Here is a 72,089-nt window from a genome sequence, read left to right as displayed (position 1 = left end):
TCACAGTGTTGCATGTGTCAAAAAATGTGCCTGCTTTTTATTTTTCAGGCAATGAAATGAGAACATGGGTAAGTGGAGTTTAAGTGATGGTTACAAGTTGGCAGCATCTTAGAATTTGACAAGAATCACAATTTTCAAATGTCTAAACATTATAGCTCTCAGATACAAACATCCTTTTTTGTGTGTGTTGAATGGAAAAGTCAACATTACTATCCAGCTGTATTGTTTTCACTGCATGGTAACTAATGAAGTGCTTTTGTGCATTGAAGAACTACAATGCTGTAAAGTTGGAAGCAAAGTCACAATATATGTAATCATAGGGTCGGAATGGAATAAGGCAACTCCATTATGTACTGCGAATAAACACCATTGAAAACTTTCAAACTCAGTATGTCTTCGGGTTAGCTAAAGTAAAAGAATCACATTGACTTTAGTCGACTCCTTTGGCCGCTAAACTTGCTTGTATAATTGGGGTCAGTATGGACTCTACTCCTTGCTAGTTGGATGACTTTGGATAATTTTTGTAAACTCTTTGTACTTTAGTAATTCAATTTGCAAATTGTGGGTGATATTACCAGCCTCACAGGAAGGCATGAGAATGAGATGAGATAATGTATGTAAAAGGTTTATTACTCAGACAGGAATATAGTAGATGAGGAACAGAGATTATTGTCTACTGTTCCTTCCTTCAAGATTCACTTACGCATCTGCTATAGTTTGGCCCAGAAAAATATTAAAGAAATGAATTTTAAAAATCTGTAAATTAATAACATAATTGTGCATAAACATTTTGAATACAAGCTATGGAGGAGAATGCTGATACTTCTGGCTAAAGTGAGTTTTGGAAATTATCTCTGAGTTTTGTTAATTTAAATTATTCCTCCGTTCTACATCTGCTCATAATCTGGAATTGATTATAGTAACACAACTTAATGTTAAGTAGCTTAAAAAGTCTATGTGACTCCTTACACTGCCTTGCTCAATTGGTTTGATATTAATTCAGAGATTATACCCTCCTCTATGGAATGAATATACTGTTAGAAAATACAGTTTTAAAAGTAAAGTCAGTTTCCAATGTCAGTGCTCAAGTGAAGATTGAGCATACAGTTTAAAAATGTTTTATAGGGGGACTTAGTGGCATGAAAATAAAGAAAACTTTTAAAGTAAGCCATTGTTCAGCATGTCAAACAAGGCATTACATTTTATTTGTGCCTTAATAGCACATCCATATAGATAAAAGGTTGCTTAAAAATCTTGCAGAAAACAAGTGTCACTTTTCCTAATAAAAACTGCATGTCCCCTGTAGTTTATGCCTTTGATCTCCAGAAACTCAGGAAAAATAACTCAAAACTTCTTTGCTTTCATTTGCAGCGATAAGATGCACACTGCTGATCTGAAGGGAACAATACCCACTGCTGCACTGGAGCCCTGGGCCTCATGGCACCTACCATGGAAGGTTGCTTTCTGCGTGTTTATTCTCTGTATTTGTTACTTAGAAAAACAGGTGACTGGAAGATAGAAACAAATCCTCAGACGGTAATGCACCAGGAAACCAAACAATAGCAGGAATATGTTGATCTACCAGCTTGATGACCTTTCATGTTTGTTTAAACAGCTTGTTTTAATTAGTAATGGATAGCGCTTATTCTTATGAACATTATTGACAATCGAAAACAGCACCTTATAAGCTGAGGAACTGGAGACATTTAATATGAGTGTTTGAGTTTAGTTTCTTTAGGGGGTTGCTTTGTTCTTGTCATAATGCTTGGAGTTAATGGACAACTAAATGGAATGGCTTCATGTGTCATACACTGAGTGAAGAGGACTGACAAAAAGCCATTAGTGTCCAGGGAGGAAGGACAAAGGCAGAAATTCTATCATTTCCAGATGAGTCCTTATGATTCCCCAAACTCTTTATTAGCTTGACAGGCAAGAGGCAAGGCTATTAATGCAAAGGTCATATTGTACAATTTTAGTCAGGTTTTTCTTTCCATCAAAAGGTAGTAGGAAATTACCTAGAACCTACAGTTATGGAATCTAAGAAATGATTCTTAAAAAAAACAACGCAAATTTAATGGCTTGATGTTCTAAGTGACAATCTTACCTGCCCTACTGAAAGGAAAGAATACATCTTTTTTAAAAGATTAAATAGTTCCTAAAAAGAAATAGATTATGCTTATTTCTGGAAGTACTTCCAGAGATTTAAAAATTATTCTGTCACTTTGTGGTTTCTTCTCACTCTCAAATACACTTACAATAACCTACGATAGAATCCAACAAAAATGTCATTATTATTAATTGGATGTAACATTGGAATCATCAACGTTGTTCTTGTCAGATTATTCTAATGCGTGTAGCAGTGCTATCATCTTTCCTGTATAACATATTCTAAAGCAGCTCTAAAAATTACTGCCATAGATTTGGAAAGCCATTTCTGGTGTGACACACATCTGCCCCTTGTTTTTGATCTGAGCACAAAGCATGTGCTTGTGAGAGGTGGTTCTTGATTTTCATATTTCCCATGAGCTAGTGCCTGCTTGCAAACAACGGCAATGCTACTTCCCTAGAACATTCAGCCATCCTTGACCCTTTGGGTACTGGCGACACTGAGACTCTTTGTTATTGTTGTTTAAAACAAGTCTTGGTTTAGGACTTGGGAAGGCACAGTCAGATCGCACTTCCTGGCGCCATTCTTTGCTACTGAAGGAAGCACTGAGAGGGAAAGACATTTTGACCTGAGTAAGGTCAATTGGATAGTTGACTGCGTGTCAGTTTTACTTTGATTTTCATTTCCTCTTCCACAGCATTTTTACAAATGAAGGTTATTAAAACTCTGGGTATACCAGTGCCTGTGTTATTTATCATACAAGGGAAAAAAACCCTAAAATAAAAATAAAATAGACTAGCCCAAAACAAGTAAACAACAGAATTCCAAACAGCAACTATATTATATCTAAGACATTGTTCATTTTTTTTCCCCTTCCTTTATACATTGTGGACAATTGATGTTCTAAGTTATAGTTTTATCTGTCTTATAATATAAGATGCTAATCTGTGTACAGTATAGTTTAATAGCACTGGATTGGTGGTCAAGACACCTGAGTATCATTTCCGGTGGATCAACTAATTAGCTTTGTCACCTTAGATAAGTAGCTTAACTTTTCTGGACTCAGGTTCCTTATCACATTGTGATATTGCCCCCAAGGGGGTGAAAAATTGGTTCTTGGGGTGAGTGGGTAAAAAAACCTTACTCTTTTAATATATGATATATAGATTTCTATATGATATATATCTCTCAATATAGATATATATTAAATAAAGAGATGTACAACATATATGTTGTACTAAAATTTCATAGTAGGGGTAATTAGAAATAAAATTTTTAAAAAGGTTCTTTGGGAGGGCAATGATTATAAAAAAGATTTAGAAACACTGACTTATCTGACAAATGGCTAGATGATATTAAACATTCATTTCAGCTTTAATTTCTAAATTTTCTATACACAAAGCCTATTTCATATTAATCCTTTTCAAGGGCTCGAAAGGTGTATTTCAAACTTAGATATTAGTTATTATATGTTCTTATAGAAAGATATTTAGTATTCCTTTCAAAAATGAAAATTTTGCCCTGGCCAGGATGGTTCAGTTGGCTGGGCAGCATCCAGTACACGGAAAGGTTGCAGGTTGGGTTCCTGGTCAGGACACATGCCTGGCTTTCAGGCTTGATCCCGGTAGGGGGTGTGCGGGAGGCAGCTGATAGATGTCTCACTTTCACATCAATGTTTCTCTGTCACTCTCCATTTCTCATCCTCTCTTTCTAAAAATCAATTAAAAAGTCTTAAAAAAAAGAAACTTACTTTTGTTTTCTCTTCTTTTGGGGAAACACATGTTCTTATATAAACCTTTCATACTAGAAAGAGTAAAATCAATTGTAGTGACATATTATACTATTAGTTGGTTACCAAAGTCTGTTTTTCTTCTTCTGGAATACATAGTTACATTTCTAACCTTTGCTGATAGATGCAAATATGACTAAATTCTAGTCAATGGGATATAACTGGAAGTATTCTGTTTCCAACCCTGATGTATTCAGATCTCTGAATAGCCCCCTCTATGCTCTTTCCCATTCCAGCTAAATGGAATGGAAATTCATAGGACAACCTTGTAAGTCCCTGGAATCCTGAGTTCTCGAATGACTGCATAACTTGTTCATGACAAATGAGCTGGCTAAGAGCTCATCTACTCATATGATACTGCACTATACATACTACATATATACGATATATAGTAAATACCATCTATTGTTCTGTGTACTTGAGAGTGATCTGTGATTAATCACAATGTTTATTTGTGCCAAGATGTTCCAATATTATATATATTAAAGACATGATACCTACTCTGTCTGACATAGTAGCCAATAGTCACGTTGGCTATATAAATTAATTAACATTTTTTTCATGTATATATATATTTTTTGATTTCCTTTTTGTTTTTTTTAAATTTCTTTATTGACTAAGGTATTACATATGTGTCCTTACCCCCCCCATAACCCCCCCACTCATGCCCTCACCCCACTGTTGTCTGTGTCCATTGGTTAGGCTTATATGCATGCATACAAGTCCTTTGGTTGATCTCTCCCCCTGACCCCAATTTTCCCTTACCTTCCCTCTGAGGTTTGATGTTCTGATCAGTGATTCTCTGTCTCTGGATCTGTTTTTGTTCATCAGTTTATATTCATTATATTCCATAACTGAGTGAGATCATGTGATATTTATCTTTCTCTGACTGGCTTATTTCACTTAGCATAATGCTCTCCAGTTCCATCCATGCTGTTGCAAATGGTAAGAATTCCTTCTTTTTTACTGCAGCGTAGTATTCCATTGTGTAGATGTACCACAGATTTTTAATCCACTCATCTGCTGATGGGCACTTAGGCCAGCCGTGGGCAAACTATGGCCCTCGGGCCGGATCCGGCCCGTTTGAAATGAATAAAACTAAAAAAAAGAGACCATACCCTTTTATGTAATGATTTTTACTTTGAATTTTTATTAGTTCACACAAACACTCCATCCATGCTTTTGTTCCGGCCCTCTGGTCCAGTTTAAGAACCCATTGTGGCCCTCGAGTCAAAAAGTTTGCCCACCCCTGACTTAGGCTGTTTCCAAATCTTAGCTATGGTGAATTGTGCTGCTATGAACATAGGGGTTCATATATCTTTTTTGATTGGTGTTTCTAGTTTCTTGGGATATATTCCTAGAAGTGGGATCACAGGGTCAAATGGGAGTTATAATTTTAATTTTTGGGGGAAAATCCATACTGTTCTCCACAGTGGCTGCACCAGTCTGCATTCCTACCAGCAGTGCATGAGGGTTCCTTTTTCTTCGCATCCTCACCGGCACTTGTTGTTTGTTGATTTTTTTAATGATAGCCATTCTGACAGGTGTGAGATAGGAAAGAAAAGGTGAAATCACCACAAAAGCAGCTAAGTGAAACAGAGGCATGCAATATGTCAGAAAAAGAATTCAGAATAACGGTCATACAGTTCATAAACCAGATGGATGAAAAAAAATCAACAACTTATGTAAGAAGCAAGAAGAAATGAAGAGTGATATAGCTGCCATAAAAAACACCATGGAAAGTTTCAACAGTAGACTAGGAAAAGCGGAGGACCAAATTAGTGAATTAGAAGACAGGGAAGCAAAACACACCCAAACTGAACTGCAATTGGAGAAAAAAATTAAAAGACAGAAGGAGAGCCTAAGGGAGCTATGGGACAACATGAAATGAAGCAACATACACATAATAGGGGTGCCAGAACAACAGGAAGAGGAACAAGGGTTAGAAAACCTATTTGAAGAAATAATGTCAGAAAACTTTCCTGATGTGGGGAAGAAAAAAGTCACACAAGCACAGAGAGTCCCAAACAATATGAACCCGAAAAGACCCACACCAAGACACATCATAATTATTATGGCAAATATTCAGGACAAAGAGAGAATCTTAAAAGCTGCAAGAGAGAGACAGAAAGTTACATACAAGGGATCTTCCATTAGATTATCAAATGATTCTCAACAGAAACACATAAGGCCAGAAAGAAATGGAAGGAAATTTACAAAGTGATGCAAAGCAAGGGACTGAATCCAAGAATACTCTATCCAGCAAGGCTATCATTCAAAATTGAAGGGGAAATAAGGAGCTTCACAGACCAAAAAAGGCTAAGGGAGTTTATCATTACCAAGCCAGCAATACAAGAAATGCTAAAGGGACTGGTGTAAAAAGAAGAAATAAAAAGTTAAGAAGGAACACAGGCACAAAAAATAAAATGGCTACAAACAAGTATCTTTCAATAATAACTTTAAACATAAACAGACTAAATGCTCCAATCAAAAGACATCGAGTGGCTGAATGGATAAAAAAACATGACCAATACATTTGCTGTCTACAAGAGTCCCACCTCATTAGAAGGGACTCACACAGACTGAAAGTGAAGAGATGGAAAATTATCTTTCAGGCAAATGGAAAGGAAAAGAAAGCTGGGGTAGCAATACTTATATCGGGCAAAATAGACCTCAAAGTGAAGGCCATAACAAGAGATAAGGAAAGCCACTTCATAATACTAAAGGGATCAATACAAGAGGATATAACCCTGATAAACATATATGCACCCAATGCAGGAGCACCCAAATACATTAAAAAAACCTCCTGGAATATATCAAGGGAGAGATTGACAACAATACAATCATAGTAGGGTATTTTAATATACCACTGACATCACTGGATAAATCCTCTAGACAAAAAATCAGCAAAGAAACAGCAATCCTAAATGACTCACTAGATCAGATGGACTTAATTGACATCTTCAGAGCATTTCACCCCAAAGAAATGGAATATACGTTCTTCTCAAGTGCAAATGGGACATTTTCAAAAATAGACCACATATTGGGTCACAAGCAAAGTCTCCCCAAATTCAAGAAGATAGAAATCATATCAAGCATTTTCTCAGACCACAATGGCATAATATTAGAAATAAACTACAACAAAAACAATTCAAAAATATTAATTAACATTTTAATTTCTCATTCACACTAGCCACATTTCAAATCCCCCATAGCCATATGGGGCTAGTGGCTACTTATAAGACAGTGCAGATATAGAACATTTCTAACATCATAGAAGGTTCTAATGGACAGCACCGAGCTGTATTTTTGAGAATTAAGGCTTTTTGCAGGCACATACACATTCTTGAGTACACATACACATGCATACATATGCATACAGATGAACATGCATGCATATGGATGAACACACACATATATACATATATAAGAGAAGGGAAATATAATCAAAATACATGAATTGCATGTGACTCTCCATAATATCCTGTCTGCTTCCAGACAAATAATGTATTGGTTTGATGAGAAATTATGGAAGTTCATGAGGGGATGGAGAACATCACTAGAGATTAAAATTAAGTATGGAACAGACCCAAGTAAGTACAAAGCAGTACTCTTCTTTCCAATTTTATTTTTCTCTCTTTCAGCTGTCTACTTCATTTCATTCTCTAAACATTAAAAACTACCCCACAGATAAGCACTTGGTTGCATAATGAACTTACTGATATATGAGAAAGAAATTTCATTCATCAATAGAAATTTCCTATCTTCTGGATATGGTTACTCCTTTCTATCTAGACTGTTCTGTTGCTGGTGACACCAATTTCTTCCCTTCTCAGATAAAAAAAAGTAGAGAAGGATTTAGGAAATTTTGTCTAATATAGTGGAATGAGAGTATGACCCACCAAAGGTAAAAAATTGTCCTGCATGCTTCTGATATTCTCTACCCTCTTTCCCACCATCACTACCCTGATTCTTGCCCTTCATGCTACGAATCTGTGATCATGCTCTTTGGTTTTGTGGTGATGTACATAGCTTTGCTCAGTAGAATTTTATACCATGTTACTTGCTAATGGGTCGCAGGTGCTAAGGCAAGGCTGGCCTGCACAGCTCCCAGAACAATGATTACTATTTTGTTTTGCATCATGGTCTTTAGGGCTTCATCTAGCTTAGAAAAATAGCAAAGTAGACAAAAGTGTGTGGTGTCCAAGTTACATGCACTTTTCAAATAACCTAAGCAACATAGGGTTTCTTTCTCATTCAAGTTAATCCTGGGCTTTATTTCCAGGTGTTGGAAACTCATAGGGTGGAAAATGAATGGTTGATTTAGTTCCTTGCCACCCTCCACTGCAGTAATTAGGACTATATAAAACTTAGAGGTGTCTGGATAGCCGGCAGTTTTCTAGTGATATAAAATCTGTGCCTAGTGTTTTACAGGGCCTACATATTATATAAGTGTCAGGACAACGAGAATCCAAACACTTTCTTCTCAGGTAATTTACTGACTTAGGAAATCTAGCTGCTAGTAGATAGGGATGAAGATGAATGCCTGGGAATTCTTTTTTCCTACATTGTGGACAATTGGGATGCTAATATCTGTACAGGATAGTGAAATAGCACTGGATGGGTGGTAAAGACTTTCAAACAGAAGTCACTATTTGCCTTTTCCTCCAGCTTTTTATGCTGACTTAAACGAAAACATCACTCCTTCAACGGAATGATGTGAAAATGAAATCAAGGGTCAGGGTTCTCTCAATTTGCCCCAGGGCTTTCCACAAGGCAACCCAAAAGCTCATTTATTTTATTTATTTTTTCCCCTAAGAGAACTGAGCAGCCCTTTGGAGGGCCCTGATACTAGAATCCCTATCTAATGTGGGACATGGGGCCCAATTCAATGATTTTTGAAAGGTTTTCAAACTAGTTTTGAGGAGCTAGTAATCCACTTTGTAATAGGAAGAAGCATCTGACATTTAGATTCTGCCCCCCAATGTGCAAACAATAGAAGAGCAAAAGCTGTGCCCTCACTTGGGCTTCTGCTGTGCTAATTACAGAAATGTAAAGCCCAGCTGTGGTCAGACCAGCTCATCAAGGAGAGATGTGTTAGACCAAGAAAGCAAAAGAAGGACCAAAATGGTTTTCATTTTTATTCCTTGCATATTGTCCCTTAGAATATTCAGCTCTGCTTAATTATGAAGTACTTTTTCCCATTTATAAACATGTTCTTTCCCCCTGAATTTAATGTAAATGAAGTTGCTTCTAGACTAGATTGTAGCTATGACGTTGGAGCTCAAAAGCTAAACTAAGATTTCTTTTATCAATCATCTATCTATCTATCTATTATCTATCTATCTATCTATCTATCTATCTATCTATCTATCTATCATCTATCTATCTATCTATCTATCTATCTATTTATCTATCTAGATTATATATATTCAGATTAATATTGATCTATAAACCTACTCTGTTTAAAACTGAAGGGTTCTTGTCCCCTATTCCAAATTTTTAACAATCCACCTCTACTCTAAAAAAATAAAATAAAATTAACAAAACCAAACCAAAGAGAACAAACAAGCACATTTTAACTTTCCAAAGAAATTTCAATTTCATTTCAACAGGGAAACAATATAATTTAAATATATTTTTCCCCTTGATATTTCTTTTGTACTTGCTTTTCCTGGGAATCTGTGTCCAGGGTTGAACTGCAAGAATACTTGGCTATATAGCTATATGCTTATTTTCTGTAAATGTAAGAAATATAAGAAGACATAAATAAAGAAAAGGAAAACTGGAGGAGCATTAATAAATATATATTGGTCAGTGCCAATTCTGGGTGGAGTCTTTATCAGATTCCAAAATATTGAGAAGTATTTAGAAAATGGTTTTAATGCTTATTATTGTCTGGGAAGGACAATATCAATGTTATAGTCTTTTTGGTATCATAGACTTACTAGAGGCCTGGTGCACAGATTCGTGCACCTATGGGGTCCCTTGGCCTAACCTGCTCCCTCTCACAATCCGGGACCCTCTGGGGGATGTTGAAGAGCCAGTTTTGGCCTGATCCCTGCAGGCCAGGCTGAGGGATCCCACTGGTGCATGAATCCATATGCATGTAAGATTTTTGGTTAATCTCTTCCCCCCATCCCCCTTACCCCCTTCCCTCTGCTATTCATCAGACGTTCCATGTTCCATGCCTGTGCATTGAGCATCTGCCCCCTTGTAGTCAGTGCGTGTCATAGCTACCAGTCCAACGGTCGAACGGTCGAACAGTCAGACAGCCGCTTAGGCTTTTATATATATACTAGAGGCACGGTGCACAAAAATTTGTGCACTCGGGGGGACGGGGGGGTCCCTCAGCCCGGCCTGTGCCCTCTCACAGTCTGGGACCCCTCAAGAGATAACGACCTGCTGGCTTAGGCCTGCTCCCAGGTGGCAGAGGGCAGGCCCAATCCCTAGGTGCAGCCCCTCATTGGGCTCAGAGCAGGGCCGATTGGGGAGTTGGGGCGCCACCCCCTGTCATGCACAGAGCAGGGCGGATTGGGAGGTTGCGATGCCACCCTCAGTCATGCTCAGGGTAGGGCCGATTGGGGGGTTGGGGCACCGCCCCCTGTCACACTCAAGGCAGGGTCGATGGGGAGGTTGGGGCACCACTCCCTGTCACGCACAGAGCAGGGCCTATCAGGGGGTTGGGGCGCTGCCCCCTGTCACGCACAGAGCAGGGTCCATCAGGGAGGTTGGGGCTCCATACCCTGTCATGCACAGAGCAGGGCCAATCAGGGGGTTGAGGAGCTCCCCCCTGTCACTCACGGAGTAGGGCCAATAGGGGAGTTGGGGTACTGCCCCCTGTCACACACAGAGCAGGGCGGATCTGGGGGTTGGGGAGCTGCACCCAGTCACACTCAGGGCAGGGCCGATGGGGAGGTTATGGCTCTACCCTAGGGGTGGGCAAACTTTTTGACTCGAGGGCCACAATAGGTTCTTAAACTGGACCGGAGGGCTGAAACAAAAGCATGGATGGAGTGTTTGTGTGAACTAATATAAATTCAAAGTAAACATTATTACATAAAAGGGTACGGTTTTTTTTTTTTTTTTTAGTTTTATTCATTTCAAACGGTCCGGATCCGGCCCGCGGGCTGTAGTTTGCCCATGGCTGCTCTACCCCGTCACACACAGAGCAGGGCCCATGGGGGGGGGGGGTTGGGGCACCTCACCCTGTCACACACAGAGCCGCAGGGCGATCAGGGGGTTGGGGCGCTCCCCCCTATCAGACACAGAGCAGGGCGGATCAGCGGGTTGGGGCGCCTTCCCCTGTCACGAACAGAGCAGGGCGGATAGGGAGGTTGTGGCCCTGCCCCCTGTCACACACACAGCCGCAGGGCGATCAGGGGGTTTGGGCACTGCCCCCGTCACACTGATCCTGGTGCTGGGAGGCATATTACCCATTTTCTATATAGTATAGAGGCCTGGTGCATGGGTGGGGGCCGGCTGGTTTGCCCTTAAAGGTGTCCTGGATCAGGGTGGGGGTCCCCACTGGGGTGCCTGGCCATCCTGGGTGAGGGGATGATGGCTGTTTGCAGCTGGTCACACCCCCTTCAGGGTGGGGGTCCCCACTGTGGTGCCTGGCCAGTCTGGGTGAGGAGTTGAGGGCTGTTTTCAGGCTGGCAGGTGACTGAAGCTCCCAACCACTCCTTTTTTTCTTTTTCTTTTTATTCTGGGCCAGCTTTAGCTCTGAGGCTTGGCTCCAGTTCTTAGGCCTCGGCTGCTGAAAGCAGGTATCTGGTTTGTTTGGGTTCTATAATTGAAACAATGTTGCGGTTCTGCTGGCTGAAGCTGGGCTAGCTGAAAGCAGGTTTCTGGGGTTTTGTTTAGCTTCTATATTTGTAACAATGTTTCAAACTGCAAGCTCAGAGGCCGGCAAGGCAGGTGGGAAACGTTGGAGTCCTCCGTCACTGAAGCAAGCAAGCCTCCTGTTAGCTTCAAGCTGCCTGGCTGCCGGCCGCCATCTTGGCTGGCAGTTAATTTGCATATCGCCCTGATTAGCCAATGGGAAGGGTAGCAGAGGTATGGCTAATTACCATGTTTCTCTTTTATTAGATAGGATATACTAGAGTCCTGGTGCACAAAAATTTGTGCACTCGGGGGGGGGGGGCAGGTGGTCCTTCAGCCCGGCCTGTGCCCATTTGCAGTCCAGAACCCCTTGGGGGATGTCCACCTGTCGACTTAGGCCCACTCCCCGAGGGATCAGCCTAAGCTTGCAGTCAGACATCCTTCTGGCAGCCAGGGAGCCCTCGGGGGATGTCCAACTAAAGGCTTAGGCCCCCAAAGGATCGGGCCTAAACTATTAGTTGGACATTCTTAGTGCTGCCACGGGGGTGGGAGAGGTTCCTGCCACCACCTCTGTGCTGGCCAGCCATGAGCCAGCTTCTGGCTGAGTGGCACTCCCCATATGGAAGTGCACTGACCACCAGGTGGCAGCTCCTGCATTGAGCGTCTGCCCCCTGGTGGCCAGTGCGCATCATAGCAACCGGCCATTCTGCCGTTCAGTCAATTTGCATATTAGCCTTTTATTATTATTATATAGGACTAGAGGCCCGGTGCACAAAAATTTGTGCACTCGGGGTGGAGAGGGGGTCCCTCAGCCCGGCCTGTGCCCTCTCGCAGTCTGGGACCCCTCTGGAGATAATGACCTGCTGGCTTAGGCCTGCTCCCGGGTGGCAGAGGGCTGGCCCAATCCCTAGGTGCAGCCCCTGGTCAGGCTCAGAGCAGGGCCGATTGGGGAGTTGGGGCGTCGCCCCCTGTCATGCACAGTGCAGGGCGGATTGGGAGGTTGCGATGCCACCCTCAGTCATGCTCAGGGTAGGGCTGATTGGGGGGTTGGGGCACCGCCCCCTGTCACACTCAAGGCAGGGTCGATCAGGGGTTTGGGGAGCTGCCCCCTGTCACACACAGAGCAGGGCTGATCAGGGGGTTGAGCTTCCCCCTGCCACACACAGAGCAGGGCCCATCAGGGGTTTAGAAAGTTCCCCCCTGTCATGCACAGAGCAGGGTCAATCAGGGGTTTGGGGAGCTCCCCCATCACACACAGAGCAGGGCCAATCAGGGCGTTGAGGAGCTCCCCCCTGAAACACACAGAGCAGGGCTCCTGGGGTGTGGGGAGTTGGGGTGCCGCACCCTGTCACACACAGAGCAGGGCCGATCAGGGGGTTGGGGTGCCGCCACTGTCACACTCAGGGCAGGGCCGATGGGGAGGTTATGGCTCTACCCCGTCTCACATAGATCAGGGCCCGTGGTGGGGGGTTGGGGCGCTGCCCCCTGTCACCCACAGAGCTGGGCCGATCAGGGGGTTGGGGCCCTGCCCCCTGTCACATTGATCCCGGTGCCGGGAGGCCTCGCGGCTCCGCTGATCCCGCCCGGCAGGGTCACACATCCGGGTCCCAGACCGCAGACAGCCTTGCCTGTTGCCGCCTGCCTTCAGTATGCAAATTAGCCACCATCTTGTTGCTTCAGGGTGGGGGTCCCCACTGGGGTGCCTGGCCAGTCTGGGTGAGGGGCTGAGGGCCGTTTTCAGGCTGGCGGGCGACTGAAGCTCCAAACCTCTCCTTTTTTTCTTTTTTTTTATTCTGGCCTTTATTTACCTTCTATGGCTGTCACTGGAGCTGAGAGCCGGCTTTCTCTCTGAGGCTTGGCTGAAAGCAGGTTTCTGGCCTTTGTTTTCTGTATTCGAAACAATGTTGCGACTCCAGCTCTGAGATCCCGGCTGACTGACAGGAGGTTTCTGGGGTTTTGTTTGTCTTCTATAAATGTTACAATGTTTCCAACTGAAGCTCAGAGGCCGGCAAGGCAGGCGGGGAACGTTGGAGTCCTCTGTCACTGAAGGAAGTGAGCCTTCCTGTTCGCATCAGCTGCCTGGCTGCCGGCCTCCATCTTGGCTGACAGTTAATTTGCATATCTCCTTGATTAGCCAATGGGAAGGGTAGCGGTCGTATGCTAATTACCATGTTTCTCTTTTATTAGTGTAGATGTCCCTATTTTCCCCCTTTTGCCCCCTCTACCCAGCTCTTGCCCCCCACTTCTCTCTGGCCATCACCATACTGTTGTCTGTGTCCATGGGTTGTGCATATATTTTCTTTGGCTTATCCCTTCTTTAAATTCACTTCTTTAATTTTTTATTTTCAGATAAGTGCTTATAACTGCACTATTATATATTTTCTATTATACATTTAGAATTAAGATATTTTTTTAATTGTACCCTTGTAAATTTTAGCACAATTTAATAAATTATGCTAGAAGCAATTAGGAGATTTTTCATGTAATGCAGATACATTTCAATTAATATTTTATTAATATTTAATTTTTTAATATTTTAATTTGAAATAATCTCATACATGTGAAAAAACTATAAAATACTACAGCATATTATATGTACCCTTCACCCAATTTCTTAGGTGTTAATAATTTAAACTTAACCATTATACAACTAACACAATTTGGAATATATTTTTCTTATAATCTCTTTAATGTTACTTAATCCATTTACTTTGTTTTTGTTAATCTTCACCCAAGGATATTTTTCCATTGAATTTTAGAGAGAGTGAAGGGAAAGGGAGAGACACATTGATTGGTTGCCTCCTGCACATGCTCTGATAGGGACTGGGGATCAAGCCAGCAACTGAGGTACATGCCCTTGACTGGAATCAAACCTGTGACCCTTCAGTCCAAGGGCTAATGCTCTATCCACTGAGCAAAACAGGCTGAAGCTTAATTCATTTACTTTTAATCTATATGTGTCTTTATATTTAAAGTGGGTTTTGTTTTTGATTCACCCTCATAATCTGTCTTTTATTTTATTTATTTATTTTAAAAAAATATATTTTATTGATTTTTCACAGAGAGGAAAGGAGAGGGATAGAGAGTTAGAAACATTGATGAGAGAGAAACATCGATCAGCTGCCTCCTGCACACCTCCCACTGGGATGTGCCCGCAACCAAGGTACATGCCCTTGGCCGGAATCGAACCTGGGACCTTTCAGTCTGCAGGCCAACGCTCTATCCACTGAGCCAAACAGATTAGGGCATAATCTGTCTTTTAATTAGTGCATTTATGCCACTGACTTTCAGAGTGCTTACTGATAGAGTTACTGCCATACCTGGTGGCTTCTGGGGCTTCCGGGGCCCGCCAGAGGCTGGGACAGATCCGGTCCCAGGCGCCAGGCAGGTGGCTCCTGGGGCTTGTGGGGCTGGCGTGCCTGCAGCCAGGGATCAGATCTGGTCCCGGGGAACAGGCAGGCGGTTCCTGAGGCTTGCGGGGCCGGCGTGCCTGTGGCCTGGGAGGCAGGCAAGAGGCTTCTGGCATCGCCCACGGGGGCCTGGATGGCAGCTCGCGCTGTCCCACCCTGCCTGCAGTATGCAAATTAGCTGCCATCTTTGTTGGCGGTTAATTTGCATATCTCACTGATTAGCCAATGGGAGGCATAGCGAAGGTACAGTCAATTACCATGTTTGGCTATTATTATATAGGATATAGACTGGGCAATTATACATCTAGTAGTAGACATAATGATAATAATAATAATAATAATAATAATAAATATTTATTGAAATTGTCCTAAATGCTTTAAATAACCAGGTAAAATCTCATTTACTTATGAGGGAGGGATCCTCGCAATATGTGGCTTTGAAGGTTGTATGCTGCATAAATTGTAGGAAATATCATTCACTGGTGGTCACTGTAGATTTGTATATACAGTTGTGAGTATATAAAACAGTTAATAAAGCTATTGTAATAATCATAACCTACATTTCTTTTTCTATATGAACAACTGTAAACATACTTTTGCTCATTTCTTTATACACATATATAAATAGTCTCCCCACCCAAAATGTATACACATTTTACCAGCTGATAACTCAATTTTGAAAATGAAATTATTTTAATAAATACTACCTTCATAATTATTCAAAGTTTGTGTATACATTTGGGGGTTACATCCTATGTATCTACATATAATGACAATGTTCTAGCAGATAATAGAGAACTTTGAGGAAGGAGCAGGTTTTTATATAGGCCCCAATGAATTTGTAGTGGGGCTAGAGGTAGGTGCCATTATTTTTCCCTTTATAACCTAGAGAAGCAAGTGATGTGTCCAGGATCACATAACTAATGAGCAATTGGCATGCAAATTTTCACTGGTTGACTCTATATTTTCTACTCCTAATTATGGTTTACTGATTTGACAGGAAGCACTCTGAATTCAAGAAGAGAGGAATATCACATAATTGTTTTATCATAGTATTTGTGATTTTGAAAATTTCTCTGACTTCTGAAGGAAATACATCTGAAGAATATCTCTACCTTTAGCCTAAGTGTTCATTACGAATCATTTTTCGTATGTTATATCTGGTGGTCAGTATACTTACAGTGGAAACTCAAACTTGTCCACGTGGAACCTTGTGTTTTCATAACAATTACAGAAATTTGGAAAGTGACAGCAATATTAATAAAATACAACTAAATATATATTAATATTTTTCTTTATTGATTAAGGTATTACATATGTGTCCTTATCTCCCCATTGCCCACGCCCTCCCCCTCCCACTCATGCCCTCACCCCCCTGTTGTCTGTGTCCATTGGTTAGGCCTATATGCATGCATATAAGTCTTTTGGTTGATCTCACCCCTTTACCCCCACCCTCCCCCACCTTCCCTCTGAGGTTTGACAGTCTGATTGATGTTTCTCTGTTTCTGGATCTGTTTTTAAAAGCAGGCTTTCAATATTGCTCAGAAGGGGACCCAGGGTTTGTGAGAAATTCATTAATATATACAAAATGGGAAATATTGAGATAATGGTAGGAAAGGGGTGATACTGGATTCTATACTTCTTATTTTTCTATCTGCAAAGCATTGTTGACCCAGTTAGATAATTGACACTTTGAGTTTTATGGAAATGAGATTCCTGAGAAGTAGACAACTGAAGATAGGAGAGGGGTTTGGGTTAAATCAGGAAAGTAATAAGCTCTCAGATGCCAGAGGGACAACTCGAGGTCATTAAATATGCTGTGGATCTTGGGGAAAACTATGCTTGCTTCACAATTTGAGTTTTCCCTGCCTCTGAAACATGTCTCACGAAGAAGAAAACTCCCAATTCTTATCATTTAAGATTAATTCACTATTTCAACTGTTTTCTATTCAACAAGCAGGTACTGAGTGCTACGAATGTTCAAAATATTGTGCTTCACCCTGGGGGATAGAAGGTATTCAATAATAGTCATTCAGTATGTGTGGAGTGCTTTAGAGTTTGCACATTCATTTCTCAGACATCTTTTCATTTAAAACCTTGGGAAGTAGCTGTTGTAGCTATTCCCATTTACAGAGGAGAAAACCGAGGCTAAGGGACTTGCCTAAGTTTTAATACATGAAAAGTGTCATATATGATATTCCAAATCAAGTCTTTCAATTTTGGAATTTATTCTAATTCCATTATGCCAGATTCCCTGACCTGAACAACTTTGCACTTTAACATGAGAGAAGTATACATAGTCACACATGTGGCAAGAATGTAATTGAAAAATAAAATGTTGTCTCAGTAGTATGGTTTACCAAAACATTATACCAGTAAACACTAGATGACAGTCTCAAATTGGGTTACAAATTCTCATAGTGTGGCTTTTATATTTTAGGAGCTTTGTATTTTGCCTTTTAGAAGTTGGGGTCCTGTTTTTCTCAGTAGGTTTCCAGAAACCATATTATATTAGCTTTATATACTTGGGGATTGGACTTCTTTTTCTTTCTCAGGAATAGACAGCTTAGCACTCAACAAGTAGAGTGCTTAAAAGAAATCTGCAGTAAATTCTTTTTCACCTTTTCAATCTATTTCCATGGATCCTCTCACTGGTAGCATATTAGATTTTTTGGCTCTCTGCAGTTTGATACAAGTTTTGTTGATAGTCTTAAATAGAGCCTATTAAATAAAGTATAATCGATATATGTAAACTCATAAAAATGAACAGTCCTGTGGGGACCAGTGACAATAAGCTCTTAAGTTACAGAAGGGATTCTTAGCAGATATCTATCAAGGCTGCTCTGATTCAAGTATATCTTACAGGTAAGCACTGTAGTGGTAAAGATTTAAGCAGTTTCATCTCCAAACAGAGACTGAAATTACTTGAACTGGTAGACTTCCATAACCCACCTGCTGCTTTTGAAAGGTTGAAAAATAGGTTTTTTACAGGCACATTTTTCAATGAATTTTGTGTGTGATGAGCATTTCCTACCTTACTTGACTCCCCATCATACACTTATTTTTGATACACTGCAAATCATATAACAATTATTCTTTACTATTTCCAAAATCAGCCATTTTCTTCATTAACATGACATGTGTTGGAGAAGAAGGATGAATTGGAAAATTTGAATTCATTGTACAATTTAATAGCCTTTTCTGAATAGCATTTGGTGATTTCCTATCAGTAGCCCTTCTGACGTGCATGTGAAAAAGTACTGGGGAATGGAAAAGTTAGAATAAACAGCAGGTGCCTATAAAAATTGTTGGGGACATAGTCATCGCAGGAACCATTGTCCATTCAGGGATTGTGCAATCAGTGCACTGTGACTGGAACATCCCCCCGTATGGAGTCTGGAGACCAAGCTTGGTCTCTTCTTTGTTATGAGCTTCTTGTACTGCTTAAGCATCTTAGCCACAGGCACCTGGCCAGCCCCACTCTACTTTCTTCTGCAGCCCAAGAGGGATGTATACAGTCCATCACCCTGCCTGGGCTATTGGGAGAGACTCCCTTAGGCAGGAGAGACAGATGCATACTACCGACCCTGATCTTGCTGTATCTCTTCCTTTAAGTGAGTAAAGCATTGTTCCAACCAGTGTCTTGTGTGGGGAGTTCTTGGTGACTCACAACCTGTAGAAAATGTATGGGCCCATGTCTGTGGGCTCTTGTTTCTGGTGGTTGGCATTGTTAACATGCTTCACCATCCTCCCAGGAAATCCTCACCTGGGATTGGTAGCTGGATTTTTCTGTTTGACAAAAATGAGACCTATTTTTTTTTTAAATACTAGTCTAGGATTTTTTAAAAAATAGTCATGAACACCTGGCAGTAATGCAAAATGTACTGAAAATATCTCCTCACAAATGTGAAACATATTATTAAGAAACTTGTGATAAATCCTTATGTTAATACAAATTTTAATGTAATTTTTACATTCAATTTGTGGTTGGGAGTAGGGATAGATAAAGATGTCAGGTGTGTGGTGGCTATTGTCCTTCTTTCACATGATTCTTTTGACTTTTAAGAAGTTAGTCACCATCATCACAATGATTGCTCCTTTCTCTTTTAGAAGCTCGTTGTACATACACAATCACCAAGTAGGTTTTTCCAAAATATATTGTGAATTTGTTCACTTTCTTTCATCTCCACTGTTACTATTCTAGTTTAAGACACCATTATCTTTCACTTGGTTTATTGCAACAATAATCCTCCTATGATTCATCCGCCACCTCACAGTCCAATTAATCTGTTTAAATTATTAATCAAATGTTGTTTACCATCACACTTGGAATGAACCTCAAAGTACTTTTCTTGGTCTAAGGCATAAACTCTATCTTTTAAAAATATATATATTTTTATTGATTCAGAGAGGAAGGGAGGGAGAGATAGAAACATCAATCATGAGAGAAAATCATTGGTGGGCTGCCTCCCACACGCTCTACACTGGGGATTGAGCCCGCAACCCAGGCATGTGCCCTGACCTCCTGTTCATAGGTCAACACTCAACTACTGAGACACGCTGGCTGGGCATAGACTTTATTTTATGCAAATTGTTCTGGAAACTAGCAAAAGAGGAAAAGCTGCCAAACTCATTTTATGAAGTACAGCCTACTACCCACATTGAGGTACCTTGTTTTATTGCACTTTGCTTTATTGCACTTCACAGGTGTTGTGTTGTTTTAAAATTGAAAATGACCCACCACCAGCAAGAAAATTAAGACATGCTTTATTGTGATGAGCGGAAACTGAACCCACAATATCTCTGAGGTATGTCTGGACAAGTGTTGGAAAGTTGTTGTCAAGAAAAAAGACTTATAGGCCAATATCACTCATGGACATATAAAAATCTATGCATAAAGAATGTTAGCTAATTAAACTTACATTGTATTAAAAACTAATATGTCATGATTGAATACTTTTCATTCCAGGAATAATTTCATTGTTCAAAATCAGAAAATCTATTCATTTATTTTATCACATTGAAAAACTTTTTAGTTCTTTAATATCATGACTTCCAAGATTTTACATCTAGTTCAGATGTTGCCTCTAACATGCAGAATTTCTATATCAATCTGCCTAATTGACATTGTATTTGAATGTTCTACAAGCATTCTCAAAATTAACATATCCAAAACGAAATTGCTGAAATTTCTTCCAAACCCTTCTCCTCCCTCTAACTCAGCAAATGGCCACTCCTTTCCTTCCCCCATTCTATTCAGAAGCTGACCAGTTCTCAGTACCTCTAGTGCTACCATGCTAGTCCTAGTTGCCATCATTTCACCTGGAACAGTCTATTGGGTGGTTTTCCTGTTGTCAACTTTGCTCCCTGCCCCACCCTTCTCAGTCCATTTTTAACAGAGTAATCCTGTTAAAACATAAGTTAGATCATGTCTCTCTTTGACCCAAAACCCCCATTGGCTTTCTCCATTCCTTCAGAGTAAGAGCAAGTTGTGACAATGGCCTCTATGGCCCAATAGTCTGTCTTTTCCCCTCTCAGGCTTCTTGTCCTACCACTCACACTTCCTCCCTTCTCTTGGCTCCAGCTCCACACTTGCTTTGCTCTTCTCCCAGGTATCCACATGACAAACTCCTTTTGTTTCTCTTGGTCTTTATATAAGTGTTACCTTTTAGTGAAGCCACCCTGGATACCTTATTTGAAATTGCCAACCCTTCCTTTCTTACCCCTTTTTAATGTTTTTGCTTCATATACTAATATCTTTTTAAAAAACATGTTTTTTGGTTTTGAAATCTTGGTCTGTCTGTCCTAATATTTCTCCTTATAATGATATCCATATTGCAGTACATTGAATTAGTTGTGCTCAACTGTCTTGTTTTTTGTCTTGTTTCATGAGTTCATTTTCCACTGTGAGTACCAGCTATGCTTTTAGAAAATTAAAATAGAGGAAGGCCAGAAGACCCTTGTCAAGGTCAGCTCCAAAGAGTTCAGTGTGTATTTAAGAGAGAGAGAGAGAGAGAGAGAGAGAACGTGTGTGATAGTGTGTGTGACATTTGGGTTGAAGAGTCCAGGCACCAGAAAACCATAGCCTACCAAAAATTCCTTAGATCAGATCTTTGCACCCCAAGGAGAGCAGCTATAAGGTAAGACATGAATAGATTGTAACTCATCATCCTTGGGTGTTTGGAGGAACAAGGGTGAGAAGTTACTTATCTGAGGTTAGTTAGTTCCCACCTGTTTCTGTAAGCATCTCACAAGCACAAGACTTTTGTTATGTTCTGATTTATCCTCTGAGAACACCAGGACCCAAAGGCTGAGTTACACAGGTATCAGAATGATAGCAATGCATCATAAACCGGAGTGTGCAATAACTAAATTCTATGCACTAGAGGTTTAAAATAAGGTAAGAATATGGGGATGGGGTTGATAGCTTTGGTTTCAGAGATAGTATCAGGATTCCTAGAACTTCTGCCCCCAGACTGCTGCATGAGCTCTATACTAAATGGAGATGGAGATTTCTAGGATTCAACTATTACAAAGTATTATTTTGTAATGCTAACAGTGGTTGTAGTGATTGCGGACAAGGGAACAGACAGTCTGTTAGCTAGATTGTGCTGCAGACAGTTTTTCTCCAATAATTCTATTTCACTAAATTTCTGTATCCATCTGATTGCAAGCACTGAAGAAAACCTTTACATGGGGGTCTTAGGCTAAAACACCACACCAACAGAGATTCCTGCCAAGTACAGTGTAAGCCAGTGAATATGAAAAATTGAATTAAACAGAGCTCTGTCTTTAAAAGCTCACATTCTATTGGGGCAGACAGAAACATAAATAGATAATTAAAATAATATGGTATAGGCAATTTTAGATGTCAATTGGAATTAAAAAACAATGTTTGAGATTCAAAATTCAAACTTTTCTTATCAGTCCTTGAATGATATAGAATGACTCAATAATACTCATATTGATGAACCTAAAAGGTACGCATAGATGAAGAAACAGGAAATAAACCACCCCAACCTTTGGTTTCCCTTTTAATTATGTGAAACCAATGTTTCCACAAATGTCTGAGGAAAATGGATTTACACATGAATAGAATGCAGATACATACAGTAGTCACCAAAGTAAATAAGAAAAATTTATGTCTCAAATGCACTAGGCTAGGAGGCAAACCCATTGTAGCCTTAACACAATGGTGTAATATGTAAGTCACTTTCCCAGATGATTTTTTATTTGAAGGTATGTATGCAAGTTCCATAAACAAATAATAATAAAAAAACAGTTCTGTATGCTAAAGTGGTAAGGCTAAACTATTAGCATGGATATTGGGGTAGACATTTGATAATTTGTTTTTTTACGTGCAAGTTAAATTATTTTCACAGTTAATGACATTTTAAATACAGAATTCAATTTTCTTCAAGTTTTGTTGATAGTATCAATGCTGGACTGGCACTGCTTTCCTCCCCTCTTGGCGTTGATTCATGCCAGTGTCTGAAAAGACAATCAGGAACTTCATCTGCAAGCTGTGGCTCATTTATATTTGTAAGCACTTACTTCTTGCTTGGAAATGGGAAAAAGCTTATGTCACTATCTTTGGAAGATAGGGAAAATTAGTGTGGAGGATGCTGAGATGTCCCAGACCTGGAAAGACTATAGTCAACCACAAGGAAAAGCCAAGTCCTTGCTTGTAAGATTGTGGTTTAATACAGTTAGCACTGAAAGAAATAAAACACTTATTATTACAATCTCTACCAGACTTCTATTTTATTTTTAAACACCATCCTCTGTTTTCTCCCCTCAGAGCCATATGTTCACACACACCTAACTCTTGCATGTTAGAGTGGATTTATCATGTGAAGCCTGCTCATCTGCCTTAGAAGGGTGCAGAGGATACACCTTGCACCACCACTGTGAGAAATACATTTGTGAAGGAGCTCCAGTATCCTTGAAGAGTATGTGGTCACTCTTCTTGGTAGGTCAGAGATTACAGTGGGAATGGCTACTGCTGAATTGGACAACTAAATGGAATGGGGAAAACTGAGTCCTGTGATGTCAGGGGCCATGCGGTGGCACTTCATTGCCACAAACAAGGTGGGCATGGTTATTATAATGGACAACAGAGTCAAAGCATTAGTTAGAACAATCTTGACTTGCAAAGATCTGTGATATCAGCTAGGTGATTATGGCATCCTCCCTAGCAGTGAACTAGATGGACAGTTTACTAAATTTGTGCTTGGTCTGTGAAAGTGGGAGAGTTCTATGTCAAGTGAATACAGTCTAAGTGGAATCATTCTTTTGTAGTTAACAAGGGTGTGCAAAATATAACGAATTGGCAAAATAGAAAAACAAGTGAGGTAAAATGGAGCTAGGAATAAGGTTCTAATGATAGCATGACAGAGGGACAGGGGCGTGGGGCAAGTACAGATTTGTTTCTAAGCTTTCTATGACAAAAACTGGCTCACAGTTTCCATGAAATAGACATTTTTGGCACTGGATTAGATTTGAGTTGCTTCAGAGTGAAAAATGAGTTAAGGTAAATTAAATTAGTTATTTAATGGCTTAACTAATTTGATTAAATCTTTTCAACCAACTTTTCTGATGTTCTAGTATAGTGAGAAAAGCCTAAGTTCTGAAGCCAAATCGACTTGGTTTGGAATTCTGGTTCTTTATTTTTTGTTGCTGGTTGTATGATCTAGGGTCAGTTACTTAACGGTTCTGGGTCTTGTTTTCCTCATTTGTAACATAGGTGCAGTTATACCTCTCTCTTAGGTGGTTCTGAGAATAAAATGTATATAAACCTCCTTGTACTATACTTAATCCCCTTTTTCTTCCCTTCTCTCTTGGAGAATGTGGTATTTAGTTATAATGCAAACAAATTACTTTTCAATTGAAACCTGTAAGTGGCCACAGATTGCAGAATTATTGGTACAGGTAATATTAACACCAGCTGACTTCTGCTGAATACATGCTTAGGATAAAATAACTACTTGTTTAAAAATACACACATTCAAACAAAGACATGCACTTGCATGTGTGCACATGCACACATACACACACACACACACACACGCACAGCCAGCCTACTATATCTTATGTGAAGGTTAGTCTCATATATTTGATTCTTTAACACATTGGCTGACATTCCTATTTTCTGAAATATAAGTCTTTAGATACATATGTCTTAGATATTATAATCTCAAGAAAGTAACTCTGTGCAGCACTGCAGTTAGTAGAGAACATTCTCTTTCTGTAGTGCCATTGTGACCAGTAAGCTAAAGCTTCAGAGAGCTCTTCCTCAAAAACTGTTATGAAATAATTTTTTCATAATGTTAAAAATGTAATAGGTCATTCATTTAAGAAGTGTTGTCTAACAATATGGTGGTGAAGACCTGGGGTGAGGGGTGGGGGGAGGCTAGAGGGGGTCAATTGGGAGGGAGGGGGACAACTGTAATACTTTAAACAATAAAGATTTAAAATAAAAGTAGAGAAAAAAAGAATTAAAAAATATGAAGATAAAGTAAGGAGCCTCTAGGACAACTACAAGTGTAGGGAGCAGCTCTAGAGTTAAGCCTTGGATTGACCTGTGGCAGAGCCACAAACAAGTTCCAGCTTAGAAGGCAGAGCCCTTTTAGCATAATTAAGCTTAACCTTGTAGGCTCCCTAGATCCTTCCTGGGTAGCTAATGGGCTGTGGGAGGTGCAGCAAGTGCTGCCAAAACAAGTAAAACTCACAAGAACATGGTAACTATGTTGACCACTACCTTGTTTTTCTCTGACTATAAAATAAAGCCTCAGCTTGCTGGCTGGATCCTTCTCTGTGGCCTCATCCAGGCACAGGAGATCCACTGAGCCCCAGCTATATTCTCCTTGTCTGTCTTTTCTTTAATCCTTCACTGCCCCTCCTCAGGCTCACCAAACCCTTGGCTGTGCTGGCAAGGCACATACAAGCATACCAACATTTGCATTATGGGGGTGCCAGAGGAGAAGAGAGAGAGAAAAAAATATTGAAAACGTATTTGATGAAATATGAGAGAAAACTTCCCCTACCTGGTGAAAAAAATGGACTTACAAGTCCAGGAAATCCAGAGAGTCCCAAAAAAAGGAACCAAAAGAGACCCACACCAAGATACATCATAATTAAAATGCCAAGAGTTAAAGACAAAGAGAAAATCATTAAAAAAGCAAGAGAAAATCAGTTACTTACCTATAAGGGAGTGCTCATACAACTGTCAGCTGATTTCTCAACAGAACTTTGCAGGCCAGAAGGGAGTGGCAAGAAATATTCAAAGTGATGAAGAGCAAGGACTTACAACCAAGATTACTCTACCCAGCAAAGCTATCATTTAAAATTGAAAGTCTGATAAAGAGCTTCACAGACAAGAAAGGGCTAAAGGAGTTCATCACCACCATAGGGGGTTTGGGTATATGCCCTGGATAATGGTGGTAGTGGAATTGAGTTACCTCATTACATGAATAGAATCTTGAGATCTCTTCCAGTTCAAGGTGGTAGAACCAGATCTTTCTGCCCTATGATAGTCTTTCTGAATACTGTACTTGCCCAATAGGGGTGGTTGGCCTATTTGCTATACCCCAGGCAAGGGTGATGCTAAGGAAGGAGGCCAAACCAACCCCCTCCCCCTCATCATTGTTATAGGATGTACTGCTGTGGTCAACTTGAACAGCTATAGTTTGTTGACCTGTAACCATTAACAGGATATCTTTTTAAAATATGTTTTTATTGTTTTTATTAATTTTAGAGAGAGAGAGGAAGGGAGAGGCACAGAGAGATGGAAACATTGATGAGAGAGAAACACCCATCAGCTGTCTTCTGCATACTCCCTACTGGGGATTGGACCTGCAACCAGCCATGGCCCTGATGGAAAATCTAACGAGGGACCTCTTGGTTCATGGATTGATGCTCAACCACTGACCCACACCAGCCAGGCCAGAATATCATTTTAAACTATGTTTTTTAAAATAGATTTTGAGAGAGAGAGAGAGAGAGAAATAGAAACACCCATGAGAGAGAAACATCAACATCTATTGGCTGCCTTCTGCATTCCTCCCTGCTGGGGATCGAGCCCACAACCCAGGCATGTGCCCTGATCGGAATCAAACCCTGTGACCTCCTGGTGCATGGGATGCCGCTCAACCATTGAGCCACACTGGCTGAGCACTGACAGAATATCCTAAATGAAGCTTGTTTTGATTATTCTGTTATATTAGGGCTCATGTTTTGGCTTATTTTTCTTTTACATTTTAAAATGCTATGACATTGATGTATTGCCTGAAAAAGTTAAAAGAAAGTGTCAGATTCTGTACTAAAGGTATCAGTTTGGAAATATTATAGTCTTTCCCTATTTTATAAAAACCAGCAAAAGTGTAAACTACAAAAGAAGTGATTCAGAAAAGTCTTTTAATAAAAGTTTAAAGTCTTCAAAATATATTTGCCCCTGGAGCAAACTTTTTTCATTTAATATTGTGTCTGTTAATTAGTGCTTCAAATTTGCAAATTCTTTATTGGTTTATATCAATGTAATACCCAAAGCTCATCTCATTGCCAGATTTGAATGAAATATGATCCTGTTTATTCTATTAAAATGAAGGCTTGAAATTGTTACCCAAATGCCACAGGAATTCTTGCCATTTTCTCATCAAATTCCTCATCAGATTTTTTGTTAAAGTCACATTGTTTTAGATTTTGTGCCTTGGCATTTAAATGAAATTCAATGTGCCCCACGGAGGAAACATCTGTAGGGACATATTATGTACAATATCCATTCCAATCAAGCAGGAGTGTACTGACTGCCTGAATGAGGAGCTTATTCTTGCTTCACTTTCCTCTGATGTGGCTATTGAGAAGATCTATAAGAGAGGGAACATTTATAAAAATTAAACCAGTAGTGAAGCACACTATTTTAAATGCTCAAATCAAATACTTTTTAAAGGCAAGTTATCTGTTTCAGTGAATGGATTCCTGCCTTTTTCTTTTGATGAAACAGACTTTATTTATAGCATCTGATCCAGACTTTGGATGGCTTAGTAGGTAGGTGATGGTGATTTTTAAGATCCATATGCCTCAGTAAGTTCTTGTTTCCTTGATTTTAACAACCTACCATGTCCCTCAATAGTTAGCCTTAGTTCATATACTCTATATAACCTTTTATATTGGCAATCCGACACAAATCACCTACAATTAGTGCTGTGTCAAAATGGTCAAAGAATGGGAACAGTGCTATCCTATCTATAGACCCATGCATCAGTGAGAATTTTCTAAAATGGAAAATGACCAGGGTATGATGACTAGGATTTACATAAAATGGGAATAATTATTAAATTGACCCCATAGGGCTTTACTATATGTGGGGAGCAAATAAATAATGTGTACAGAGCACTTAACCATAGCACATGTTAAGTACCTACTAAATATTAACTAGTATTGGGATAACTTCACAGAGAAGATGGAATCAAAATTTGGTGGAATTTCATCAGCCTCAGAATAGGCATGCACATAACAGGAATAGCTCGCACCATGCTGTGAATGTAGGGAAGTGGAAAGTGTATTGAGAAATGGTCACTAAACTGATTTAGTGATATTGGATATTCTCCACATCAAGTACAAAGAGAGTCTATTAGTGCTTAAGCCATTGAGCAACATGGCCGAGTACAAGGAGAGCCATGTAGTTTCAACCTATACAGCACTCTATTAGGTATGTGCTACATAAAAGAGATATTTCATTTCCAGGTACTTCAGTGCATAATTATGTAACTAAAATACTGAAGAATAACCAACGTGAACCATTCAGCATTAAACTGTCAAAATGCACTTGGATTCCTGTTGGAAGACAGAGCTTCTTTTTAAAGAAATAACTCAATCTCCAAGTATATACCAAAGTGAATAATTTTCTTATCTTTTCTTTGCTTGGGTATCTGCTTACCTTTGCTATATCTATGACCTGTATTATGTCATGAACATGGAATTATGTCTTTATAGGTAAAAGGCAGATTGTTTGACAGTATATTATAATTCTCATTACTTTCCTACCTTTCAAAATTTCTATTAAATCCAAGGGCTGGCTTTGTAGGGATGATTTTTGTTCACTCAACTCAAAAACTATTGTGTGGTAATGTTTGAAAAATGTTGGGTTATATAAAATTATACAGGTTTGCCCAACTGGCATGGCTCAGTGGTTGAGCATCGACCTATAAACCAGGAGGTCATGGCTGGATTCCCATTCAGGGCACATGCTTGGGTTGCAGGCTCCATCCCCAGTGGAGGGTAAGCCCATCAAGGATTCTCTGTCATTGATTTTCTATCTCTCTCTCCCTTTCCCTTCCTCTCTGAAATCAATAAAAATATATTTTAAAAAATTATACAGGTGTTCTGACTTCAGGACCTCCTGGAGTCCTTAATATGTTAATGAACATTTTAAATCTATAAAAATAAGATATAGTATACATGGTTTTTGACATTTAGTTGGCATGGAACCCCTTTTTTATGTAACATGGCAGAACTTTGGCTTTTTGGAATACCTTTTGGGGTTCGATGCCCAGTCATATGGCTTTAGAGTCAAAGGGATATTTATATAATAGTGATGGGCACTAGCACAGACTAGTGATGAACATTACATTTAAAAGTATTTTCAATTAATGAGAGTATAATACTTTACATAGCTGATTCTCACTCTAAATTTAAAGCATTCCCACTAGACTTGTGAACTTCTTAAATGTAGGATCATTTATCATTCATCTTCGGAACCTCAGTACCATACACAATCACTGTTTCCAATGGGAATGGTAAATGTATAGGACGTGGATGACCAGTACCCAATTTGTTTTCTCTGCTACACAGAGAAAGCTTATCTAATAGGAAGAGGAGGACGGAGAGGAGAAAAAAGAGGTAGAGGAGAATTCTGATGACACTGTTTTAGTTCCTAGACCTAGCTGTACCCAAAGCAAATATACCCCAGGCTTTTAATTTATGTGCTTTTATTAGTTTTCTTTTACTTTAAGCTACTTTGGATTTTTTTCCAACTAAAGACCAAAAATATCCGTACATATTATAAATGCAGTCTAGAGACTCCAAATTATGGACTTGGTTAAGCAGAGGCAAGATACAGCAGTGTTAGGATTCTCCCATGCATGACTAATGTGAGTGTGGCAGACTGAGAGTTTACCCAATTCTACTCTTTTATTGCTCTCATAATCCAAGTTATTCTCCCAGGTGGAAAAGTGTCCAGCTGAGAAACACATTTCCCAGACTCCTTTGGTGATTTGGTATGGCAAGGTGATGTAGTTTTGGACAATGACATATAATGAAAAGTCTTAGCACAGGACTAAGGGAAGTTCTTAGATGACAGCTGGTATATACCTTCACCTTGCTCCTCCCTTTTCTTCCTGTCTGTGCCAGCGTCATAGTGTCTGAGGCTACTCAGACTGGGTTCACATACAAGGCATGTGGTGAAGCAGAGATAGAAGAAGGCTTTGCATTGGTGACATCATGGTACAACTGTCACACCAGTCAGGTACTTTCTACATCCTGACCTCTTATTGTGTGAAAACAAACAAACTTTTATTTGGTTAGGCCACCATAAATTCAATTTTCTATTATTTGTAGTTGAACCTGCTTCTGAAATGACACAGCAAGGCAGCTGATAAACTGTCATCAGTGTGTCTTGGGAATCCACCCCAAACTTATCAAAGTCTGGGGAATTAGAGGTAGGACATGCAGACAACGAGGGGTTCTGGAGGATGTTGATGATTTCTCTCAATATTTAGTAAGTTCTCTAAGAATGAGATGGGTTCCCATTCAAGCTTATCCTCAAAGACACTCTGATCAGAAAAGAATATTATATGTCTTGTGGATGAAATCTAGTGATGCAATCAGCGTGGTGCCAACCACCACAAAAATTAGTTGGATGAACAATAAGCATTCAGGGTGAGCATTGAAGACAAACTTTGGTGAATTTAGGATTTTAATTGACTCAAACTTGAATTTATAAATGGGATGTTTTGATATGTTAGGTTGATTAAATATCTCTATCACAACATTGCTCAATGATATGTGATGCTCACTATTGAAGCTATTTTTTCTTACAATTAAAAATTTATTTCCATTATTTTGTCCTTTTTTGTTAAGTATCATTGCTTTAAAAATTCTGTTCATAATGTAGTGGTAAAAAGCATTGAATCTGAAGGAAAACTCCTTGAATTGGAATCCTCGTTTTTCTACTTAGCCATTTGACAGCAAATTACTAAACCTATCTGCATCTTAGTTTTCTTATCTGCAGAATGAGAATAATAATAGTGCTTACCTTACAGAGTTTTTATGAGGATTAAAAGTGTTAATGCATGTAAAGCGCTTACAATGGTACCTGAATTAAGTAATTGTAAGTGTGAGCTATTATTTTTTATTTTTATTATTGTAACTAGTGGCCCAGTGCATGAATTCATGCACATTGAAAGGAAATTAATTAGAAGAAATATTTTAATATCGCTATTCACCCTTTCTCTATAATACAAGTGTTAATCAAATTCATGATCAACAATGACAGATCGAAACACACACGTGTGATTGGCGCCAGCAAGAGCTTTATATGTATCGCACATGCGTGAGTCAACTTAGCCTTTTATGAATATAGAATAAACTTGTTTAATTAGACCTGCGTTCTGATTTAGCTAAACTTTTTCCAGCCCAGTGAAGCACCCCAACTTCTTTTTCAGGTAATTGTCAGGAACACAGCAGTAAATATCAACACGAAGCAGATTATTATTATAGATCACACAGGGAGAACAAAGGGTGAAATATTTAACTGTAGCAGTGTTTGACTATATTCTGCACAGTGAGAAAACCTGAAGTCATTTTCAAGGTCTACCATTTCTTACTTCTTGTCAGTCCGGTCAAGTTTCTAAATATCTGTTTTCTGGCTAATGAAATAGGATTCCACTGAGTCTCCTATCTACATACTCCAGGACTTCTGTGAGGATCAAATAAAATGAGGCATGGGAAAATGCTTCACAGACATTTGGTTAAAGTGTAAAATGTTTCCACCTGTGTTCTTAGGTTGAAGAAACTCTAAGCAGGCAAGTCCTAGAAAGAGGAAAGGAGGTGTTGCTAAGTGACATCATTACCCAGCACCCACAGCCACTGTTTCTGCCCTGGGCTGGGCTGTGGGCCGCATTTTGTGCCATGGGGTCTTGGCAGTGTTGGCTGCAACTTGGTGGGGTGTCACTCTGGGGTGGTGGTGGGGCCTGTGTCACACTTGGGGGGTGCTGAGTGTTGGTTTGTTGGTGCCAGGTCCATGGTGCCAGCCAGTGCATATCATGGTAGCTCCTGCATTGAGCATCTGCTCCCTGGTGGTCAGTGTGCATCATAGCGACCAGTCAGATGATAGGAGGGACACAACATATTAGCTTTTTATATCCTATATAATAAAAGCCTAATATGCTAAGTATCTGGTCATCCAGTCGGCCCTTCAACCAATCAAAGTATAATATACTAATGCTATGCTAAGGCCTCTCAACTGCTTGCTATGACGTGCACTCACCACCAGGGGAAGACAGTCAATTGGTTCACCAGTTGCTGTGACGGGCACTGACCACCAGGAGTAGACACTCCAACCGGTAGGTTAGCTTGCTGCTGGGGTCTGGTGGATTGGGACTGAGCAAGACAAGCTGGACATGCCCTGGAGCCCTCCCATGGTACCTCCCCGGCTGGCCAACTTTCTGCATCCCTCCCTGGTCCTGATTGTGGACTGGTGGGGTCCCTTGGCCTGGCCTGGACTGCACCCTCTCACAATCCAGGACCCCTCGGGGGATGTTGGAGAGCCGGTTTCAGCCAGACGGTGGAACGACTGCTCGTTATGACATGCACTGACCACCAGGGGGCAGATGCTCAATGCAGGAGCTTCCCCCTGGTGGTCAGTGTGCTCCCATAGGGGGAGTGCCACTCAGCCAGAAGCGGGGCTCATGGCTGGCAAGCGCAGCAGTGGTGACGGGAGCTTCTCCAACCTCTGCAGCAGTCGGACATCCCCCAAGGGCTCCCGGACTGTGAGAGGGTGCAGACCAGGCTGAGGGATCCCCCCATCGAGTGCACAAATGTCATGCACTGGGCCTCTAGTATATAGATCAGGGGTCCTCAAACTTTTTAAACAGGGGGCCAGTTCACTGTCCCTCAGACTGTTGGAGGGCTGGACTATAGTTTTTAAAAAAACTATGAACAAATTCCTATGCACACTGCACATATCTTATTTTGAAGAAAAAAAACAAAAGGGGAACAAATACAATATTTGTATTTGCATGTGGCCCGCAGGCCGTAGTTTGAGGACCCTTGATATAGATAGTTGAAAATGTTTTTAGACTATGAATTTAAAATATGAAATTGTATTTTAAAAGGTTATATGGTTTCATATTTAGAGTACTGATGAGGGTGTTTTGAGAGATGGTGGGCCTGAAGAAATTTTTTCTGAGGGTCTAAATTTTAAATGTGACCTACTTTGAGAATTTATCCTCTCATGGATACTAGGTAGGTTCTGTATAGGGCAGTGGTTCTCAACCTTGGCTGCACAGAATCACCTGGGAATCTTTTTAAAATCCTGATTTCTGGGTCTCATCCTCCAGAAATTCTGTTTCTTTGTTACTAATGTTGTGGCCCCACCCCATGACAAAGAAACAGAATTTCTGGAGGATGAGGCCCAGAAATCAGGATTTTAAAAAAGATTCTCAGGTGATTCTAATGTGCAGCCAAGGTTGAGAACCACTGGTATAGGGGCTTCAAAAGTGGTGATAGGTTTCATAGACCTGGAAGACTTCATAGATCAGAAACACTGATAGATGGTGATTGTTTCTTTCAGAACATGATAATTAAATCAGTTTTCAGGATGAAAGAAGCTGGGAAGTTTGGGGTCCTCAGGAAATGCCCCTCTGTTTCAGGTATGTAAGCAGACCTCTCTATACAGCTACTTGCTTGATGTGCGCTGAAGAAAAGTCTGGTCTTGGTTGTCATGGCCTTTCCAGTTAAAGGAAGCCCCTACCTCAGAAACAGTCTGCCTTATAACAGAGAACCAACTGGATAAAACACCCCCAGGACTGAGGGTCAGAGATGGGAAATCACCCTGTTCTCCTGTGAATTTTCTTCTGCTTGTAGACCCTTAATTTTCTTTATCTCCTCTGCCTTAGATATGTATTGAAATTAAATCCAGTTTTTCTTCTGCCTGTTTAGGCTGGGCTTATGGGGGTCCAGACAATTTATATCTTTACTAAGAGTTGTCTTTTTTTCATTTCATAATAATTTTCCTCTTTAGGATCAGTCAATAATATATCCACTCATGGAGCAATGGTATTAAGAGATTAGTGAACCTAGACTTCCTTTGGACCAGAGAGCTAATATTGCTTATAAGATTGCCTGTTTTTCTTGCCTACCCATTTAATTTATACTACTTAGATTTTCTTTCTTGGACAAAGCATTCAAATAGATCTGAAATGTTAGTTTCTAAAGTAACCAGCTTCTGTTTACCAGGAGTTAGTATTTGGAATGGTATTAAAGTACTATTTAAATATACATGTGTGTGCATATATTTGAATGAATGTGATTAAAATTAGCTTTGTCTCTGACACCTGTTGTGGCACCACTCAGGGTTGTTAGACATCAGGGTTAGACTCTTAGATTTATGACTTCAGGAAGAACAGCTCTTATGAAATGCCTGCTAAGGGCTTCCTTAGAAGGTAATAGGTATTTGGGGAAAATAATCTCTTTTGCAACCCCTGGATGAATAAAAAAATACCAACATAGGTAAAAATATTATAAGAAGGAAAATGTAAGCAGCTAAGATATTTTTCATAGTGGGGATAAGGTGGCATCAGTCCTTGCTGATTTATATGAGGTCATGGCTTTGATAACATGCCTCTCATCTCTTTTTGATGCAGATTCTGTGTCTGATGTGGGTTTTAAAATATTTCCAACTTTGGAGATTAGTGACTTCAGAGACATGAGATATTAATTTTTCAAGGAAGCAGAGGTACTGCTATCTTCTTAGGAACAGTTTCTCCAGATCAAAAATATTCCCCATTGTATTGTCTTTTACTCTAGAAAATAATAATTTAAATAGCATCAACCCATGAACATGGATCAATGATAAACATGACTGTAGCATTAGGCTTAAATACATTTATGTGAAAATCAAGTTATGGCTGGGCTGGGATTTTTTTTCTTCAGCTTTTTCCCCCCCTTTTACTGGGAATGATTGATGACATTGCTTCAGAAGAAATTAATACAAAGAATTAATTAGCAAAATCTAATATCCAGTAAATGTAGTCTGAAAAAAATTCCATGGGTGGTGATTGTAATATCAAATCGAAGCAGAAAGGAAAGGAACAACTCGTGTTTCTGAGTCAGATTTTTGTCTCCTTTTATTCAACCACTCACGGAAAGAGCAATTGAGGGAGAGCCATGAACTAAGAAGACTTAGGTCTTCATGAGAAACAAATCGGAGGCTTTAGGAAGTGTCATAAAATAGCCATTTAGTACATTGACCTCGTGTATTTAAAGATTATGAGATTTTACAGTAGTTGGGTTATAAAATATCAATTTAGAGCAACAGCAGATTTCCTGATATTCATTCAGTTTATAGGCAATTCCTGTTCTGACGCAAATGTATAGGCCCGGGTGACCGGGTTCTGTGGGCCAATGCTGCATTTTTCTGTAGGGTGGGGGCGTGGGGGTAGTCTCAATAGCTTTTACCCAGAAAATGGGGAGGCTAACAGTCTCCTCAGTCAAGCCATTTGTATTGTAGGAGGCCTTAAAAGAGTTCTATTATTTATTGGAGCTCTCAGGTTTTTTTTTTTTTTTCCATTTTAGCCACCAGGTCAGCCAGGGGAATGGAGAATAGCGGGGATGTTGGGTTTACATGATCCCACTTTGAGGAGTTTATATAGCCTCTGAATCCTGTACATCATTAATTGCAACATTTAAAGATAAAGCATGACTAAAAGAATACCACCATTATGAATCACTTGCCATGTTAATATTCAGATGAGTCTTTCTGGTTTGTACTTCATTTCAAAATTAGGGTATTTTTTCCTTCCCTAAAGATGTATGCTTATTGAGTGTATTTAAATTACTAGCTAATTTTTTCGGGGTGGGGAGGGGAACCCTGAGGCAAGTGTAAAACTAGTAGCTACAGAAAGCTGGAGAATCAGATGTCTGCTGGGCAAATTGACAGAACTCATTAATCTTCGATGCAGTGTGCTATAGAGTCTGTCCTTTCATGCACCTGCCCAAGCCGAAAGTAATTACACGATGGCACTATTAATACTGAAGAGCTTGAGTGGGGAGAGGGTTATCTTCTCTTCTTAGTAATTGATTGCCAGCTGATTAGTGGACAACATTTTTCTTGCAGCATAATTGCCTTTGTGCTATCGTAGCCTCTCTGACTGATTTTGAGGCCCTGACAATAGCATCGTAGCCCTGAAAGTAATGAACTGGAACTCAATCACTGCAAATTCCCCAAACAGTAGATGCCTAGTTAAATGTATTTCAATGATATCCTAAAAAACAGCAATCATACCAAAGATCCCATTTTTTTTTTTCCTTCAAGAAAAACCATAGAATTCCATTTGGAAAAGTGTATATTTGTGAAAAAATAAATGGAAATAATGACATACGCCTTTTTTTTGTCTTTAATGGCTGTAATAGACCAACCAAAAACTAATTGTGTGGGATTTTTAAGGAACATGTGGATAAGTGCTGGTGACAAGGAGGTTCTTATTAATTTTTAGTCAACATTTTGGCCTTGGATTTAAGACTGTTGACAACATATTTGAGCCCAAGCAGAGAATTAGAAGATTTTAATGCCATTTTATTGCATGGTAGACATAAATGTCAAATAATCAACTCTTTCTTATTATAAAAATATTTGATAATGTGCCTTTATAATCTGTATAAGGTGCTGGGCTGAGAAGGGAGAAAGTGGAAAGTACATATTTTAAGTGTATGAGCTAAATAGTTAAGCAAATTGGAAATGAATGAACAGTGCATGTTTTTCATCTAAATGTCAATGATAACAAGAGGGCTTCCTTTGGTTCCCATGGGCAACCTTCACATTTATACAAATGGAAGTAAAAATATGACAATACATTTCTTAACTTTAAGAGCATTAAGCAGAAAATCTCTAAACTTTTAAAAGAGAAAGTGCTACCATCTATATAATAAAGAGGTAATATGCAAATTGACCATCACTCCAACACACAAGATGGCTGCCCCCATGTGGATACAAGATGGCCTGCAAGGGAGGGCAGTTGTGGGCAATCAGGCCTGTAGGGGAGGGCAGTTGTGGGCAATCAGGCCTGTAGGGGAGGGCAGTTGGGGGTGACCAGGCCTGCAGGAGAGGACAATGGGGAGGGAAACAGACCTGTAGGGGAGGTTAGTTGCGGGGGACCAGGCCAGCAGGGGAGGGTGGTTGGGTTGACCATGCTGGCAGGGGAGGGCAGTTAGGGGCAATCAGCCTGGCTAGGGAGGGCAGTTAGGGGCAATTAGGCTGGCATGGGAGGGCAGTTAGGGGTGACCAGGCTGGCAGGGGAGGACAGTTAGGGGCGACTGGCTGGCAGGGGAGGGCAGTTAGGGGCAATCAGGCTGGCAGGAGAGGGCACTTAGGGGTGACCAGGCTGGCAGGGGAAGGCAGTTAGGGGCAATCGGGCCAGCAGGGGAGCAGTTAGGTGTCGATCAGGCTGGCAGAGGAGTGGTTAGGGGGTGATAAGGCTGGTAGGCAGAAGCGGTTAGGGGCAATCAGGAAGGCATGCAGGCAAATGGTTTGGAACCAGCAGTTCTGGATTGTGAGAGGGATGTCTGACTACCCGACAGGGATTGGGTCTAAAAGGGGAAGCCGGAGATCCCTCGAGGGGTCCCAGATTGGAGATGGTGCAGGTTGGGCTGAGGGACCCCCCCCTCCCAGTGCACGAATTTCATGCACTGGGTCTCTAGTAAAGAATATAATTGGCAATCATTAGAACAAGATCTGTCTTCTCAAAGTAGGGGGTTGTGGCCAAGATTTTCTTCAGGTGAATACTGAGATACAAAGAGGATCCTTGACAGACTGTCCAAAGTCTGAATCTTGGAGGGATGACGGGGCTGAGGTGGGGTACAGTGGCGGGGTGGGTGGAAAGAGATCAACCAAAGAACTTGTATACATATATGCATAACCCACAAACACAGACAATTAAGGTGGTGGAGGCCTGGGGCAGGGGGTGGAGGAATGGTGGTGAGCTATAAGGCATCAATGGAAGAAAAAAAGGGGACATGTGTAATACTTTCAACAATAAAGACTTAAAACAGCAACAACAACAACAAACAAAGAAGATCCTTGTAATATCATTGTGTCCTCTTTTAGCCAAATATTTTAATACATTTAGGTGCATATTCAGCAATATTTTCCCATATTTCTAATTGATATCACGGCTCCAGGAAGGCAGCATTACTGAATTAGTAATTTGCCTCTCAAGCCTCAAAGAGGTATATTTTCACAAATATTTGAATAAGAATAACCACTAGAGAAAACTATTCTAATAGACCAGGTATGGTGTTGGCTACAAGCAGCTTCTTCTCAGCTATTGTCATTTCTGTAAGCCTACAGATCGACAGTTCTCCTGTTCAGATTTGAGGATTTTAGAGTATTATTAATGCCAACATAACAATAATAGTCATGGTGCAAATTCTAGTAAGGAGAGGTATAGGTTATGATGTAAACAGAGTTAAGATCATTGGAAAATGGAAAGAGAAGAGACAATGATACATATTGCAATTCACTGTGAATTAGACATTCAGCAGTGAGAAAATTCTGAAATACACACTGAGTCAGCCATAATGTGAAAAGTACAGCATGAATACATTCAACTGTAATTAACAAGAGATGAAAATATGTGATAGATGGAAAATCTTTTGAGTGCATGGCTAGAAGATCAAAGTAAATTCTGAGTTCACATTAGCTTAATGTAAATTCAGTGGAAGGTTAAGAATTTGAGAACCTGAAAGCTAAGCATAGTGCATCACCGATGAGACTTTCATCAAGCCCAGATGGAACTTCCTCCAATCTGCACAACATCAAAGTGAGTGGTCAGCACATTGAATGTAGAGCTGTAACTGCTGAGGAGTTAGTTCCCTATTACCCTTGCTGGGATGATCACAACGAGGGTAATTTGCTTCAATGGGTCTTCACAGAGATGAAATTCATCTATTTTAGGGAGAGATGCCTGATAATATGACATAAACAAGGTTTCAATCTATGATGGGCCACCTCACACTCCTATTTGCTAGAAATGATGTGAAACCACAGCGGAAGCCTTTCATGCTTTTAGTGTGGAATATTCAAGATCCCTTCAGAATATTGCTGAAGATATATCTCTTATTTCCAAAACCAAGAGTCTAAATTATACCCACTCTTTCTGAAGATTGCTGTTTCTCACTACATCACTCTTGAGATTAAAAATATTGTGACCTGAATATGCTAACTTTTCACAACATCATCCTGATAATGCCCATGAACATTGACTTTCCCTCCCATTTTTCATTCAATGATCATCATTTTGATGTCCAAGTTGTTTACCTATGTCCAAATTCTACCTCAACTTCATAGCCAAGAGCTAGAGTTTTATTTAGTTAGTTTAAAAAAATTATCTGAGACTCACAGTCAAAAATGCAGAAGCATTTTTTCAACTTCTTTCCCTCCAAATCTACCCATAAAAACTATAGAAATGTAAACTAGAAAAGGAAACACACCATATAAAAAAGTGAAGTATCTGCTACAACTGAAAATGTGTATAAGAAAGCATACCTACCTAGTGTGAAGTTTGAATGGGAGTGACAAGGAGGCTGGGAGTCCACAAATGCCACCTTGAACCCAGAGCAGAACCTATATTTTCCTAAGAGTAAGTTTTTTTGATCTTAAAAGTTATTATCTAAATGTCTTTTTATTAGAGATAACATCTAGGGGAGTAGGTGTGCTAAGAAAAAAGTGGGAAGTAATTCTGAAGAAACTTAAATACCACCGTCCTTCAAGTTGGTTTTGAAGGAGAAAACATGCCAACAAGCAAACTCACTTATTATTTATTTACTAGAGGCCCGGTGCACAAATATTTGTGCACTCACGGGGCGTCTCTCAGCCCGCCCTGTGCCCTCTCGCAGTCTGGGACCCCTCGAGGGATGTCCACCTGCTGGCTTAGGCCTGCTCCTCAGGGGATTGGGCCTAAGCTGGCAGTCATATATCCCTCTGGCAGCCCAGAAACCCTTGGGGGATGTCCACTTGCCAGTGGGGAGCAGGCCTAAGCTGCAGTCGGACAGTGCTGCTGAGGAGGCAGGAGAGGCTCCCGCCACCACCACTGTGCTGGCAGCCATCAGCCTGGCTTGTTGCTGAGAAGAGCTCCCCCTGTGGGAGCACACTGACCATCATGGGGCAGCTCCTGCATTGAGCATCTGCCCCCTGGTGGTCAGTGTGTGTCATAGTGACCAGTCATTCCCAGTCGTTCTGCTGTTAGGGTCAATTTGCATATTATCCTTTTATTATATAGGATAGAGGCCTGGTGCATGGGTCGGGGCCAGCTGGTTTGCCCTAAAGGGTGTCCTGGATCAGGGTGGGGGTCCCACTGGGGTGCCTGGCCAGCCTGGGTGAGGGGCTGATGGCTGTTTTCAGGCTGGCCAAGCCCCCCAGTGGGGACCCTCACCCCATGGGGGTGTGGCCAGCCTGGGTGAGGGGCTGATGGCCGTTTTCAGGCTAGCCATGCCCCCCCAGTGACCCAAACTCTCAGCCTCTTCTTTTTTCTTTCTGGGATTTATTTTCTATAATTGAAACTTTGTAGCTTTGAGCGGGGCCCAGGACCAGCCAGGGCAGGTGGGAAGCTTGGCTTTCTCCATTGCCAGGGGCAACCCAAGCCTCGTGCTTGATCCAGCTTCATAGCCCTGCCATCTTAGTTGGGTTAATTTGCATACCACTCCTGATTGGCTTGTGGGCATGGCTTGTGGGCGTGGCTTGAGGGTAGCAGAGGGACAGTTTATAGAAAAAGTTTTTCAATCCCTCACACGGAGGAGCAAGACCGATGGTGGACACCTGTCTTCAAATGATCTGTTTATAGCAAAGAACTAATTCTAGATTGATACACACTTGTTTAAAGAATACTCCTCTTGCTCCAAATATGTTATTGGAATATTTAACCTTTCTTTGGAATTACCTTTAGAGTCACACAGGAAAACTGGTTGTATTATTTATAGTCATTTATTTTATTTTATTTTACATTGTTTTAAAATCAAAACTTTTAGCCTGGTTGCCTTCCTTATTTTTCCTCTCACATATATTCAATTGAATTTTAGTTGTTTTAAAACTACATATACATTTAAGGACAAAATTTTGTCAACTTTAAGAATATTCAAATGATATTGTTTTAGGGGGATGATGGGTAAAAATTAGATAATCTTTAAGTTGATAAATAATCATTCTTCCTCCCATTTATGGGTCTTTATGAAAAATGAAATCAAATCAATGCTTTAACTATTATCTCTCAACTAGAGGCCTGGTGCATGAAAGTTCATACACTTGTGGTGGGGAGGGGGGTCCCTCAGTCCAGGCTGCACCCTCTGACAGTCTGGGAGCCCTCAGGGGATGTCTGACTGATGGCTTAGGCCCACTTCCCATGGGGAGCGGGCCTAAGCCATAGTCTGGCCTCCCTTTGCGGGAGGTTACAGGGCGGGCAATCAGGGGATGACATTGGCCAATCGGATCGCCATCCCCTCCCTTTGCCTACTGGCAGGTGCCTTGGCTGGCCTGGAGTCGCCTGCTCACTGGCCCGCCCCCCCTCCCCCCGCTGATTGGTCGTCCCACTGATTGGTCCTTCTGCCATTCAGTCAATTTGCACATTAGGCTTTTATTATATAGGATAGTACAATCCCAGTGCTGTAAAAACTGATTTTTCCCACAATTTTTATGCACCAGGCAATTTATTTGAAATAGTTTTATCTCCTGTTAGCAAAAACTTACTGTTTTATCTGTCTAGTATTTTTATCTCCCAATCCCACTCCCTGGAATAGCATCTCTCCTTTTTTTCAAGAGTTTCTTTTCCCTTGTTTTAACCATATAGTTCCAGTAAGAGCTGCCTTGTTCTTACATGACCTTGCCCCCCAGACAACAGTAGCAGGTGGGGGAGATGAGGGAATGTGGCACACATCTCAAACTGTCCAATGATAATATTTTCTGAGCATGGCTAAGTCATCCAAAGTTGGGCACCTGAGGAAGTGTCTCTCCGATGGTCAAGTTAGGTGCTGTGAGGACCAAGTGCTGCCTGTGATCATGCCCCATGTGTGCCACCCTGTGGAGGACCCTGGTTGTCAGTGAGGAGGACAAAGTTGGTGTGCAGAGAAAAATCGATGATGGACATAGGGAATCCTGGCAGTGCTTAAGTTCCTGGTCCCATTTTTTGAGGCCCCCTTGTACCCCTACTTCTGTGATTTGGTCATTGAACTATCTATACTTTGGAGCCCTGGAGACAATAATTACTTCTTTGTCTTATTAAAAAGTTTGAATTTGGTTTCTGTTACTTGTAATCAAAAGAGTTCAGAACGATTTGTGCTTGCATAAAACACCAAGATATTTTGCCTCTTTAAAAATGGCATGTGTCATTCTATCACATTCATATTCACATTCTGTTGAATGTGACAGGAAGAGGTGCAGGATGTCAGACAAAATCATGGAAGTCACAGTGACATGACAAGTTTCCATATTAGAAGTAATTTCTGAGTAAAAGAAGAAAGAGAATTGAGAGTAGACATTGAAGAGCCATGGAGCTGGGTGGTGGACACAGTGACTAAGAAAAAGGCTGAGAGAAAGACGGGTTACCCTGGGAAAGAGTGAGAGTTCTGCTCCTCAAAATATATCCCTCTCTCTAGGGAGTTCAACACATGTTCATTTAAAGTTTTTTATTATGTGTATCAAATAATAAATTTGATATAGATGGCAATAAATAATGCAAGTATGTCAGTTTCTCCGCAATTCTCTCCTTTCCCTAAATCCCATTATCAAAAGTCAATCTTATTTAACTGTTTACCCTTCCTTTTGATGCATCCTTTCACCAAAAGACTCTAGAATGTATTTCTGCTTCTGTTTCAGAATGCATACACTTTGGACAATATTTATTAGCTCTTTGAAATGACAGACGAGGATCTGGCTCATTTATATCACTTCTCCCCTCTAACTAGATGACACTTATATAATTTTTAGTTTGTACATTATCTTTGTACATATAAATAATATCCTTAAACATTTTTCTTGCTTCATCAATTTCCTCTATTATCTCTTGACTACCAACTTTTTAAGAAGAAAATATTAGCATTCCTATTCATTCCTTTTGTTCTCTTCCTCCTTTCACATAACAGTTCCTGTCAGCATCACTTTTATTTTTACATTATTAAGACTGCTAAAAACATATTCTGCCTTATAGTCACAATGAAGTACTCCATTCTTTGTCTTTGAAATGAATAGAAAAGTTGAAAAGCAATGAACAATATTTGCATGATTATGGCTATTGTTAATGTTGGTCCAATTAGGGTGTTAAATTTCCTTCTCTAGAGTACCATGTAGTTAAAAGAAGTATTTGGGCCACAAGACTAAAACTTCTTTGCATTAATTACTGTAAATGAAAAGTTTTTCCTAGAGTACCATCAATTGCTTCTTGCCTTAATTGATTTCATATTTGAAAGATGAATAGTTGGTACATATCCTGAATTTAAAAATTACATTGCTTTTTATTAATTTATTTGATTTCCCTCCCCCTCCTCATACTTTTTCTTCTATCAAATGCCCTTCTTTCCCTACAATAGTTTTTGGTTTTCTGTCCTATTTCAAACTGGATTAGTGAATGTGCAGTCATAATCCCAAGACTTTTTTTGACTCTTCTCCTTGACTGGACCTGCGCTTTCTAGACCTCTCTCTCTCTCTCTCTCTCTCTCTCTCTCTCTCTTTTGTATATTTCTTCATTTTTTTCCTGGGCCATATCCTTAGGAACTTGCTTTAAAAAGTGCATATGTGAGAGGTAGAATTTCTGAATGTTTAATATAGGAAAGTGTCTTAATTTTTTATTTTCAAATTTAATAATACTGTAGATTAGTTGACTATAGAATTTAAAATTGAAAGGATTTTCCCTCAGAATTTGTTTTCTTGTATCCATTCAATGAATCTTTAATCTGAAGATATTTTTTCTTCAATGGTAGAAAACTCTCATATTTCTTGGATTTTTCCCATTTACCCCCCCCCCCCCCACCATTGTCTCTTCCTGGGGGAGGGGAATGGGAAAAATACAATTAAATCAATTAATAAATTAATTAATAAAATCAATTAATACATTGTTGAATGCTTTACTCATAAGTTTGTTGTCTATGCCACTTTCAGCCCACTTCTTATGTCTCTTCTGCCATATCTTCTGACTCTTAAATCCAGGACTTTGGTAGCATTTTGTTAGAAAAATTGGCTTCCATCTTTGCAGAAGTTTTGCTTTATAATTTTCAAGGCTGGAGCTTTCTCTGTTTTACCCATTGCTCTTTTCCCTTATTCCAGGAATTAAAATATCTCATTCACTGATACCTATACAACCCTTCTACTACATATTTATTACATATTTACTCCTTTTATATACTTTTTATGCTTTAATTTAGTGAAATCTTGAGAGGGATGGGAGGCAAATTGCCTGGTCTGCCATCTTGAACCCAAATTAAACAACTGTGTATTTATCTAGAAAGTGATTAAAACTAAAAGAAGCTGTACAAATGACCTGAAAGAGGTTCAGAATAATTTACATTAATAACAAGGTAACACCTTCAGTTTATGATTTTGACAAGAATGTCAAGTTAACTTCTATTTCAATAAAGGTTTTAATTCATATTTCATAAAACCATAGGAATACTACATACTGGAAATTTATATCAGCCATATCAGAACAGCAGAATATTTTAACATATTAATTCCTATAAGACATTGTTTTAAACTTGGGATATAAAATGATGTATATAGCATTTGACTCTCAAGATATTTATTAACTTGTGAACATGTATGTAGTAATAAGGATGTACTTTTTAAAGAAATGTTCATAGCCTACATAAGAAATATTGTTGAAGACTTAAGATAAGCAAAGAGGAGAGGCTTATTGTAGTATTTGTAAAGCTGCAATGTAAATTGCTAGAATTATTTTATAAAGAAGGGCAAAAGGGTAAGCAAAAGCACAGTCACAGGAAAGCTCAGGTTATTTCTGGACAGTTTGGTTGGGGTGAGTACTGGCATAGATTAAGAGCTGGGGTTGGGAAGTTATCCATACTTGTTTGATCACTCAAATAAGGTGATGGGTGGAGATGTTGGGAACAAAAACATCAGTTCTTTTTTAAGGAATAGAAATGTCAACTGTCAAGTTATGTTACAAAGCGTGTGCTGGATTTTGAACTGGACCAGTATGGAACATTTTAATTTCTTAAATGTAATTCCAGGAGGTGGAGAAGCCAAGTTGTCTTGCAAACTGATGGATGTTTATGATCCTAAGACTTTATGGTAATCTTTTAGTTGGTTGTTGTCTAAGTCAGTTCAAGTTGCTATTTAAAAAGTGTATCATATACTGGGTGTCTTAAACAATAAGCATTTATTTCTCACAGTTCTGGAGGTTGAGAAGTTCAAGTTCAATGCTCTGGCAGATTAGCTGTCTGGTTCATATATGGCTGTCTTCTCACTGCATCCTCACATGACAGAAAGGACAAGAAAGCTCTCTGGGGTCTCTTTCAGAAAGACACCAATCCCATTCATGAGGGCTCTGTCCTCAAGACCTAATCACCTCCCAAAGCTCCCTACCTGCAAGTATCACCACAATGAGGATTAGGTTTCAACATCTGAATAGAGGGGCACAAGAATATTCAGTCTATAGCAGTGCTTACTGGGCAATTTTAAATTCAACTTCGGTTTTCTCTTCTGTAAAACTGGCTAGCATTATTGATGTGCCTCACAAAGACATTATGATACATTTGTAGTTTGATGGAGGAAAATGTGTAGGTGATCAGATTAGGTGTTTTGATAAAATTATAATGGATTCTGGCTACTATATTATGGATTATCAAGATAACTTTTTCTTTCATTTTTTTTTGTATGCAGAGAGTATTTGCGGTAACATTAAAAAAAGACAGATAATCTTTATGTTTTCATGTAGGTTGAACTCAGCAATCTAAGTTTAAGCTTTCTTAAGCAGCACAAAGAAAATAAGTTTACTTAAATAAGTATCAGATCATGTTACCACCTTCTTGGAGTGTGCATTAATTTTGTATCATTCTCTTCTGCCTACAAAAGCTGGCTATGTAGTATGCACTGAAATGTGAATATTTTCGTAATGTTCTGAGTAGTTAAAGGTTTCCCTGAAGACTGTATTTTTTGGAAATGGGGCATATTTTGCTCCTTTTGGTGGAGAAGGGTAAGAAAGTTATTCTTTCAGATCCATATTTTCTTTTTAAAAAATGTTTTTATTGAATTTTTATAGAGAGAGGAAGGGAGAAGAAGATAGAGTAACATCTATCGGCTGCTTCCCAGCTCCCCCACCCTCCACACAAGGGATCAAGCCTACAACCCAGGCATTACCCTGACCTGGAATTGAACCTGAGACCTTTTGGTGCATGGGACGACACTCCACCAATGAGGCACATGGGTCAAGGCCAAATCTATATTCTTTCCATTTATTAAAAAACAAAGAAAAGTTTACCTCCATTTAATTTAACTAGTCAAATTTAATTCCTAAATTCCTCATTCTCTAAAACTTTTCTGCATTTTGCAAACTATTCACTAACTCTTCTCTCTTAGTGTTGTCATGGAAGTGAGGAATCTCAAGAGGGCAAATTTAAATGATTTGATAAAGAAGCCTTGACATATCTGGATTTCCATACTATTTCTTTCCATTTGACGTCAGGAATAAGCTTTATGAGAGGTATGGAGCAGGGTTTTGATGCTCAAGTTCTATTGCCCACATCCAATCTGCTCTGATGACATGTGAGCTATGACATGATGGCAGTAGCCAAAAGGAAAGTCAAATACAATATATTAATACCTACAATATATTTATTAATAGCTAGAATGTGCTCATGACATCCAAGTTTAGGACTCTATAGAATCTATACTAGTATGTATAAAAGCCCAGTGACCATTATGGCGGAACGACAGGAACAACCAGAATGACCATTTGCTATGACACTCACTGACCACCAGGGGGCAGGCGATCAACGCAGGAGCTGCCCCTTGGTGATCAGTGCACTCCCACAGTGGGAGCGCCGCTCAGCCAGAAGCTGGGCTCATGGCTGGCAACTGCAGTAGCGGTGGCAGGAGCTTCTCCCACCTCTGCGGCAGCACTTAAGAGCGGTGAGCCAAGCGGTAAGGAGCAAGCAGGTGGGCGGTTAGGAGCGAGGGTTCCCAGATTACGAGAAGGTGCAGGCTGGGCTGAGGAAACCTCTGCCGCCCCCCCCCCTCCCCCGCTGCCACACACAAACACAAATTTTGTGCATCAGGCCTCTAGTCTAGAATGTTAGGAATGGAGTTCAGATTGTGTTCCTGAGGAAGCAACCTCTGAGTCAAAGTTTAGTTTACAATGAGTGCTCAGGGATCTATTCCTGCGAAAGGGGAGACAAGGAAGCAGGTGTAGGCAGAGGAGGAAGCTAAGCTGTGATGCAGGTCAATCACAGCCTAGGATGACTCTGAGAGTTCTGGAGCTAGAATGAGTCTTTGGAGTTTTCCTGAGTTGGGCCGAGATGCCAGGCTATTATGTTCCTGTATCAATTAAGCTATTGGGTGTGGGCTGCCCTGGAAAGATAAGTGATCTTGGGGAGAGGGGGTGGCTCTCTATGACTAAATCCCAAGAGGAGGAGGCATTAAAGGCCAGAAGTTGGCATAACAAGTTCATCCTTGAAGGAGGATCTGGGCTGTGCATTGTAATGTCTGCTATACCAAGCAAACACTCTTACCAACAGTCCACATGGACAAAGCCACTTAGAGGTCATACTTATAACCTGGAAGTCACATGCAGAGACATCCTATTGCCTGAGTACAGGAAGAGGAAAGAGAAGGGATTGAACCTAGATCTATCTTTAAATCACCATAACCATGGCAACTAGTGAAATGTGGCTAATCTGTACTCCATATTATGAACAATGTGATTAGTCACTCTTGCATGCTGGATAGGAGCTTTTAGGAAGTGAATAGATTGGCCAAAAGTGTTGAGCCCTAACCTTCTTCCATGAAGTGAGGCAATAAAATGAATAGAGAAGAAAATATCCTACCTAAGAATCCTTTGTGCCCAATTACCATTAAATCCCACTCTATATATTCTTTCCATTTGCATGTCCATATTTACACAAAAAATCAATTATTTTAAAACTTAAAATGAATTTTATAAACAAATAGTTTATGGTCATTCCCAAATATAGCATTTCAGAGAATGACAGTGTCTTAATAGCTGGCATCTAAATTTAGCAAATTTAAGTGGAGATTACAACGGAATTCTTGGCTGAGGCTTACTGTAGTATTTGTTATTTTCTCGTGTGTGTGTGTGTGTGTGTTTAACTTTTAGACCTTCTAGTTATTGAATACTTCAACTCTGGAGCTATAAAAATATGACACCTCAGTTTTGGGGAAATGAATGTAAGCAGCAAAAATTGAGGCCATTTCTTTCTTTTTGGAGTTAGCAATTGCCCTTTGTTGCAGAGATTATTAAGTTTCCATTTAAGTAGGTTCTGCAATAATAGAAAAAGATATTGAAAGAATTTTAAAGCTGTCTTTATATGCACCCAGCCAAATATAGCCTTCAAATAGCTCCCCCTTGGGAGGTGGGCTTCACTGTCTTCAGGCAGAACGGCCTATTGAGTGTCCTTAAGAGTTATTGTGCAAAAAAGCAGAGGACTTTTAAAAAAAATAATGCGCTGGAGTTCTGATATTTATCTGCACTGGTAAATGTAATCACAAAGTACTTAAAAGGTACTTTGATTCTCAGCAACTATTAATGATATAATGAAATATTGTTATAATATATGTATATTATCTATCTATCATCTATTTGTCTACCTATGTATCTATAAATGCCTGCACACATCAATTTTATAATTGTTTCAGAGCTTTGACTTGGTCTGGTTGTCCTTTTCTGTCATGTTTCAAATGCTGAATCTTAAATAACGAGTTTGAGAATAACAAACCGAGCTTGTCATTAGTAGATTAGTTGCTGCTACAAAGCCTTGTGTTCACGATGAGTTCTTTTTTACTTGCTTGAAAAGTGTTTCTCTTGGAGAGCAATTACATCTGATTGACATGTTTTCATGTGCCTGCAGCCCTGGTGCATTTTTTTTGGTACACTAAACACGTCTAGATCAAGGACTGTTATTTTATATTTTTTTGCTCTTGTTGTTGTTTTCTGCTATTAACTAAAATCAGGATACCAGAGAAAAAACTTAGACACCTTGTAAGGTACAACTTAAAACAAATGATAAAATATGTATAAAGAGATGTGCATTTTGTTGTGGGGGGTCACTGGACTACAGCTGAGTGAGAATTGCTAAAAGTCAATTGAAAGACAAATGCATACATAGTTGGGCATGTTAATGTTAGAAGCAATTTGTGTTTTCTGTATAAATGTGGGTAATACCTTATTTTTCTTAAAGATATGCCCTAACTGGTTTGGCTCAGTGGATAGAGCATCGGACTGCGGACTGAAGGGTCCCGGGTTCGATTCCGGTCAAGGGCATGTACCTTGGTTGCGGGCACATCCTCGGTGGGGAGTGTGCAGGAGGCAGCTGAATCGATGTTTCTCTCTCATCGTTGTTTCTAACTCTCTCTCTCTCTCTCTCCCTTCCTCTCTGTAAAATATCAATAAAATATATTTAAAAAAAATAAAAATAAAGATATCTATAATGTGGTGTTAGTAGAAAATTTGAAGGGGCTGAAAACTTATGTTCTTGTCTCAGATTTGTTGCTTTGCTGTGTAATTTTGAAAAATGCACTTAGCTCTTCTGAATTCTTTTTTTAAAAAATATGTAAGTAGAATAGAGGAACTAGATGATTTCTATGGATTCTTCAAACTTTAACATTCTATGACTATATGTAGTATTAGTCATTTCTCTCACATGGCCTCCTAATAAAGATAAGTAGAGAAACAAATGAATAGTACCTTGTTAATATCTCCAAGTTAACAACTTTTACACAATTCTGGCTAACAAAAGGAGAAATATCCCAACTATGTGTATATTTTCTCCCTTTTTCAGACAAAAGTATCTTGGGGAAAGGGACAATGTCTAATGTATGATTTTAATAACCACTCTTCATCTTCCTACAATATTGACTCTCAAAAACATTTTATAAATGAAAGATTGAATGATGTCTGCTATGAAATGATGATCACTTCTAACAATAAGCTAATTCCTATCTTTGAATGATTATATTTAAGGAAAATTTACCGCATTAAGTCAATGTTTCAGAATACTTGGATTTTTGTGATGCTCTGAGTGATTCTAGTATTTACTATGAGATAGCTCATGGCATGTTAATTTAAGTTAATTTTTTAATGGTGAGCTGTAAATAAAAAGACTTTAGTCTAAGGGAAGAACCCATTTACTGTCTTTCTTATTGTTCGATTAGGTCATCTGACTTCTGTCTTATGCTCATCTATACTAATAATAGCCTAGGTGGCATCACGCCCTCACTTCATTACAAGATGGCCATCACAAGATGGCTGTCACAAGATGGCCATCACAAGATGGCTGCATGCACAGTGGAGGTGGGCCCAGTGGATGCTCTGTGAAGTGAGGCCTGGGGGTCCCATGGCTCTGCGCGGCAAGGAGGAGGCCGGTCCCAGCATCTCTGCCACCTTGCGTGGAGGAGGCAGGTCTTGGTGGAGGAGGCTGGTCATGGCAGGGGAGGGCAGTTGGGGGCAATCAGGCCAACAGGGGAGCAGTTAGGCATCAATCAGGCTGGCAGGGGAGTGGTTAGGGGACAATCAGGCTGGCCAGCAGAAGCAGTTAGGAGAAATCAGGCAGACAGGCAGGTGAGTGGGTAGGAGCCAGCGGTCCCAGATTGTGAGAGGGATGTCTGGGAGCTCATAGCCAGAACAACACTGAATGCAATTTTAAATTCTGCACTTTCACTTTGTATCTTGACCACGAACACTGTTTTATTCCTAACCAAAATATAGACCTTAGCCATGGTGACCATCTTTTGTGCCTTGATAGCAGAAGTAATGACTTTGCAGTTGCTTTAAGAGAACATGACAAATATACTTGTGTATTGAGTGTAGTTACTACACAGAACTCCAGATGTCAAAATGGATTTTGTGTTATGTTTCTATGCTAATATGTCTCTGCAGGGTTAATTTAAGAACACTGACTTCTTTCTCTGTTGCTCAAATGAACTGTAAGAGTGATTAGCAGATACCTGGATTGATTAATGTTTCAGTGTTTATATCACTTTTTTAGGGAAAGCAGAATATAGCAATGTAGCAGAGTACTGGGAAATTGTGATGAAGAGTTGTGACTTCTAAATTCCTTTAAAAAATTTACCCTCTTTTGAGTTTTCTTTCCACAGTAAGTTTAAGATTTCATAGTCATGGTGGCCTTTTATAATAAGACTAGAGGCCCAGTGCACAAAAATTTGTGCACTTGGGGGCAGAGGGGGACCCTCAGCCTGGCCTGTGTCCTCTTGCAGTCTGGGAACCCTTGGGAGATAATGACCTGCTGGCTTAGGCCTGCTCCCGGGTGGCAGAGGGCAGGCCCAATCCCTAGGTGCAGCCCCTGGTCGGGCTCAGAGCAGGGCTGATTGGGGAGTTGGGGTGCCGCCCCCTGTCATGCACAGAGCAGGGCGGATCGGGAGGTTGCGATGCCACCCCTAGTCACGCTCAGGGTAGGGCCGATTGGGCGGTTGGGGCACCGCCCCCTGTCACACTCAAGGCAGGGTCGATGGGGAGGTTGCGACGCCACCCCCTGTCACGCACAGAGCAGGGCCCATCAGGGGGGTTGGGGCTCCATACCCTGTCACACACAGAGCAGGGCTGATCAGGGGGTTGAGGAGCTCCCCCCTGTCACTCACAGAGTAGGGCCGATAGGGGAGTTGGGGCACCGCCCCCTGTCACACACAGAGCAGGGCAGATCAGAGGGTTGGGGCGCCACACCCTGTCACACTCAGGGCAGGGCCTATGGGGAGGTTATGGCTCTACCCTGTCACACACAGAGCAGGGCCCATGGGGGAGGGGGTTGGGACACTGCCCTCTATCACCCACAGAGCAGGGCCGATCAGGGGGTTGGGGCACTGCACCCTATCACACACAGAGTCGCAGGGCGATCAGGGGGTTGGGGAGCTCCCCCCTATCAGGCACAGAGCAGGGCTAATCTTGGGGTTTGGGTGCCTTCCCCTGTCATGAACAGAGCAGGGCAGATAGGGAGGTTGTGGCCCTGCCCCCTGTCACACACAGAGCCACAGGGCGATCAGGGGGTTTGGGTGCTGCCCCCTGTCACGCTGATCCAGGTGCCGGAGGCCTCGCGGCTCTGCTGATCCCGGTGCTGGGAGCATATTACCCTTTTACTATATAGGATAGAGGCCTGGTGCACAGGTGGGGGCTGGCTGGTTTGCCCTGAAGGGTGTCCTGAATCAGGGTGGGGGTCCCCACTGGGGTGCCTGGCCAGCCTGGGTGAGGGGCTGATGGCTGTTTGCAGCTGGTCACACCCCCTTCAGGGTGGGGGTCCCTACTGGGGTGCCTGGCCAGTCTGGGTGAGGGGTGAGGGCCGTTTTCAGGCTGGCGGGTGACTGAAGCTCCCAATCTCTCCTTTTTTTCTTTTTTTTTTATTCTGGGATTTATTTACCTTCTATGGCTGTCACTGGAGCTGAGAGCCGGCTTTCTCTCTGAGGCTTGGCTCCAGCTCTGAGGCCTCAGCTGCTGAAAGCAGGTATCTGGTTTGTTTGGGTTCTATAATCAAAACACTGTTTCAACTCCAGCTCTGAGATCCTGGCTGGCTGAAAGCAGGTTTCTGGGGTTTTGTTTACCTTCTATATTTGTAACAATGTTTCTTAAACTGCAAGCTCAGAGGCCAGCAAGGCAGGCAGGGAATGTTGGCTTCCTCCGTCACTGAAGCAAGCAAGCCTCCTGTTCACTTCTAGCTGTTTGGCTCCCGGCTGCCATCTTGGTTGGCAGTTAATTTGCATATCGCCCTGATTAGCCAATGGGAAGGGTAGCTGAGGTACAGCTAATTACCATGTTTCTCCTTTATTAGCTAGGACTAGAGGCCCATTGCATGAAGAGATTTGTGCAATAGGCCTTCCTTCCCCTGGCTGCTGGCACAGGTTTTCCTCAGGCACCCGGGACCCAGGCCTTCGTTCCTGCCCCAGTGGAGAAGCCAAGCCTGGAGGCTTCTCTGCTCTGGCTACAGTGGAGAAGCCAAGCCTCTTCAGTCTTCAGTCGTCTTCAGTCTTCAGTCTTCACCTGGGCTGGAGCCTTCAGTCTTTGCTCTGTGCCTGCATATGCAAATTAACCGCCATCTTTGTTGGGTTAATTTTCAAACTCATCCTGATTGGCTGGTGGGCATAGCAGAGTGATACCAATTTGCATGTTTCTCTTTTATTAGTATAGACAGACTAGAGGCCCGGTGCATGAAATTCATGCATTGGGGGGTCCCTCAGCCTGGTCTGCACCCTCTAGCAATCCGGGACCCCTCAGGGGATGTTTGACTGCCGGTTTAGGCCCAATCCCGCAGGGATCCCTGTGGAATTGGGCCTAAACTGGCAGTCGGACATCCCTCTCACAATCTGGAACCACTGGCTCCTAACTGCTCACCTGCCTGCATGCCTGATCGCCCCTAACCACTCTACCTGCCTGCCTCATTGCCCCTAAGCCCTCTGCCTGCCTGCCTGATCACTCCTAACCACTCTGTCTGCCTGCCTGATCACCCCTAACCTCCTTGGCCTTTACCCGCTCCATGGCAGCTTCATCTGGAAGGCCATCCGAAATGATGTTTGGAAGGTTGTTCGGCTTCCTGGTCTAATTAGCATATTAAACTTTTATTATTATAGACTAGCGGCCTGGTATACGAAATTCATGTGCGAGTACAGTCCCTAGGCCTGGCCTGCGATCAGGGCCATCTTCCCCAGCTGACTGCAGCTGGTCTCAGTCCCCGCTGCCACCCACCCCCAGTTCCCTGTCCACCATCAGGTGATCGGTGCCTGACAGCTGGGGGAAGAGACCGAGAGGTCGGCTGTTCCCTCTTGCTTGCCAGCCCTGCCCCTGCCGTGGGTGGCCATCAGGTGATCGGAGCCTGCTGGTGGGGGAAAGGGACCAAATAGTGGTCAGTGCATCTCATAGTGACTGATCCAGTGGTCGTTCTGCCATTAGGGTCAATTTTTATACTACCCTTTTATTATATAGGATAGAGGCCTGGTGCATGGCCTTCCCTGAAAAGGGCCCCATATTGGGGTGCGGGGTCCCCACTGGAGTGTGGGGCTGGCTGGAGCGAGGGGCTATGGGATTTTCAGGCCAGCCACACCCCCATCTAAGTGGGGGTCCCCGCTGGGGATGGGGCCAGCTTGGGCAAAGGGCCACTGGGGGTTTTCAGACCAGTCATTCCCCCAATCAGGGTGGGGGTCCCCAATGGGGGATGGAGCTGGCCTGGGCGAGGGGCAACTGGGGATTTACAGGCCTGCCACACCCCGATTGGGTTTGGAGTCCCTGCTGCGGGGGTGGGGCCAGTCTGGGGGAGGGGCTTCCAGGGGTTTGCAGGCCAGCCATGCCCTGATTGGGGTGGGGGTCCCCACTGGGGGGTGGAGTTGGCCTGGGAGACCACATCCCTGATTGGGGTGGGGGTCCCTGTTGGGGAGCAGGGCAGGCCTGGGTGAGGGGCCACAGGCTATCTGCAGGCCGGCCATGCCCCCAGCTTTGTCAGTAAAGACTTCTGGAAGATGTCCAGTATATTTGGTCTAATTAGCATATTAGCCTTTTATTAGTGTAGATAGTTCCCCACCCACATTTAACAAGTATATATTGAATATCTTCTATATATACAAACTATTTATAAACCTTGAGATTGTTGATAATAAAAATTTGGGACTCTTGGAGGAGCTGGTGTTATGGGGAGACATTTATTTTCTCAATCACAGTCTGGTTGGGGAAGAAAACAATTTCTAATAACTAATTATTACAAATAGAAACATGCTAAGGGCTATGTATAGCACATTAGCTAAGTGATATGTAAGCTCCATGAAGGCAGAAATGTTTCTATTGTGTTTGCTGCTATAGGCCTCACTGTCTGGTACAGAGTAGATACTCAACAGATGTGTTGATTTTATAGTTAATTCTGCCATTGTGTTTTACAGTGGAGTAACATTTGAACTAAGCTTTGAAGAGTAATTAAGATTTCTTTATTAAGAACTGGAGGCCTGGGTGCACAAATTTGTGCACAGGTGGGGTCCCTTGGGGTAGCCTGCAGAGATCAGGCCCCAGCTTGCACCCCCAGACTCACAGCCCTGCAGCTCCACCTGGCACCCTGCCTTTGCCTGGTGCCACCCCCTTACCTGCTCCGCCATCCTGCTTGCAGGATGATCGATCTGGGCCAGGCCCCCCGCCTGGCTCCCTCAGCGCCTGGGAGCCAGGCAGCAGCCCCGCCCCTTCCCCCCTCCCCCCCCCCCCCCCCCCCCACCGCTGCCTCTGGTCACTGTCTGTGGGGCATTCAGCAGGGCAATCGGACCTCTGCTTGCACCCACCTTGGCCTGCCGCTGCCAGCTCACCTGCTCCACCATCCCTCTGCAGTCCCACTCTTGTCGGGGCCCATCAGGGCTGGCAGTGCCTCCATTGCTGCCTGCTGCCAGCACCGTATCACCGACTTCTGCCATGTACCACACTGCTCCCTGGTGGTAAGCGCACGTCATAGTAGCAGTCGAACCCCCGGTCAAACGACCTCCGGAGGGAACAATTTGCATATTAGGCTTTTATTTTATAGGATAGAGAACATTCCAGGAAGAAACAGCAGCAGGGAAAAAAGAATGCAAGTGTTTGAGTAACTTATGTAATCCAGGGTAGCTCCATGTAGGGATGTACATGGCAGAAGCCAGTGCAGGCCCCCTGGTGAGATGCTGAGCCACTGGGTATTAGAAAAAGGACAGCAACCAGACGCTGCCCTTATTGTGTCTTCCTCATTGGAAATTTCTTACATTCTGAAGAGTTCCCTATATAGATGAGCGCCATATGGTGAAATCACAAACAAGATGGGTAGTTGATCCTCATCACAATTTTCATGTATTTTTACTAATAGTATTTTCCCCTGAACTAATTGTCTGTTCACATCAGTTAGGGCTTGTAAGCTGGTGATTCTTTGGCATGTAGCTCACTGTGCTTGCTTTGTTTTGTCAGCACATTGTTGAACAATTTGCCAGCATTAAAAATGACCTGAATTTTGGGTTTCTCCTGAAAAGAGAACAAGATATGGGAATACTGGGCTTATATTCCAGCGTGATAACACTCTGCTATAATGTCCCCCCACCCCCCAATCTGAGCCACCATCTCTCATTTGCTACACACATGTTCTTTCCTTTTTATCCATCCCTATTACTCACCTGGGCCCTTTCAGCATTTGAATTTAACCTCAGTGGTGTGGCTCCTACCCCACCTAGAAGATGTGTATCAATCTATATGAAATATGTATATATACATATATATATATATATATATATATATACACACACTAGAGGCCCGGTGCACAAAAATTTGTGCACTCGGGAGGTCCCTCAGCCTGGCCTGTGCCCTTTCACAGTCTGGGACCCCTCGGGGAATGACCACCTGCTGGCTTAGGCCCGCTCCCCAGGGGATTGGGCCTAAGCTGGCAGTCAGACATCCCTCTGGCAGCCCGGAAGCCCTCAGGGGATGTCCACTTGCCAGCAGGGAGCAGGCCTAGCTGCAGTCGGACATCCTTAGTGCTGTTGAGGAGGCAGGAGAGGCTCCCACCACCACCGCTGTACTGGCAGCCATCAGCCTGGCTTGTGGCTGAGCAGAACTCCCCCTGTGAGAGCACACTGACCACCAGGGGACAGCTCCTGCATTGAGCATCTGCTTCCTGTTGGTCAGTGTGTGTCATAGTGACCAGTGATTCCCAGTAGCTCTGCTGTTAGGGTCAATTTGTATATTGCCCTTTTATTATATAGGATAGAGGCCTGGTGCATGGATGGGGACTGGCTGGTTTGCCCTGAAGGGTGTCTCGGATCAGAGTGGGGGTCCTGCTAGGGTGCCTGGCCAGCCTAGATGAGGGTCTGAGGGCTGTTTTCAGGCTGGCCACATCCACTTCATGGAAGGGGGTCCTGCTGGGGTGCCTGGCTAGCCTGGGTGAGTGGCTGATGGCTGTTTGCAGGCTGGCCACAGCCCCTTCAGGGTGGGGGTCCCTGCTGGGGTGCCTGGCCAGCCTGGCTGAGGGGCTGATGGCTGTTTGCAGGCTGGCCACAGCCCCCAGCCACCCAAGCTCCCAGTGGAGACTTGCTGGAAGCAGGTATCTGGGATTTATTTAGCTTGTATAATTGAAACTTTGTTGCCTTTTGCGGTGGCTACAGCGGGCCAGAGCAGGCGGGAAGCTTGGCTTCCTCCATCGCCAGGGCTACCAAGCCTCCTGCTTGCCCCAGCTCCATGGCTGCCGGCCGCCATCTTGGTTGGGTTAATTTGCATATAGTATCTCTGATTGGCTGGTGGGTGTGGCTTGGGTATAGTGAAGGTACAGTCAATTAGCATCTTTGTCTTTTATTAGTGTAGATATAAAAGCCCAGCGACCAGACCGGCAGAACAACCAGAACGACTGGAATGACAGGTTGCTATGATGCGCACTGCAGCCTGATTTGGGCCCTGATCAGCCCCCCTGGCAAGCCCAGCCCTTGATATACTCTCAATACCCTAATTTGGGGAGGAGCCATCCGGCCAACCACCTGCAGCCCCTCTCCGTGGCTGTCCAACTGCCTGTGGCCCCTCACCCCTGCTGCCCTGCCTGAAGAGCCCCATCAGGGTGGACTGGCTGAACCTCACCTGTGCACGAATTTGTGCACTGGGCCTCTAGTATAAAATAAAGACATTATCCCTTTGAAATGATGCATTCTCTACAAATATTTTTCTTCATTTATTGTTTATTTTTTAAACCTGCTTTTTATTTTTTGGTACGGTTTTTACTTTTTGTGGTCTATGCTTTTACTTTGCTCTAGTTTTAGTTTTATTTCTTCTTTTAAATAATTCATTTAATTTATAACAGTCTTTCATTGCTTTCGCCTGTCCTTGCTTCTTTTCTCTCTTCCAATTGACTTTTGGTTTAGGAAGTCCTTCCCTCTCCAGAGGCTTAAAGTAGATAAAATTTTACATTCCTATTGTAGATAAGCTATGATTACTTTGGGTTAAAATTTTACCTTTCCGCTGATATGTCATACCTACAGGTTTACTCAAACACTGAAAATATATGTATAATGAGGTGTATTTTGAGTGGTCTATTCTTTTCTATGGATTTGCCTTTTTTTAAAAAAAATCTGTCAATAAGTTCTAACTCTTTTAGTTTTATGTGTTTTAATATTTTGGTAAAATTAATCCCTCCATCTTTAAAACAATTACTACTTTTCTGTTTGTACATTCAAATTCATTTTAGAATCATTTGGTCAAATTTCAGAAAAGTTACATTGGAATTTGAAATATAATTTTAATAAATGCACTAACATTTTTGAGAAAAACTTATCTCATAAAAATTAGTCTTTTTATTTAGGAACACAGGCTTCTTTCTTTATTCATTTTTTAAAAACTTTTATATCTCTCAATGCAGTATTACACTTATTGTCGCATAAGACATTATTTCTTGTCATAGAATGCTATTAGTAATATTAATGAATAATAATAGTAATTTCATATATTTGTCTTTTAATCATAACTTAATGAGAATTTTATTATTTCACTGTTAAAATGTTGGATGATGGTTTGAATTTGAAATCTTAAACATATGTTAAAAAGATATGCTACTATTGAGATGTTTATCTTTTTAAGTGTATTTGATTTTAATTTAAATTTGTTGATATTACATATTAACAGATTTTTCTCATTTTAGACTGTGGATTTCTATAAGAAATCCTCTTTGGTTAGACATACAATGTTAATTTTATACTATTAAGTTGTATTTGCTAGCATTTTATGTTTTTCATATTTTTATTAAGTGACATTCAGCTGCATTTTTTCCCTAAAATTTCTGTTAGAAATGTCTTAGAGAAATTTCTTCTTAGAATGATCTTAATTACTTTTATTATTTTCTATTCTCTGAAACAAATTATATAGTGTGGCAAAGATCTGTTTCTTAAAAGTTTGAAGGAATTTACTAGGAAATCTATTGTGACTCTGAACTCTCTTTCTAGGGAATCAGATAACTTTCTCAATTGATTTTAATTTTAATCTGTTGTGTTAATTTTGATATATTTTAGTTTACATGAAGCATTAAGTTCTTTGATGTTTTAAAATGTATTAATATTCAACCACATTGGATTCTAAATCTTTTTTATCTGTATTCCATTCTCATTTAAAAATCTCTTTTGTGAAATTGTTATCCTCTTTTTTCTTGATTAGATTTGAGTAGCAATATATTCCCTGAACATTTTAACCCTGTTTTATTGTGCTTATCATTCTTTTTTTTATAAAAGCATTTTTGGATACATTTTTTTAGTGTGTTTTTATGACTGTATTAAAATTACTCAAAACAATGCGTCAAGATTTTTCTCTCCATTTATGAACAGCTTATTCACAAGTTTCAGAATCTTTTAAAAAATCTAGGCATACTGGTTATTTTGGAATAAATTAACTTATTCCTATTAGTATGTATTGTCTTGATATTTTGGAACTGGCAATTTTTGTACATGCCCACAAATGTAACCCAGTCAGATATTTACAGTACCATTAGCCTGTAATTCTTTAGTTCTTATAACGAAGGTATAGGCCTAGATCTCATAAAATTCTGTATTTTAATTCATCTTAAGACATCCCTAACAAGCATTTGGTATGCCTTAAGATATCTTTCTTAATAAACGTGTGCGTTTATATGCTATTCTCATTCTTTAAAAAGCAATGAGTGCAGCAGTTAATTAACTTATTAAAATGTCATAAATCCCAGCTCCAGCCATGACCACTGATTCCTCCCCAACCTCTACCAAGAGCATTTTCATTTATGATGAATTATCCCCTGGGTACTCAGTGCAGAGGTGGTTGACCACGCAGAACTCAGGGTCAGATACAATAACACAATCTATACTGATGGGTAATGAATGACAAGCCTTCTACTCCTACCACTTTCCTTTCTGTGCTTGGTTGCCTTTATGCTTCACCAGAATCAGCAGACACTGATGACAGAATGAGGGGGCTTCTCTCCTCCAGATTTCCATTCTCTGGAAAGTAATTTTCAGGATGATTTGTATGTGAGTAGATATATAGGTTTAGATCCCTGCCTTATATGGTTTACTAAGCTGTTTATTTGAATACAACACTGAGGGTTAGTCTTTTCTTTCTTTCTTTCTTTCTTTCTTTCTTTCTTTCTTTCTTTCTTTCTTTCTTTCTTTCTTTCTTCCTTTCTTCCTTTTTTTTTGAGGTGCTTTTATATAAAGTGAATACAATTAGGAGCTATTCTGGGTGCATTTAAATATTTTAATTTACTTCTTAAATTTGCCTCTGTATGATTTTAAATACTTTTGCTGAACAATGGCTACTGATGAAAGTTTGGGCCACTACATGTTTTTCTCTTCTTGTGACTATACTTATAAAACTGCCCATCTTATAATATGTGGTTCATCTGATTCATTTTCAATATCCTGAAATTTTGAGGATACCCATTTGTTATGGGTCGAATTGTGTGCCCACCCCTCAACAAACACACACAAAGGTATATTAAAGTCCTAACTGCCAGTACTTCAGAATGCCTTATTTAGAAATAGGGTTGGTACAGATGTAATTTGCAATGATGAGGGCATACTGGAGTAAGATGGGCCCTTAATCCAATATCCATTGTGTCTTTATAAGAAGGTGTTGTGAAGGCACAGAGAATGTCATGTAAAAACAGAGACAGAGATTGGAGTAATGTGTCTACAAGGCAAGGGACAGCAGGGATTGCTAGCAACCTCCAGAAGCTAGGGGAGAAGTATGGAACTGGAGGCTTCTTCAGAGGCCCTCGTAGGAACTAGTCCTGCTCACACCTTGATCTCAGATTTCTGACCTCCAGAACTGTGAGAGAATAAGTTTCTGTTTAAACAACTCTATGTATGGTCTTTTGTTGTAGCAGCCATAGGAAACTAATACACCTTCCAGTGTACATGCTGAAGGTAGGCATTTCAATACTAGTTGAGCCATTTCATCAGTTATAGATTGTATAGCATTGAGCAAGTCACTGTACCTGCTTGAACATCAGTTTTCATCTCTAAAATTAGGATGCTCTTTATAATTTGGAGAAAAAATATGTTTATAATGTGCTTAATAGAAGGCAACCACTTGATCATTGTTTTTTTACCACTCAATATTCAAGGCTTTTACTGAGCCAAATATAACAAAGGAGGCGAATTTGCCCATCAAAATACTCTTCTCCACCAAAAATAGCCCTCATTTGAAATTTTAAAAAGTTACTGTATAAATATATGTGAGCTGGTTTTAATAGCAAAATAGTCACATTAGTAGAGCAGATGTTATTGTTATCCTCGTTTAAAGATGAGGTAACTGCGGCCACCCCTAGTAATGAGATTCCGTAATTTACTCATTCAAGGTCACAGCGTTAAGTGGTGACTCAGGATTTAAACACTTGATTTCCACTCCCAGACTTTCCAAGTCTGTTCCACCCAATATTACAATGCATAAAGTGGTCATTTCCTTTCAAATATAAATGCCTTTTTAATTATTCATACCTGATGTCTTTATTATCAAGAGTTTAATATATTTTACCAGTATTATTATTTTTGAGTTCTCTGATTTAATTTATTATTTGTCTAAACCGATCACATATTTTTCTTCTAAAACTCATTAATAAAAATTCATAATATAAACATTTATTGAGCACCTACTATATTTTCAGCACTATCTTAGTCATTGCAAATATAGTGGTTACCTGGTTGGTGTTGCTCAGTAGTTGGTGTTGACCCATGAACCAGGAGATCACAGTTTGATTCCTGATCAGAGCATATGCCCGGGTTGTGGGCTTGATCTCCAGTAGGGGGTGTGCAGGAGGCATCCCATCAATGTTGATGTCTCTCATCAATGTTTTTATTGCTCTCTCTCTCTCCCTTCCTCTCTCTGTGAAATCAATAAAAAAATATTTAAAAAAGAATATAGTGGTAAACTATAAGTGCCTTTTTATTGTATAAATAGTAATAATTATAAAATAAATGTTATATATACTTATCCTATCTAATAAAAGAGTAATATGCAAATTGATCATCACTCCAACACACATGTGGACACAAAATGGCTGCCACAAGATGGCTGGCAGGGTAGGGCAGTTGGGAGGAACTAGGCCTGAAAGTGAGGGCAGTTGGGGGCGATCAGGCATGCAGGGGAGGGTAGTTGTGGGTGACCAGGCTGACAGGGGAGGGCAATTAGGGACAATTGGGCTGGCAGGGGAGCAGTTAGGTATTGATCAGGCTGGCAGGGGAGTGGTTAGGGGCAATCAGGCAGGCAGGCAGGCTAGTGGTTGGGAGCCAGCAATCCTGGATTGTGAGAGGGATGTCTGACTGCTCATTTAAATGGGCAGTCGGAGATCCCTTGAGGGGTCCCAGATTGGAGAGGGTGCAGGCTTGGCTGAGAGACAACCCCCCTGGTCACGAATTTCATGCACCAGGCCTCTAGTATTTTAAAGTAATTAAAATAAAAGTAAGAATTCCCTAAATATTGTTTGTGTTTTTTTTCCTCCTTCTGGGTGAGAAGTATCCACATTCATTTTCCTAGTTTATCATTCATATTTTTTAAATTTGAGAAATATATATTTTATAATCTCATCATGGACCCTGTGTTTTAGTTATGTCATCAGAGCTGTTTGGTCTTCTCTTCTATGTGAGTTTTAAAAGAGCCAGGGTACACCCAAGTTATGGCTTGAATTCACTTTTATTTTTCTATAGATTCTAATTGGTTTCTGAAGAGTTGGTGTTTAATGCACTCAGGAAAATCTGATCTCCTCATTTTCTGCTGTGGTCTACAATTATTGCAATTTTAGATAACAATTGTTGGGTTGTGAAGGTCTCTTTCCCAACATGATTATTCAACTGATTATGTCCTCAAACTGCCTTTTGCTTTCCTTCCTGTTTCTTTTTTTTTTTAAATTAAATCTTTATTGTTCTGATTACATTTGTTCCTCTTTTTTTCCCATAACTCCCCTTCTCCCAGTTCCCGCCCCACCCTCCGCCATCACTCCCCACCCACTGTCCTCATCCATAGGTGCACGATTTTTGTCCATTCTCTTCCCGCATCTCCCATTCCCCTCCCCCCCCAAGAATAGTCAATCCATTCCCCTTCTATGTCCCTGATTCATTGTAATCACCAGTTCATTCTGTACATCAGATTATTTATTCACTTGATTCTTAGATTCACTTGTTGATAGATGCATGTTTGTTGTTCACAATTTGTATCTTTACCTTTTTCTTCTTCCTCTTCTTAAAGGAAACCTTTCAGCATTTCGTATAATACTGGTTTAGTGGTGATGAAGTCCTTTAGCTTTTCCTTATCTGTGAAGCTCTTTATCTGACCTTCAATTCTGAATGATAGCTTTGCTGGATAAAGTAATCTTGGTTGTAGGTTCTTGGTATTCAGTACTTTGAATATTTCTTGCCATTCCCTTCTGGCCTGCAAAGTTTCTGTTGAGAAATCAGCTGACAGTCATATGGGTATTCCCTTGTAGGTAATAGAGTCTCTTTCTCTTGCTGCTTTTAAGATTCTCTCTTTGTCTTTTGCCCTTGGCATTTTAATTATGATATGTCTTGGTGTGGTCCTCTTTGGATTCCTTTTGTTTGGGGTTCTCTTCGCTTCTTGGACCTGTAAGTCCATTTCTTTCACCAGGTGGGGGAAGTTTTCTGCCATTATTTCTTCAAATAGGTTTTCAATATCTTGCTGTCTCTCATCTTCTGGCACCCCTATTATTCTGATATTAGTGCGCTTGAAGCTGTCCCAGAGGCTCCTTACACTATCTTCACACTTTCGGATTCTTTTTTCATTTTGCTTTTCCAGTTGGGTGTTTTTTGTCGACTCTTTGGTTTGATTCTTGTGCTCCTCTGGTCTGCTACTTGGTATAATATTCTTTATTTCAGTCCGTGTATGCTTACTTTCTAATTTCTTTATCGTAGCATCGAGGGTCTCATTAGTTTTCATGAGGCTCTGCTCAAGTTTATAGCAAGCCCTCAAAATTGCGATTCTTAGCTCCATATCCTCCATTTCTGTCATGTTTTTTTGTCTCCGCATCTTTTATGCTTTCTTGGTGCACCCCCTTGTGGTCTTTGTGCGTAGTCTTGTTCTAGCCAAGCCTTAATTGTTGTAGTTAACACTAGAGGGATTTGACCACCAGGCCGACTGGCTGTAGGAATCAGCTGTGTGGAAAACGTCTGTCTTCTGGGGAGGCGCTAATCCAGCCTTTGCCTGAGGCGATCGGCTAATGGCTGTGCGCAGGGTTTGGGAGGGGCGGGATCAACAGGGCGGGCGGAGGGAGCAGTTATGGCGCTCTCAGTCCCGTTCCCAGAGGCTCTGCTTCTCAGAACCCTGGCAGCCGCTGCAAACCTTGGAGAGAAAGCTGCCCTCAGGTTCCAACTGATGCCGGATAATCCCGCTTCTCCCGTTTGAGTCTGGGTCCCTAGAGACTCACCCGGGTCTGGAGCCCAGAGTCTGAGACTCACTCCCGACCGAAAACGACAACCGCGCCCTCAGCCACCAGCCCGCTTTGCGCGCGCACCTCGGTACCTTTGTATTTTCCACACTGCGCCTCCTCTGAGCCTCGGTTTGCTGTTCTCTTTCCTTCTAGTTGTAGAGTCTCTCTTCAGCCAGCCTTCCTGTGGTTCTGGGTGATGTCCGTTCCGTCTTTTAGTTGTATTTTTGAAATGGTTGTTTGCAGCAGCGGTCTCCGGTGTTTACCTACGCCGCCATCTTGGTCTCTCTCCTTCCTGTTTCTTTACAATGCCTGTGGCCTACAGTGACTACTTTTCTTCATTCAATGCTCTTACCAGGTTTCAGTTGGACCACTACTTCCATAATTGTAATTATTGTTCTGAAAGTTGTATACTATTTTCTTGCCAAACTTTTTGAAACTGTATTCAGGCATTTAGATCAATTAAGTTAATTGACCTCAAGTATTCCTAGTTGGGGTGAAGGTGACCATGAAAGATAAATTTATTTATGACTTAACAGAGAGAAAGGGAGACATAGGAATAAAGAGAAAGATGAAGTAAATCTTATTTGGTTAGTATATTTATCAATAAACTTAACTTATTTAAAAATCTTATAGTTTATAAAAATAATACATATACGATGTTGAAATTGACTATATATGCAACGTATCCTATATAATAAAAGGCTAATATGCAAATTGACTGAACGGCAGAATGACTGGTAGCTATGACACGTACTGACCACCAGGGGGCAGATGCTCAATGCAGGAGCTGCCCCCTGGTGGTCAGTGCACTCCTACAGGGGGAGCGCCACTCAGCCAGAAATGGGGATCAAGGCTGGCAAACACAGTGGCAGTGGTGGGAGCCTCTCTTGCCTCTGAGGCAGCACTAAGGACCCCTTGGGGGATGTCTGACTGCCAAGGGGTCCTGGACTGTGAGAGGGTGCTGGCCGGGCTGATGGATCCCACCTCCCTCCAGTGCACAAATGTCGTTCACCAGGCCTCTAGTGTATATATAAAACAAGAAAATAAAATTGTTCTATAATCACACTATCAGGAAATGACCATTGCTAACATTTTGGTATATATTCTTAGAGATTCTTTTCTGAACATATATCACATAAACAAAACAAAACAAAACAAAAACGAGATCATGCCCTGCATATTTTGTAGCCTCGTGTTTTTCTTCTAATATAGTGTGACTATTTTTCTTTATCATTAAATTAATATCTTCATCATCATTTTTAGTGGTAACAGTTTATGAGTGGACTATCATTTATTTAACTTTCAAACTCCTTTAATGTTCATTTATATTACTTAGAATTTTAACTATTGTAATAAATTTTGTGATAAATATTCCTGAATAAATGTCTTTACATATTTGTTTTTTTAAGCTTAAGGAGAAATGTTTTAAAGTATAATAGCTGTGTCTAAGGGACCCTCCTCTTCTTGCTATCTCTCTTTCTTTTAAGATTAAGTCCAAATTTAAAAAAAATGTTTTTATTGATTTTAGAGAGAGGAAGGAAGAGAGGGAGAGAGATAGAAGCATTGATGAGAATGAAACATCAACATCCACCAGCTGCCTCCTGTACACACCCTACTGGGGATTGAGCTGCAGCCCAGTCATGTGCCCTGACTGGAAATAAAACTGGGGACTTTTTGGTGCATGGATGAACACTCAACCACTGAGCCACACTGGCTGGGCAAGTCCATATTTTTTAGCATGTACACAAGACCTTTGAAAACCTAGTCTTAGCTTATTAATCTTCTAGATTTACGTCATTAACCCAAAATGTACACTACACTGACTCATATTTTTTTCAAAAGCCTATGTATTTTTATATCTTTATTCCTATTTCCTGCTGTTACTTCTATCTGAAATGTTTGCCTCCACATTTCCTATTCTTTTAAATTTCCAAGTATCCTTTAAGTTCTAGCTCAAATGTTATTCTCTACTATATCTTTTACTAATCCCTCTTTAAAAAAGTTAATTTTCTATCATCTGTTCTCCTGATCATTTATATTTTGGATTCAGTGTTTCTCAGAGGTCTTTCCCTCTGTCAGTTAATCATCAAATCTTTAGGAAGCATCTACTGAGGTCCAGGCTTTGTATTAGATAAGCAAAACAGGCTCATGTAACTTATGTGGTTTATATTCTTGTATGTTTTAGTTATATTTTCATTGCAATGTTGCTTATGATATTTGGGAAACTAGGAGCAATAGTGTGTTTAACAGAGAAGTTGTTAGGTAAATTATGATCCAGTCCAATGACATTGCCTTTCCATGATAGTGTAATTTTCAACATCTACCATTAGGTGGCATGGACAACAGAAGTTGGCTGGACCAGGGTTACCAGTAAAATCACATATAAATAGCGTTCATCTCATTGGTCAATGACAATAAATCGTAAGTGGCTGCTGGAATTGTGTGTCAAGAATAGTTATGAAGTACATTCTGCTTACTGATCTATTATGGGCCTGGGAACAAAGGTATTTGCCATCTCTGGGCTTGGGGAAGTGTCTAACTGCCATTGCTTAGGGTTTGGGAACCTAAGAAGGAATGAGGAGAAAAGATGAGGATAGGTGGGGGCTGCTACGGGAACCATCAGGGCCTTGAATATTGTGCAAAGCACCCCGAATTCTTCTATGTTAGAGAAGAAGACACTTGGTGAAGTTTGCCTTATGTATTCTCTTCTCTCTTTGTGGGCCACTGCTTCTAAGTGTCTTCTGAAACTCCCTCCGCTAGGTTTAGGGGCCTAATGACTTCAGGCTCTTCAGTTGGCCGTTTTCTTCTACCATGTTGCTCTAATAAATGGTGTCCTGTCCCACATTCTAGACTGTCCTCTCCTGGCCAAAGATTGTTGACCTTTCATTCTCTCTGCCAGGTTACTTATAATCTAAGTTAAGGTGGAAGTATTCATGTGGGCCTGAGATGCATATTAATAGGCCTTTTCTAGATAGTGTAAGCAGCGTTGAATCTACGCATTTTTATGTTTGTTTCTTTAGGCCTAAAAGGGCGCCTACACTTCCTGGTTTGCTGGGCACAGTCCTGGGTTAAGCCTGTTTGTCCTGGCATACTGATTAATAGTACCCTATTTCATCCTAACATAGAAGTTTCATTTGTCCACAGTATAAACTTTTGATGGTAAGGACTGGAGATATTTGTGAGTCAGATTGGCTTGAATAACCTAATAGAACAAAATCTTTCTAAAACAACCCTTAAGCAAAAAGAAATAGTAAAAGAATTGGCATGGTTTGGAATTAATCTTTTATTCCAGAGTTTGAAGGGGGAACTGTGGAACAGGAAGGGGATATAAAGAATTTTAATATGGAAATACATCCCATTAAAACCACATATTTAATCATTTAAATTAAATCATACTGCATTATAATGGCACAGTAGCTACTTTGTTCTTTGGAGAAATACTCAATATTGATTCAAGATTATTAAAAAAAAGTCTAGAAAGCTCATGAATGTTTTTGACATTTCTTGTCATATATTAGCATAAAACAATAATTACCAAATTATGTGATATTTCAGGAACAACTCTTAAGAGCCTTGGAATCAAAATAACTCCATCAGTATCAATAGATTCAATATGAGGCTTAGCTTTAATTGCACTTAGGAGAACCTATTTGTTTTTAGCATTTGAAAGCAAGTCTAAATTGTGTCCAGTGGGGGTACTTAGAGTAGGAGGCTTTGGCACCTGCCTCAGGTAAGGAAAGTTTTGTTTATTTCATTAGCTCTTGATGCTTTGACAGACTATGGCTTTCTACTTGCTGCAAGAAGAGCTGCCAGCCATCCCTGCTGGGAGAAGCTAGTATGGGGCTAGAAATGAACTTTTGAAAGAAGTTATTATGCCTTATATGGTTGATCTCCCATGCAAATAAAAGAAGCATTTCATACTCTAGCTAAATGGAATTGGTATTTCATCCAATGTAAATGTATGCTAGCATGATTTCTGGCTTTTATCAAACACTGCATCTCTCTCCAAAGTAGATTCCACGTTTATCTGTCTATATAGGGCAGCTGCAAGGCACAGCTGAAGCAATGCAAACTCATAGATCTGGATAGAAATAAAACTGCATTCATCAGACCAACACGTGTTTACTACTAATATCTGAATGCAGATTCCAGGGATACAAACTCAGAGATTCTGTAGATCTGAGATGAGATGGGGTTGCTTTTTAAACAAATGATGCCATTCTGCCACGGAAAGTCAGCAATTTATTTTGAGAAAGTCCCTTCTCCTCTCAGTACTGAACCAAGTACTGAACCAAGCCTCATGAGAGATGAAAAGAAGTAGTGAATATGGGCTGTACCTGCAAAGGAGCTTAGGAAGCAAAAACACCCAAAATACTAATAGCTAAGATGTATTGTACTATTTTTAGAACATATCAGGCATCAGAACTTTTGCTCTTTGCTCTGCACAAACCACTCTTCCTCCATATACTTTGTGGCCTGGTTCTTCTTCTCCTTTAGCTCTGCACTAAGCTGTCACCTTCTCAGGGAGGCCTCCTTTTTCTACACTTCAGTATTTCTTTTTTAAAAATATACATATTTTTATTGATTTCAGAAAGGAAAGGAGAGGGAGAGAGAGAGAGAGAAACATCAATGATGCAAGAGAATCATTGACTGGCTGCCTCCTGCACGCTCCCCACTGGGGCCTGAGCCCACAACCTGGGTATGTGCACTGACGGAATTAAACTGTGACTTCCTGGTTCATAGGTTGACGCTCAACCACTGAGCCATGTTGGCTAGACTCAGTATTTATTATATTGCTACTTTCTTAATATTTTTCCATAGCATTTAAACCATTTGATGTAATATTATTTTAACACTATATATTTTACTTATTTGTTTTTTGTCTGAAATAGACAAGAAGGCAGGCATTTTTGTCACTTTTGCTCACTACTAAATCTTCAGGCTCTCTATAGTGTCTAAAGCATAGTGAGCACTCAGTAAGTATCCATTGAAAAAATAACTTACATTTAGTGTCTTTTTAAAAAAATATATTTTTATTGATTTCAGAGAGGAAGGGAGAGGGAGAGATAGAGACATCAATGATAAGAGAGAATCATTAATTGGCTGCCTCCTGCATGCCTCCTACTGGGAATTTAGTCTGCAGCCTAGGCATGTGCCCTGACCAGGAATCAAATCATGGCCTCTGGGTTCACAGGTTGATGCTCAACCACTGAGCCACAGCAGCCAGGCAAGAATAACTGACACTTATTGAGCACTTACTTGCTGTTCTAAGGGCTTCTCGGGCAATAATCCATTTAATTTCCCCAAGAAGTCTAGGGGTAGGGCCTATGATTAAGTCCACTGCAGATAAGGAAACTGAAGCAAAATATTGCCAGAAGTCATCCAGGTAGTAGATGGTGGAGCCAGAATTGTAACCTGGGTGGTTCTGATGCAGATCTCATCCTCCAACCATATGCTCTACTAACACAGATAGTAACTTTAATATTCTCTTTGTGGAAAATTCAGAGGCAGAGCTCTTAGGTTTGTTTTTTCTTCTGACATTTGCAAAAAGCTAAAGGCAAAATACTGAAGCAAAAGCTAATGAAGAAAATACTATGGGATCTTCCTCTGGTGCTTTCTGGCCTGGGGTGATCTTCTCAATGGTCTGGTGTTTTATGAGCCTGGATTTTTAGAATAAAGCCAATTTGACATTTGCAGTTACAAGGTTGACCAGGCTCTTGATGGGCAAAGGAGTGTTACTGGGCGGATGAGGAAAGCTCTTCATCACCCATTCTCAAACCAGGCTGACCCAGACTCTCAGTCATAATAGGATGGATCCATCCTTTTGAGGCCTCTGGGGAAAGATTGATCACTGACTTGGATAACTGTACTGAGTGATTTCGCTAATGTGGCCCCTTTGGGTGAGTGCCAGCCTCATTTTTTACCACCCCATGTGTGTCCTTTCCATAGCAGAGTATTTAATCAAAGAGAGCTTTACCTCTACTTTACAACTTTTGTAAATATTTTAAGCTTATCTGAGTTCTGACTCATATCATTAATGATGATCTTAGAGTGTTAGAAATATGAAATACTTATTGGAATTACCTATGTTAGGAGAAATGTACTGTCTGTTGATGGTCATTCTTCCAAATCCTTGCCTCAGAAGCAATAACATAGAAAGCCTGCAGGAATATGTGCTATTGTCCATGTTGTTGATTGATACTTACATATAGCCTTTGATCCATATTGTTTTGATCATTAAGGAAGACGTAATAGGTTATTGAATAATGAAATTCATTCTATTTTTCAAACTTATTACCCTTCTCAAATTCATTCAGGGACCATGTGGCTGTTTTGACTTCACGTTGGCTAAAAGCCAGCTAGAGGAGAGGGAGAATGTGGGTTTTGAGATTTTTAAATGCCAAACCCAGAGTCCAAGATGTCAGCTTCAATATCACCTAAAATTTCTAACAACCATCCAAAACAGAAGTTGGTGGAAACCTCATCCTCACTGAGCAATATTGCATTTGTAAAGATGATATTAATACAAAATTTTAATGCTCTGTGGGTCTTTATCTGGCAGCAGATCAACAACAGAGCATAAAACATTAACACCTAAAAGAGGGTTCTGAGTCCTTGGAGTTTCTAATTGTTGCTCATTACTAAAAGCTACCCAAATCATCTTGAGCTGATTCAGGGAGAATTAAATAGATTTAGTTTAATAAAATCTTCAGGTATTGGAATAAATTATGAATGCATCTTGACAGTTGGAAGGATACACTGGCATTAGGGAAAGGCAATGAGCAGATATTCAAGGGAGGGGGATATAAAAGCCCTTCTGTTGATCACCCCATCTGAAACTGATTAAAAGCTGATGAAATGAAAGTTTTTTCATGGGTAGATGTGCAACAAGTCATGAGTTGTGGACTTTAATAATATATTTTCTCACAAGCAATAACACAGCAATTAGGAGATGCTCATTGAGGTAGAAATAATGGTAACTGCTGTGCAGATTAGGTTTGCTGAAGGGAGCTCTCAGACATACACTAAAACAACATATTCCAGGTTCTTGTTGGTGTGTAATTTCTACTTTATTTACTTATCAACTCAGTTAAAGAGGACTCCTGGCAGTAATAAGGCTACATAGCATAGTTTAAGATGCTACAAATTATATAAAAGATAAATCTAATGATTACCTATTCTAATGACAGTGCAATCTTGTCTTTCCTCATGGGGAAATTGTATGGTTGTGAGAAGCTCATAGTTGGAGAGAGTGCCATGGTACAAATGTATTCATTATTTTTCTGCCTGCTTTGCTTCTGCATGGCTGTTCATGAAAGCTAGGTGATTCATTGGAGCAGGAACCACTTAGCGAATGGTTCACAAACCTCTCACTGGTGCTGCAGAGCCTGTAAGCAACCAGCAAATACATCAAAATAATACGCTGGAAAACAGGATGGGAACATTTTCAGCAAGGGGAGAATGACCTACAATGGTGTTACCAAAATAAGCAAAAAGGGGGTCAGGTGAAAATAGCACATTTCCACCTCATTTCTATTTACTATAATTGCTGTAAAAGTAAACACTCATGAAAGACACATCATGAAACTTCAGAACAGACCATATTTCTGAGGATTTCTGCATTCATTGGGGGAGAAAGCTGGAAAAAATACAACAGACTGGAGCAGAGTTTTGAGAGCTGTGGTTTGTTTGAGCAATAACTTCAAGTTGCTGAAGACATAAAAAGAATTTCTTTTTCTTAGTTGTATCTTATTCCAGGTCAAATGAAAATGATTTTTTTTTTTCATGAGAATCTTCTTTCCAAGACTTTCCCAACTAAATGCATGAAATATCCTCCTTCTGTGAAGGAAGATGATTGAGAGAAGCCTCTGCCTAGTTGACCAGTAAGTGGCTTGGGTGAGCCACGTGCCTTGAAAAGTATTTGTTATTTTTCTATGAAAGAAAGATGCAGCCAAACTTCAGGTATGAAGCCTAGTATATATTATGTGGTAAAATTCATTTTAAATGGTTTAAATTTATACATTTTTATTTTTAATTCTCTGAGTGAAACACTTCCTCTTTCCTCCACCTGCCTCACACCAAATCATTT

The sequence above is a fragment of the Myotis yumanensis genome, unplaced genomic scaffold (genome assembly GCF_028538775.1).
Source record: "Myotis yumanensis isolate MYYU_CA2020_CCGP unplaced genomic scaffold, mMyoYum1.0.hap1 SCAF_2, whole genome shotgun sequence".
Classification (NCBI taxonomy): domain Eukaryota; kingdom Metazoa; phylum Chordata; class Mammalia; order Chiroptera; family Vespertilionidae; genus Myotis; species Myotis yumanensis.
This window is presented reverse-complemented; position numbering follows the sequence as displayed.